This window comes from Psittacula echo (assembly GCF_963264785.1).
Source record: "Psittacula echo genome assembly, chromosome: 3".
NCBI lineage: Eukaryota > Metazoa > Chordata > Aves > Psittaciformes > Psittacidae > Psittacula > Psittacula echo.
Genome location: NC_137736.1, coordinates 111,731,898 through 111,792,845, shown reverse-complemented (window position 1 = coordinate 111,792,845; position 60,948 = coordinate 111,731,898). Strand labels below are relative to the sequence as shown.

At 40.6% G+C, this 60,948-nt stretch overlaps 1 protein-coding gene across 4 annotated transcripts; it reads right to left on the bottom strand.

The window, feature by feature from the left end:
* Nucleotides 1-3,295: 3,295 nt before the first annotated feature.
* ALKBH8 (alkB homolog 8, tRNA methyltransferase) lies at nt 3,296-50,688 on the bottom strand. Of its 4 annotated transcripts, none has more exons than XM_080612735.1 (12): nt 48,092-50,688; nt 47,172-47,312; nt 44,243-44,483; nt 43,105-43,236; nt 42,182-42,277; nt 40,688-40,792; nt 37,760-37,830; nt 17,714-17,820; nt 13,941-14,095; nt 12,861-13,126; nt 4,552-4,701; nt 3,296-3,876 (listed from the first exon to the last, which is right to left on the bottom strand). In XM_080612735.1, exons 2-12 carry the CDS (start codon nt 47,301-47,303, stop codon nt 3,307-3,309), a joined length of 2,025 nt encoding a protein of 674 aa, XP_080468861.1. In that variant the 5' UTR covers nt 47,304-47,312; nt 48,092-50,688; the 3' UTR covers nt 3,296-3,306. The 4 variants fall into 4 exon arrangements, with proteins under 4 accessions (XP_080468861.1, XP_080468862.1, XP_080468863.1 ...); XM_080612736.1 differs by having other exon boundaries at nt 43,123-43,236; XM_080612737.1 differs by lacking the exon at nt 42,182-42,277.
* Nucleotides 50,689-60,948: the final 10,260 nt, after the last annotated feature.

Sequence of the window (60,948 nt, the reverse complement as noted above, 5' to 3'; positions counted from 1 at the left end):
ATAACCTGTAGTGATAGGACAAGGGGTAACGGTTTCAAACTAAATCAGGGGAAGTTCAGGTTGGATACAAGGAAGAAATTCTTTACTGTGAGGGTGGTGAGGCACTGGAATGGGTTGACCCAGAAAAGTTGTGAAGGCTCCATCCCTGGCAGTGTTCAAGGCCAGGTTGGACAGAGCCTTTGCTGAAATGGTCTAGTGTGACGTGTCCCTCCCCATGGCAGGGGGGCTGTAACTAGATGCTCTTAAGGTCCTTTCCAACCCAAGCTGTTCTATGAAACAAAGAATTTACTTAAAATGAAAGTTTAAAGCTTTTTGTATTGTTTCTTGCACATGGATATTACTTCTTTTTTTCCATATGCAGAACTTCGCTAAAAACACGCACAAATGTTTCATCACAGATGTTGTTGTTCACATAAAGATCTCAAAAAATCACTAAAAATAGAGAAACAGTTCTGAAAAAAACCCAAACCCAAACAAACACTAAATAGGAAACAAAAAAAAAGGCAAGGATCAAACTTGAGACTTCTGTTGCTTGGTAAAGACTTGGAATGATCACTTGGAAGCTTCACCAGGAATAGGTTCTTAAGTAGATTCTGATACTTTGATCAAGGACTGACATATAAATCTATCAAGAATTCTTCCATCACATTAAAACTGTTGGAGACTTTCCAGAACAGGGAAGATTGCCTTTCCTACTGCATTCTCCTCTATGGTGACTTCATACAGCCTTGAGGAGCAGTACAAGAGTTCATCTTTGCTCACTCTTCCAAGGCCAGTCCCCTCCAAGTTCTCTGAAGAGAGCCTGTGGTCTCCACATAGCTTTTCGGGGCTCTCATTCAGGAGAGCAACACATTGTTTTGTCCCTTGCCATCTGCTGTCCTAAGCCTCTCCCTGCTAAGCTGAACTTGAGCACTTCCAGGGAAATCCAGCCCCTCTGAGGTCTCGGGAGTTTTGTCACTGGCAACGCTGCACCAAATTGCCAGCCTGAAGGACCTCTATGAAATTAAGAGAAGCCCATAGTGCTTTGCAGGTTTAATTTTTTGCCTGCCCCAGGACAACAAATCACATTGGTTTATACCTGGCTTTAAGCCCACAAATGCTCTGAAGCACTTGTTTTGTCAGGGCAGGACAGTGCAACACATCTGTCTGATGGAGGGTCAAGTAGGGTGGCCTGGTGGTCCCTGGAATAGGAGGTTGGGATCTTGGGGCAGTGAATGCCAAAGAGCCACCTCTGGCACGCCATCAGATGTTTGCCTGCATGTGTCCAGCGCTAAACCACAGGTCATATTTCGGCCAGAGCAAAAATTCCCACTTCCACATCCTGGGTGCACTAAGGCACTTTGGGGATGATGGGGACACAGGGAAACCTGGCACAGGAGAGGCACTGGTATTCAAAGCACAGGAAATGCCACACAGAGCTCTGCTTTCCCTTTATCTTCTAGAATGCAAGTGAATAACCATTTAAGAACATTTGTTATTTAAATAAGCCCAAAAAGGAACATCATTATTAGGAAAACCACCACACTGTGAAACCTGTAACATTTAAATCCAATTGTTGACCTTAAAGAGTTTCAGCTCATTACACTTCCAGGAGGTAAAAGGGATGAGTACTGCAGAGGGCAGTTGTGGTGGCAGGTAATTCTGTGTTGTAATGAGGTCCTCGATAAACCTCTGCAATAGATTTTAACATCTACATTCTGTCCTCCCTTGTAATTCTGTCCTTCACCACTTGATTCCTCTCTGAGCATCCTTTGACTTCAATCAAAGAAATAGTTCATAACATTTCCAGGCCTTGGAGAATGTCAGAGTTCTTTCAAACTCTCCTAATGTCTCTGAAGAGCTGACACACTCCTGGACTAGTCCCCTGCTCACAGCTCTTAGGAATGCAAGGAAAACCCCTTTCGGTTCAGTTACATACTGCAAATTCAACCCACACATCAACATTGCCCAAAGCCAGTGTTCTCCATACCAGAACCTCCTTCCAGAACCGGGACCTGCTGAAATCCATCTGGGCTGCCTGCGACAGGGTGAAATAGGAACGGTGACTGGGAGCCATGTGCCAGCACAGCTGCCTCCAACCTGCAAGTCTGAGGCAGGCAGAAGAAGGCCAAGTGCATTCAGCTGTCCTCCAAGTCCTCACATGATTCAGGATGGGGACTTGTTTAGATGTCATAAGTTACAGCAGCCGTGACCTGCCTACACCATAGATATTGCTGTAACTATGGGCAATTATCAGTGAAAAAGGCAGTGAGGGCATAGCCCAGCAGTGCTGGGTTCCAGAGGCACCAGCAGCTGCTCACCCTGCAAAAGCCGGTCCATTATACTTTGATTCTGGAAATCCACTGCAGGGAGCACGCTCCTTTGACAGCACAGGAGCTGTGTTAAATTGTGTTGGTCATTGCAGGCAATGGCAAAAATGGCCACTGTGAGTCAGCCAGCCCAGCATCAGTTCCCCTCTACTCCAGCTCTTCATTCTTCTGAAGTACAGTAAATACAACTTGTTCCACTGCCGACATTTCAGGGTTGAAACTACCTTGCAGAAAATTTGCATCAATATTGCCTTCACTTTAATCTTTTCCCTGTTTTTCTCCAGGGGCATCTGTGCTGTCACCCCTGTCATCCTACGAGCTCTGGTGCTACAGGCAGAGAGCCCTGTGCTCACAGGAGAGCAGGCGTTCAGCAGAGATGGTCAGGGTGTTCCAGCTGGGCAACCTCACACCTCAAAGGAGCTGTCAACACTACAGTGAAGAGCTAGAGAAATCTGGGGAGTGACAGCATGAGCTGTGGGTGCTTCAAGGTCAAGGAAGAGAAAAAGGGCTCTGGTGTCCCCAGCAGCTGTTCCCCTTGTGGAAATCACTACTACCACAACCAAAAGAGTAAATTCCAAACTGAAAGAGATCTATGACCCCCACCAAAACAGGCAGGATATAACTTCAGGCAGCATTTTGACTCTTGAGCTAAACTGCTTCACATGCCATTCACTCATTCAACCGGAGCAAAAGAAGGGAGAGGCAGGCCCTCTGTCTTTCAGAAGCTCAACCCTGGCCTTACTGATTTCCACAGCTGGTATTCTCCCCACTTAATCCTCTTCACTGTAATTCACATAAGTAAAACACTCTGCAGAGGAAATACCTGAATTTGGCCATTATTTAATATACACACAGTACTAGTTACTGTTATTAAGTCAATAAAAAATCTTTATTCTGCTATTTTAAAAGAGGTAATAGCTGCAGCCTGCATTAAAAATAACTTTTGCATGGTCAAAACCAAACAAAACACCACATAGAGTGGAAGAAATGCCACAGATTACAACTTTTCTAGAACCACACACCAGTTTCCCTGATCATAGTAACTCCTTTGAACCTTCACACAGTCCAGGGATCTGCACACTGCTTCCAGTTCCCCTTCACAGAACACATGGTAATAGCGGTGGAAAACAGGGCTGAGTTCTTGTGATTCTTTGGAGCCAACTGGAAACAACCCTGTATCCGTGCTTTCCCCTTTCTTTTTTGAGCCACCTTTCAGGTGCCAGGGAACCAGCAAATCCTGAGAGTGAAAGGAGGTTCGGTTAGTGTGAATGGGCAGTGTGGAGTCTGCTATGGGCTTTACATCACAGCCTTTGCCCTTCGCGTCACTTAGGAGTCGGTCAGAACACAAGGAGTCTTGACTGCTGCCATCAGGGAGCTCATCACTGAGTGGTCTCTGGGCTGTGCCAGTGTTAATTTCCTCCTCTTTGTCTTTACTACCATTCTTTTCCTTAAGGTATTTAGACTTCTGGTTTTTGTATTCTTGTTCCATTGCCCAGACGTAAATGAGTGCTGTTCCACCAGGTCTCAGAAGCCGGGCTAGTTCACGGATAGTAGCCAGTCTCCTCTCCTACAAAGGAAAAGTGGAAGTATGAAGCTATTATGTAAAAGACAGGAGAACAGAATGGCAGCAACTTGGCTTCACTGTCCTCCCCAAGATACAATAAAAATTAGAGGAACTTTTTTCCACTGTTCATTTTAATTCATAGCATAATCCATCAAGAGGAGCAAGCCACGCCATTTGCCTAAGCACAAGACTAGAACTCCATAGTCTAGAAGCTTGTTACAACAGAACAGTTCCTGCCAGGAGAAGCTTACACAGCCCAGAGATAGAGCAGACTAGTGAGTACTGTCCCATTTGTTTGAAGATGGACAATGAAAGCAGAGAGAAAAAACACCACATACGAGATCTGCTTAAAATCTGAGCTGGGAAGAATATACCTCTGATTGTCAAAGCAGAGCCGCCTTCTCTAGTGACATTAATTGTGAGCAGATGAAAATAAAACACAAACACCTAGATCAAAGGGCACCTGCCAAGCAAAAGAAGAATGTGAAGTCTTAAGCAGCAGCAGCACAGCACTGTAACTGCTCTGACAACTGCTTATACCAAATGCAAACCTTTGATTTCTCCTCATTTTGTTCTTCCCTTTTGCCTTCATGAGCCCAAACCAGCAGTTTTCAGTAGAATTAGTAGCTGTGCACAGCCATACAGCAGTACAGCGGAGCACAGAGAGGGGTGACTTACCGCTGTTGAGAAATGGTGGATTACAGCAATCGAGATGCAGGCGTCACAAGAACCACTACGCATTGGCACCGACAGCGCATCACAGACAAAAGCCTCCAGATTTTTCTCTCCACAAATATCCACCAGGTTTTTGCTGCGGTCGCAGCCAACCTATAACAAAGTGTTTCATTAGGCTTTTTGTAAGAGGATAATTACAAGACTGGAAAATGATTTTCACTTGATGCTTACAGTAATAGAGTCATCACAGTCTCCTACTGAGGTAACACAGTTTAAAAAACAAGAGCAAGTGTGAGAAAATGGCTTTAAGAGGCATATATGGTTCCCAGGTGTGGACAAAAAGTAAAAACCCTGATGCTTTAAAACCAAAGTGGCAGACTGGGTATTAGACAGCTCGTTGGAGCACCCCGATTTTGAACCAGCTTAAGACAGAACAGGTTTCAACCCAATTTCTCAAAGCTGTCTCTTAAGGTATCCTGAAACCACCAAAACAAGAGGTGACCTAAACTCAGCATTTTCTTTTCCTTCCAATTGCCATTTGTAACCTGACAACATTTGAAACAGCCAAATACTGAACTCACAAAAGCTGTATGTGCAACTTCAAAGTACAATCTGGTGACTTTGGTGGCATCACTGCAGTATGTGGCACAGTTTCACCATTTCAGTATAAGTAAAGAAGTGCTCAGGTACAGCCCTGTTTGCCTCAGTATCACAACCCACAAAAACATAAGCAACAGTATCATTTTCTGAGGTTCTGTATAGCCGGAATTAAGTGACCCCTGGAAACTGCTCCAGAACACCTCATAACACATCTCTTTTTTTCCCCCCTTTGAACCATGACAGTGTCCAGGTCAAAGATGGTAAGAAAGTTTTTTTTTACATGCTTGCATAAATCCACTAAATCCAAACTGAACAAAGAGTGGGGTATGTACCACCCTCATTTTCATGTCCATCACACACAATGAATACTCAAACCAAAGCCCTGCAAGCAAGATGTATCCTGAACTCAGCTTGCATAAGAATATTAAATTTGTTTTTGTTTTCAATGATCAGCAACAGGCAGATAGCAGAAAACAGATTCAGAATCCTAAATATTTACTGATGACAATGTTTACTGCATTTGACACAGAAAGAATACTTGATGCAAGAAGAATGGCAAACAACTTTGTAACATCCTTCCAGTATCTGAAGGGGGCCTATAAGGATGCTGGGGAGGGACTCTTCATTAGGGACTGTAGTGACAGGACAAGGGGTAACGGGTTCAAACTTAAACAGGGGAAGTTTAGATTGAATATAAGGAAGAAATTCTTTACTGTTAGGGTGGTGAGGCACTGGAATGGGTTGCCCAGGGAAGTTGTGAAAGCTCCATCCCTGGCAGTGTTCAAGGCCAGGTTGGACAGAGCCTTGGGTGACATGGTTTAGTGTGAGGTGTCCCTGCCCATGGCAGGGGGGTTGGAACTAGATGATCTTAAGGTCCTTTCCAACCCTGACTATTCTATGATTCCAACTTGCTCTGGTAAATCAACCCAGCAGAGACAACGGTAGTGCTAAAATAAAAATTCTGGTTTGCAATGATTAATGGAAATATGTTTATTTTCCATTATAACTTTTCATGTTACCAGTCCAAATCATTTTAGCTTTTAGTCTTCCATCATAGTTTTGAAGAAAACCAGGATTCTGTTCCAGTCATATGTCCTGAAAGCTTCCAGGTGAGCTGCTTTCTAGTCAGGTCCCTGACTTCTGATCCAAAGTAAATGAAACAGTTGTGAAAATGCCAACCTGACAACCCAAGATAATCCTCCACAAAAGCAGTACTACGAATATGCACATATTGTCTTGCCAGTTAGCATTAAACAGACCTAGTAAGATCAATCCTAGCATTGCCTTCTTCCCATTCATTCCTTGGCTTCTCTGTGTTTACTGAAGCACTGAACAAGCAGTGTTATTTATGAATTAAAAAAAGGATACTCTTGTTTGCTTGGAAGAAAACATAAATCCCTGCCATTTCACACTGGAAGCCAACTGAGACATCTTTTAATTACTCTCATCATGGAATGGGATTTAGGTGACAACTTTCATGTTAGTGATTCCACACCTCATTACCAGTGCCTTCAACTACTTCGGCAATTAAGACATTAGCATTCAGTATTTAATAAAATGAAAGGATCAAATTCACTGCTGGCACAAGGGAGAGGAATACTTGCAACTTCCAGTGACAACAAGCTTTCCCACAAAGAATTTCTTTGGTCCTATACATCTATAGTAAAAACAGGCTGGATAAGGGAACTCAATCATCCTCTCCCAAAACGACCTTCAAAAAGGACTACAGTGTATGTTGATGAAATCCAATGAACTGAGAATGAGAACAAAGGCATGGCTGCCAGAATGCGAGCTCCTCATTTGCATCTAAATTATATCAAATAATTACAAAGTCAGGCTTACTTGTATTGTCAGATTTATTAAAGTGATTCTGCATCCAAAGCAAAAAGATTCTGTTTCATAATGAAAATGGCGGTCTTAAAATGGATCACTCTGAACACTCAGCTGCTCTAAAACAGGCATATTAAGCTAAAACTTAACATAGTTTTAATGTAAACATCATAATAGGTGCTATGCATATATGCGTAAGTGCTGAACACAAGGAGTCACTGCAGATCTGCCTGGTGCTGAAGCTAAGCAAATGTAACATCCTCACTAGAGTAATCTCTGAATATTTTAAAAGAATTATCACCACATTCCTGTATTTTCTATTTTACAAGAAATATGCATTCATTAAAAACCAAAATACATTGGTTTCAGTCACTTAGAAAACAAACTAGCACAAAGCAGCTAACTTCAGTGGCGCAGTGCCAACTTACAGCTGGAAAATGAGCCTGCAATTCTTACGAGTACACAAAACTGGGGCAGAGACCCTAAACTCAACTTTTCACAACTGCTACTGATTTCTACATTCTGAAACTCACAGAAGCTTTGATGTGATGAAGCTTCATTTACAGAAAACAGTTCAAGGGACTTTTTTAATTTAGAACAGACTTATTTTTATCTCATTAAACATGTAATCAAAACTTTATTTTTTTAATCTCAAAATACAACTGAAATGCTTTAATTTTTGCCAGTTTGTAACTGATGTTGATGCTTAGCACAGGATAGTGCCAAAGAGTGGAGGAAGGTAGACAATTTTTGTTAGTTCATTGTCCAAACCCAACAGAATCAAGTACCCTCTCCTGGTGAGCCATACATTTTAAGGTTCCCTTTTTCTTATTATCTATGAGTCCTCTCAGTCATTCCTTATACCTGTTTTCCCAGTTTTCCAAATCCCTTGTTCAATCCCCCTGATTTCTTATGTGTATCTCAAATAGCACTGTTTACTATTCAGCTGAATCTACTTTTTAGCAGGTCCGCCTCCCCATAACTTGCTCTACACCTTTTAGTGTTTCTCCAAAGGAGGGTGGCTTCCCACATTTCTTGTAATTTACTCTAGGCAGCCATTGCCACATCCCTGCCTTTTTGGGGATTACCTCCATCCCTCTCTTCACTGCTTTTTTGTGATGTGGATAATGGCTCACAGGAGCTCCAGAGTGGCCACTGGTGACTGTACTGGGGCTCAGAATCCACTTACAATGAAAGTCAGTGCCTGAAAGCCCTGTTAAAAACGTATCTGGATAAACACTTACTACACCCAACTCTTGTACAAACTTTTAAGTCAGGAAATCTGTATTAGTATGGAGGCCTGTCAGTCTGCATCTATAACCCCAGCAAACACAAAACTTCCAGAAGAGGCAAAAGCATGTCATCATCCTAGCATACAGCACCCCCTCCTTAGGGTGCTGGGTAACACAAGCCTTTAGATTAACAACTATCAAAAAAGACCAAGATACAAAGAGGATAAGGGAAGGGAGAAACAAAACATAACACCTGTGGTTCGTCTGAGTTTGCAGCAGCTCTGTACTGGCTTCCTGAGAATGGGATAACGCAAGCAAATATCCCATCCTGCTCCTTTGCATTCCCAAGCACTTTCACCTCCACCATTTCAGCCAGGAGTAGCTAAACAAAGTTTCGTACAATCTCTCTCATGCAGTGGTTTGGAATAGATCATCAGGGGGCAAAAGGCACCAAACAGTTTGCTTTGTAATGGTGCTGCAGATCTGCAAGAGATAAATCCTTTTGCAAGCTTAAATAAAAGACCTTGAAAAGGTCAGTGCTGCCCACCATGATATATTTTTTTTCCTACATTATCTCATTATAACTAACTCTACCTTGTAGAATTAGTTCATTTAAGTATCTGGAAACTTGATTGATTCAGCACATTAGAAACCGATGAAGAAAACGACATCTAACTCTGAAATCCAGCCGCCAAATGGAATTCTGTGGCTCCCTGGAGAAACACCTCAGCTATAACTAATAGCATGAGAGCCTCAAGGAATCAAATTACATTCCAGCAAACACAGACATACGTAGAAAAAGAGACACCAGCGCAGCCACAGCAAGACAAATGAATCTCCTTGCTCCAGTTGGTCTGAGTCAGGCCTTTAGCATTCCCTTCACGTAGTGTTTTGCTTTGCAATTGCATACAGTCAGGGCGCCTGTGGAACTGCTATGGCTAAAACCTGAAGTTCATTTCTCAATAATAAAGCATCAGAACAAAGCTGAGCAATTCAGTGTTCATTCTGGTTTTGTGCTGCTGTTGCCCAGTTCCTTCTGAGCTCTTTTTCCATATCTCCCATCATTTTAATGGCTCCAATTTATTGAGAGAAAAGGGCTTCGCCCTCTGATCCCTAACAGCAAGTAAACTTGCTCCAGGTGTACCTTTACCAGTTAGCTTTGTCCTTCCTGTTTTTTACTCACTACTACTAAGTCCTTTGGATAGGAATCTGTTCTCAGTCAACAGGGACCCAGTGACACTAAAACCCCCACCACTGCACAACCATACTGCAGCAAACATTCACCTTCCCTCTTCCCCACACTCTGACAAAATCAAACCTGCATACAGTTCCAGTGGATCCCAGTTTAGTACAATAATGCAGAAAACGAAGATGCATATCTCACAGCAAAAGGGTGTCTTACAAGGTCATGTGAAATACAAGCTACATTACCGATTACAATCAAATGACACACATTACAGAGAGAAATGTCTGTATTAAAGCAAACCATTTTGGTTCCTGCAACACCATCACTTTTATTCCTAGCATCAGTACTGACAACGAAGAGTAATTTCTTTATATAGATAAAGAAAAAATACCTACCCAATGGCATTTTAAGTTGTAACTGGATTTCCCACCAGCTTACCAGTTCAATTAAAAACATAAACCACAAAACTGGAAGGCTTCAATGTCCTTCACTCACACCCTGGCCCTGTAAGGATGCTGAATGTTCCTGTGGGGATTTACACACCACCACACCTACCTGAAGGCTGGAACGTAGGAGACAGAGCTAAAGCTCATAAAAATTGATGAGATACATTGCAATGATGTCAACTGCCTTGGGAACGAAACCCTTGTGGTGATGGGGGGGATGGGTAAGGCTGAACCTTAGCATTCTGTAAAAGCCCTGCTTATAGCTATGAATATTAATCACTTAAATTCACTTAAGTATAAAATAACTTAAATAAAGTGTTAAAACAATTTCCCAAATGTGGTTGGGTGGGAAAGGGATTGTATAAAAGCAACCACAAAACCATTTTTCTCTTTTGCATTCACTCAAATAATAAAAAAAGCTGGGTGTGACAGAAAAAAGAAAAAGTAATCTGAAACTTTATTAAATTCAATCTTTCTCCAGTCTTTGTCCTAATTACATCAGACTTTGATTCCATCCTCACTCAATCTGAATTTGTCATGAAATTGCTGCTCTTTCACTGTGTCAAATAAATGCAGCCATTACAGTGCTGTCATTTTCATTGAGCGTAGATGGACTTAACGTGCATTTCATTGTCACACAACAACACTCAAGTAGATCAGGCTATGTGTAATCTTCCAAAGAAACTGAAGCAAACACAATAGTATAGGCCACAGTGGAGACATTTTCAGACAGTGCCTGAAGATGAAAACCATCAAACGAGCTACCTTAGCTTTGATCTACTATCATTAGTGCTGCTACTTAAAGTATCCTATTTAAAAAAGTATAGTAGCCTTTAGAGCACATTGCTTGCCTCCAGGAAGTACTTGCCTCAAGTTTTCAGTATTTGAGTCAAAACACTCCGAGCTACATAGCTATACTAACAGTGCTCTTTCCACCACTAAATAACTCCTAATTTCACAGCACTGCTTTATTGCTTCTTTCCCAGCGGGGCCCAGGTAAGAGCTCCAATGCACTGTGCATAAAAACTTACCAAGAGCCACAGCAACTGCTGTGAGGGAAAGGCTGCAGTAGTTAAGTTTCTCCCTGGATTTTATGCCCCCAAGTCAAGAAGAGCAAATGAGGGAGGAAACCGATGCCCTGCTTCTAGGGAGCACTACTCTTATCCCATCAGTTTACCCAACATACAAAGCATGTTCTGTAACCCCTTACCCTCAGCTCTATGCACAGCCCACAGGAAATGGAAATAACACAGTCTCCTTCTTGAAATACCTTGTCAAAAGCTTAAAATATCTGTAACGATACAGACTCAATCTTCTTTAACCACGCTTTGGCTGACACATAAGAATAAATATAGTAAAAAGAAGGAGTTGCATCCATCCTCCTGAGACTTGGTGCTGGCTTGCAGATGAAAATAAGCAAACGCAATGTCTAGACTCTAGCTGCAAACAAGAACAACTCGCTGTCACCAGCAAGAAATAAAACATCAAGGAAGGCCAACTGAATGCAGCTATTCCCAGATCCTGTTTTTAAAACTGCCCCAACTGCTTCTTTAAGTTTACTCCCTTTCACTGTTTTCACATTTTGGATTTCTCCTGCAGGTACCTATGAAATGAGGTAACTCCTAAAGTAACAGAGGAGAGAGGCTGCTTTTCCTCTGACTGCCAGTAGATCTTTCTTTCCTTTAGTTGGTTAACAGTGGGCTCTCAAAACAGACTGGTGCTGGTAATTTCTGAACACAACATCTTGCAGATTTCACCTTAAAAACCTACCACAAACCTACACAACAGCATTTTACTAAATTCATTCTAAGACCCGGTGCCCTTCATGGTACCCTGATAAACATTTCTCCTCTCCAGTTAGGCTTGCTGATTTTTCTTACAGAAGAAATGAGTGAAAGAATGTACTGAACATTAATAATTATACTCAGGCTACAGCAGTCAGGCATCAGCATGCCTACTTATAAATCAGTTGATTTTGTTCTAGCTTATAAGAACAGTAATGGAAATAAATCCATTACTAATACAGACAAGGCTGTATTAGCCATATAAAACTTATGGTTTATAGTGGAATATAAATAGCAGGATGGAAACCCCTGAGACAGACAAACAAGTCTGACTTTTATTATTAATAATGAATGTTTTGCCTTACACAGAAGTCTGCAAGCCTGGTGGATTTCAAAGTGTTTCACAGTACAAGCACATGAAAGACTGAGACAGTTCTAGAACAGGGGAGAGCAGATACCATAATGCAAACCTCTCAGATTTATTTTGGGTAAAAAAAAATCAAGAAGTTTGATCTTTGCAAAAAATTCTTTGAAATATTTGCAATAAAAACTCTCTCTTGGTTCGTATTTCCATGTGCTTCCTAACTCTGATAGGAAAGAAGTAAAACTGCTCTAAGTACAGACTGAGACAGTGAATGTCAGAGCAACATCAGCAAGAATGACATCAGAACTGTCTAAAAGTGAAGAGAGTGAGAGAAAGGCCAGAAATCTGTGCTGAAGTTGAGAATCCCCCATGAATTTTATGTTGTTGTATTTAGTCGGCCTACACACAGAGTCAGAGGTGGGACAGCCAAACACAACATCATTCACAGATGAGCCTCACCACCAGACAGAAGGGAACTGCAGAGGATATATGAAAAGTAGTGCTGCTGGAGATTTCAGGGACATGTATGTTGGATTCCCCATCCACAAGTCAAGTGAAAAACTAGCTGGAAGCATTCAAACTGTTCATGCGTCTTCCCTTGTAATAAGTTTAAACAACAACAACATAAAAGGCTAAAGCATCCATTACAAATTTTCAATCCAGAACACCCATTACTATTTATTTTTTTTTAATTAACATACTTTGACCTGAAAAGCAAAAGTGGCTTTGAAAAAAGAAGGGTAATGCACATAGTGAATGGATGCGAAAACCTAACACAACTGGTAATTGATCTTGGATTAGGACACAGCTTTCTGTTCCTGGAATAAACACTAAAACCAGTGTAAACAAAGGACAGTAGCTACTACTTACCATGTATAAGTCCTCATTGATGCCTAGATACTTCCCATTGCCACAACCAACATCAGCCACTATTGATCCTTTTGGTAGGGACCTGAGAAACTCTACAATTCGGGGCCATGGGCTATGCCTAGTACTGCTGAAGTGTGTGGCTATCTCTTCATACACCTTGTGTACATATTCTTGTTCCAACTCAGAGGCCTCCATCTCATTGTGAGGAAATGAAGGTTGTACCCGGCTTTGCGGTCCTTTCTGGCTGTCACAGACAGATGGGTAAACTAGATATAGCAACAGATACACAAAAAAATATTTTGTTAAAGTGATTCCTTGTTGATTAAACTTATTTAGCAAAATAAAACTGAAAGTGAAACATTAAAATGCAAAAAATGCTTCATTCCTCCTTTACCTTTTAAAAACTGAAATGCAGGTTGAACTGCAGAAGTGTTTGATTTCTTTAGAACAAGCAGCCTGTCCACATGTACCACAGGCTATTTGCAGTGATCAGCCATCCTGCTACATTAACAAGGTTTATGTTTCCAAAACTGAGATGGTGCCTGTAATAACAAAGATCATGACATTGCTGCAATTCAGCCTCTGAAATTCTCTTCTGAGGGCCCAAATGGACTTCAATTCCATGTAATCATTGAGCCACCTATCTCCTACATTCTGTCCTGCCTTAAGGCACTTACATGGCTCTGTCGCTGCAGATCTGACTGCTTCTCCTTCTCTAATGTACTTAATTTCACAAAATTGAAGTCCTCTTCACATAAAAACAACCAAAACTGACTGGAACATGAAGAATAGTAGCTATTTCTATTCTGTTGCATTATTGCAGAACTTGAGGTCCCCACAGAAATGCAAGATACCAGATTACTTACCCAGCTCTGGAGCAAGCCAAATGCCCTCCTGTATAGAGCAACCACACAGATGCAATCAACTCCAACGATATAGTATGCCTAACCTTGAGCTGTTCAGGAATGGCTACCATGACTGCCAAAACTACCCAAACGGATAAACCGGTTGGCTAATAAAATGTTTACATATTGGCAATAAATAACAATTTTGACTTGAAGATCACCTCAAGACACTTACTGCAATTGCAAGGGCTTCTCCTCACTTTCCTGAATGTAAATGATGTCCTTGTTTCCCTTCGATTCAGTGTTAAATCTCCAGCATCAGCAGTGATTGTTCCAACTTTCTGCCCAAGCTCAGATGCTTGAATGACATCATATTTTCGGGGTGTAATCCTAAAACAAAGTAACACAAAATAAAAGAATAATTCAGTTTGCATCAGAAAAAAAACACCCAATCCATCATTATAAGGCAGCAATTTTTACACACTGTGACATGTGTGATTATAACACTATTTAATGTACGGCTGCTTTTCAATTTTCAACTTATTCAATTTCAGATAAAAAAAAAAAAAAAAGAGGAGCTGACAGAAACTAATGATGTTAATTAAAGTGTTATTTGATTGCAAGTAATTACATTGCCCTCCCTTCCTTTCCTTCCATAAAAGTTTGACCGTTTATTTTCCTAGGACTTATTTTTTTAATATTTGTTTTCTACAAAAATATGTATTTGCTAAAGATAAAATACACTACTAGAAATAGTGGCTGTGGGTATAGAAGCATAGAACTGACTGAGCTCTACATTAGCAGATTGAAGTTTCTTGTTGCAAATAGGCCTTTCCAGTGAACTCTGCTTTGCAACAGAATGCCTTTTCCATTTACTGACAACAGAGTATGCAAAGAATGCAGCACTCTGGGAGATTTGCTAAAATGCCTAAAGGGACAAACTCTGCTGTAGGTCTTTCTTGACCAAAATCTATCAAGCAAACTAGGAACAGAGCTGCTTAAGCTACTTTGGGATTTGGGATGGATCTTAATGGAACAGAAAAGCAGTTTGCAAGGACAAAATTCATGAGACAAGTGATTTGGAACTTTCCCGGGGTGACAAAAGTTTCAAATAATTTTATAAAAGTTGTACAGAAAAGTACCAAACCCAGGAATTTTTAATAGCTCTACATATGAATCTCTCTCAGAATTGAGAAAAGGAAAAAGACAAAGTACAGTGTGAAACACAACATGAGAGAAGAGAAACAGCTGCACCTACATGTAGCTTCTCATCACTTGCACATGGGAAAAAGTAATAACTGTTGGGACAAAATGAAAACTCATCAGGGAAACAGCTTAGCACCTCAAAGCTGTTACTGTCATGCTGAAGCACTTCTTGAACTTACGTCATCAAGGAGATTAATGCTGAAGGCCAGGTTAGACAAAGCCTTGGGTGGCATGGTTTAGTGGGAGGTGTCCCTGCCCATAGCAGAGGGGTTGGAACTAGGTGATCTTAAGGTCCTTTCCAACCCTAACTATTCTGTGATTCTATGAAGTTTCCTCAAGAAAAAACATTTCAAAAGAACTGGCCTCTCAGTGAAGCCCCTTCAGAGTTGCTGACTCTGGGAGTCAGGTACAAAGTACCTGACCCCCAACAGGACAAGCTCTCACTATAAAACTGACTTCCACATTGGCTAGGCAAGTTTAACCCTTATAGGTTGAGCCAAAAGGGAAGTTGGGGCATGGGGGAAGTGTCTTCATATCTTTTAATAAAGCAGAGCACTTAAATTTCTCCTGGAACCCTTCTGCAGGTCACATGAAACTGCTGACCAGTGGCTGTACTTAACCAAGAAGAATGATCCAAATGCTGAGAAGCAGCCTGCAGCCTGATCAGCATTCCTGTACTTTGCTGTAAGCCATCTTTCCTACTGCAGGGAAAATGATCTCTAACCCAGCCACAGGGAGAAAGTGTGCAGGTCCTTTCTGTCTGGAAATCAGGGAGCAGCATATTGATGCTCCATCTAGATGTTGCAAAAGGGAGACATGGAGCAGCCCTGAGACTGGAAATCTCCCAAAGTCAGCCATGGAAAGGATGGGATCTAATAAAGAATTGCCTTGTTCATGGCAGATAATGAAGCTATGATGAAATAATCAGCTGAGGATGCCCGAAACTCCCTCTACAGAACTTCAAATACTGAGTTTGCAGGTTCTCTATTCTCCAGAATAATTCCAAAACTGAATCTTTTGTTCTCTAATTGGACTTCTGAGGAGCAGATAAAAGGCCTCACAAGTGATCTTAAATACATCCTGACATTATGTGTGCAAGTGAATTAATTGTACTTGCCAGATGATTAATCTTGTGGATTACAATAGGATGCCTCACGGCATGATGGAAAGCTTACTTCAGCTGAGTATATTGACACAGTATTGCTTTTAAAAATATACAGAAAAGCTATTTTTAGGAAAGGTGGATTAGGAACTTCCACATGAGTAGAAAGATCTGTGATCATTTTAACTCTAGTTTATGTCACTGGTTCTCAAAAAGACAACTACCACTTGAAGGTACAAGTAATGATCTCACTCCAGTTGTTACAGGCAGGTTATACTACCGCAACTTGAACACCTGCTGGCAAGTATTGCAAGTGCTCTGCGTGAATCTTTCCTTCTCTTGGAAGTTTGGCTGCCCAGGGCCAGCTTAGGAATAGCAGAGCTGGTGGCCTTGGAGAAATCTCTTACGAAGACAGCCAGGGGCCTCAAGCAAGGGCCACTCCTTCTTTCCCTTGAGCTGCTTTTAAACAGAGGCTGTCTTGCTGGGCCAGCCCCAACCACAGCTCTGTCTGTGCACAGCCACTGCCCCACTGACGCCCAGGCTGACATCCCAGCCTGGCCCCATTGAGCTGCCTGATGCCCAGGGCTGGGAACTGGCCCCCAGCTCCCCTGGCAACAGCAATGAGGTGGAAACTGCATTAAGTTCTCAGAGTTGCAAATGACCTTTCCAAAAGGCAACTGACAGTATTTGACAAGACAAAATAAGTAGCTTATAACACTGATATCAGTGTTCAGTCTTGTATGGCAAAAAACAAAGGACTTCACTGCCTTGTGCATCTATAACGATGTGCATCACAAGGACCACTTGCTTTTTACAGGTATTTCATTTAATGAGGGAATATACAGATGGTGTAAGCCCTCTGTAAAAATTAACAATGTAAAAGACATTGGGGAGTTCAAATTCACCCTTCTTCACAATACAAATTAACCAGCAAAATTAAAAGGCAGAAAATCTTCTGCCAATAAAAGAATTTGGTGTTTAATTTACACAGAATGTAATTAGTGTCTCCAATTGACTGCTGCATCCAGTGACAGCTTGGGTCAAACAAAGGAAGAAACATTTACCATGGGCATTTCTGTTCAACATGAGGGTTTCTGTACTCTCCTGAAGTACACTGCTGTCACTCGCAGAGCTTGCCAAGGTTTTAGCCTTTTTGCTAATGTCAGCACTCCTATTGTAGGTAGCTCTCAGTGCATGATTTAAAAAGCACGCATTTAAACTCTACAATAAGCAAAGCCTCAAGACATATTTTAAAAAACCCAAACATGTTCAGTACAATAAAGCCTTATCAGTAATTAAAAGTGTCCCTAAAGCAGCCTTCTCTAAAGCCTTTGGCATACCTGATCCAACAGGAAAAGCTGTGGGCTGAAAAGAAAGAAAGGAAATGGTAAAGCTAATTGCACTACAATCAATTCTTTGCCAGCTCAGACTCATTGAGTACTTTCACAATGCAGATGTGAGAGCAATTTCTGAGCAAAACTTCACTTGTGACAGCAGCAGCAAACTGCAGCTCAGGGACTGGCAATTAACTTCCTAAAATCCCCGATTTTCTCAGTTTAACCTGAGCAGAGGAATGAATTTGTATATTTATTATAAAATTCTACTTGATTTCTTTCAGAGCAATTTAAAAACAGTGTCATTAACAAAGCAAATGACATATACTATTCTACTATCAACAATGCAGGGACTCTTACACATACCCATGTGTCCACAGGTATCTGGATTCTCCAGCCATCACCAATAAACTGCATCGGGGCAGCATAATTGCCACTGTATGGCCATGAGGGTGTTTGAAATCCATCACAATCTAAAAAGAAACAAAACCAGCCACCATGAACGAGCATGACCTACAGAGCTTCATATACATGCCAGGTATTCCACAAATCCTAGCTTTCTTTGTCTCTTTAACATGTCCATAAGAATATTGCTGTGAAACAGATACATATTTCCTAAGGATGCAAAAATCTCTAGGTTTCTGTCCATAAGATCTCTCCTTTTCAGCACTGTGTTCAAAAATCTGAGACAGTCACAAATACATGTGTATAGATAATTAAAATACTAAATATTTTTTTAACAGTAATAACTTTCCTTGTGAGTACACAGTAGCATCATTTAACCTCTGTGTGTACCGTATACCTGTGAGGGAGGAAAGGATTACTACCCCTCAGCTAAAGGCAACTCCATCAAAGGAAAAAAGGGCTCATTTGCTGAAACTCAGACACCGGAAAGGTAGGCACCTGGGCTAAGGCAGTCAGCTGCTGTCTTTTTGTTAAGTCTATGCAGGCAGACAAGCATCTCCCTAGAGTGACTCATCCTAGTCTAAAATGTAGAGCTAAGCGAAGTGGAGTGACCCTTATGCCCTCTGGAAATGCCTATCTATTCACAGCAGATTGAGCTCAGACAACTAACTCAGCATAGATGCATAACATTCCGATTACCAGGAATGGGTGAGAGAAGTAATTTCCAACCTGTGTGCATTCTTGGAGGTTTTAGAAGCACAGCAAGCACATGCAGTCTCCCAAGATCCTAAGATGCCAACTACCAGACCATCCTTTTATTATTTGCCACCCAGCTTCTAGCAATGGCAATATACCAAGGCTTTCAGCTTTATTCCAATTTCACAGCCCAGATGGCAGTGCTACATTTTGCTTCTGCTTGGGCTAGGAATGTTATCCTTTCACATTTCCCAGATGAGAGAAACTCTCGCTGTGGAAAATAATAAACACACCAAGAGAGTTACAGAAGACTTACCATAAAAGAAAACTAGTCAAAACCTATTCAATTCAGCAGTTCCAGCCACACTGGAGAATCAACACCATGAAAGGGCTGCCACCTGATTTGTAACCTACTAAGTTTACGATTTAAACTGGCTTACTACGCTATGCCAGACCAAACTGAATTAAGCAGTTCTGCTCCTCCATACAGATGCTTTTAACAAAGACAAAACATTGGTGAAATGATCAGTCATTCAGCACAAAAACCCAGCAAGACAGAGACTGAATAAGCAAGACTTTTAAACACTAAAATTTACCACTTCCAACATTCACTACTTAATGCTGTACACACTGAAGCAAACTACAATGGCATTTACATTTTTAGGGAAAAAAAAAATAACCCTATTTACGCTGTAATACTACCCACACAGAATGACACAGCTTCTCCTGTTGAGCTATCTAAATTTAAGGCAAGAAATGACGAAGGTGACAGTGGGGCTGAAAGGGGAAGAGAGATGGGGAAAACAGGAATAAAGCCTACCTATAAGCTCTGATTAATGATTATGAAACACTTCAATAGCTACATAAATAGATGAATGGCAGCCACTTGCTAATATACTCTTCCCCTTGCACTTCACAATTTCTTCTAGGTATCCTCCAAGAAACATGGGGTGAAGGAGGAGAAAACAGTGGCTCCACAGATCTGATGGGGAGGCTGTCCCATAAGGCACAACTAGGTGCAAGCCTCTGTAAAAAGATTTTTAATTTTAATTTTGTCGAGGCAAAGAAACCAGAAGGTAACTAATCAACACCAGCACATAAGGAAAGAAAAAGCATGAAAAGGAAAGAAGCGGGGAGTGAAATGGTTGGATGAAATGAGTGAGATGATATCTCAGCCTGTCATTTGCCTCTCGGGCTCACTGCTGTTGGGGAACAAGTGTGAGGAGACAATATAGAGACTGGGTTCTTCAGAATAAACTGAACATGAGACTGAACAATTCCTTCCTGGAAGCTCTATCACCCCACTGTCCCTCTTTCTGGGTCAGTAGTAGCTACAAAGCTCTGTTCTTGCAGATGTTGCTCAAGAACTGCACTTTCTCAAAGAGTCAGAGGAGACTTCTGTAAGGTCCCCTACACTTCCAGTCCCCATCTTCCCACAGTGCCCAGATAAGGACCTTGCTCCCTGTCATTTCTGCACGCCAAGCTGGGCACGCTACATGAAGCAGTGGGAAACAGTTCCTCCAGCTCCCTGCCTTCTCTGCAGCTTTACCTCACACATCTCCAATTCCTTTTCCCTCATCAACTGCATAGCCTCAGAGTCTCTTCACAGAAGATGCTCCTCAAATCGTGTCCTGTTAACACCATGTATCCAAACCAGCAGAAGTTCAGAGTGCACTATAACAAGTAGCATGTTGGGAATGAGAGGCCACAAAACTACCCCTGGTAGCTAGATTTTCAGGCAAAAGTGGCAGGAAAATAGACAGTAAAAGAAAGCATGTCCTCCTGGCTGAATTTCAGCCTCACTAAGCCAACAAGAAATACATGAAATAATCTCCTTTACAACCTCAAATGCTGCACCATCGGAAATTTTATCTAAGTAACATCTGGCAAGCCTCATCCACACCAGCACAGGATCCCAGCTCTGCCTCTCCTCCCTACTTTTCTGTGGAGGTAAAGCTTCTGCACTATTATCTCACATTGCGGCTGCTCTCCCTCAAAATGAACTTCATCATTATGACAAATACTGATGTTTTGAGGAGGAATACATAGATAAAGAATTCATGTACCTGCAGAGGGCAATGACATTGAGTAATGAGCAGTTATTAGACCAATCAAAAATAGAATGCGTTCCACAGTGTCCCGCATGATATCCTTGTCTCTAAATTGGAGAGACATCAATTTGATGGGTGAACCACTCGGTGGATAAAGAACTGGCTGGATGGCCGCACACAAAGAGTTGTGGTCAATGGCTCGATGTCCGGCTGGAGACCGGTAACGAGTGGTGTCCCTCAGGGATCAGTGTTGGGACCGGTCTTGTTCAACATCTTTGTCAGTGACATGGACAGTGGGATTGAGTGCGCCCTCAGCAAGTTTGCCGATGACACCAAGCTGTGTGGTTCGGTTGATACGCCTGAGGGAAGGGATGCCATCCAGAGGGACCTTGACACGCTTGTGAGGTGGGCTGATGCCAACCTGATGAAGTTTAACCATGACAAGTGCAAGGTCCTACACCTGGGTCGGAGCAATCCCAGGCACAGCTACAGGTTGGGCAAAGAAGAGATTCAGAGCAGCCCTGAGGAGAAGGACTTGGGGGTGTTGGTCAATGAGAAAATGAGCATGAGCCGGCTTCAGTGTGCGCTCACAGCCCAGAAAGCCAACTGTATCCTGGGCTGCATCAAAAGGAGCGTGACCAGCAGGTCAAAGGAGGTGATCCTGCCCCTCTACTCTGCTCTCGTGAGACCTCCCTTGGAGTACTGTGTGCAGTTCTGGTGTCCTCAACATTAAAAGCACATGGAACTGTTGGAACAAGTCAGAGGAGGGCCACGAGGATGATCAGGGGACTGGAGCACCTCCCATATGAAGATAGGCTGAGAAAGTTGGGGCTGTTCAGCCTGGAGAAGAGAAGGCTGCGTGGAGACCTCATAGCAGCCTTCCAGTATCTGAAGGGGGCCTATAAGGATGCTGGGCAGGGACTCTTCATTAGGGACTGCAGTGACAGGACAAGGGGTAATGGGTTAAAACTTAAAACAGGGGAAGTTTAGATTGGCTATAAGGAAGAAATTCTTTACTGTAAGGGTAGTGAGGCACTGGAATGCCTAGGGAAGTTGGGAGTGGTCTTTCCCTGCTGGTGTCCAAGGCCAGGTTGGACAGAGACATGGTTTAGTGTGAGGTGTTCCTGCCCATGGCAGGGGGTTTGGAACTAGATGAACTTAAGGTCCTTTCCAACCCTAACTATTCTGTGATTCTAAGTTTCACAGTTTTTGTATTAGCAATAAATTTGATATTGCAATTCAGATAGAGAATCAAATTTTAGAAACCCACTGTGAACATCTGAAGACAATTAGTGCAATTCCTGTGCTTCGTTCCTTTTTCTAGAACAACTGCACCTGAATGCTTAAAAAAAACCAAGCAAGAGTACTTCTTCTACACTTTGTTTACAGTACAATAAAGAACATTTAACTTAGAAGGGGTTTGGAAGAACTCTGTTCTTATCTTTGACTAGCCTATTACTGACTGAAGCAGATAATGTTCCCACACTACTATATGTGTCTTTATCACAGAATCATAGAATTGACCAGGCTGGAAAAGACCTTTAAGATCATCAAGTCCAACCTTTACTCCAACACTGCTAACTCTACCACTAAACAATGTCACTGAGGGCCTCGTCTACACAGTTTGTGAATGCTTCCAGGGACAGTGATTCCACCACTGCCCTGGGCAGCCTGTTCCAACGCCTGAGCACCTTCTGTGAAGAAATTTTTCCTAATATCCAATCTAAACCTCCCCTGGCACAGCTTGAGGCAGAACATTCTAAATTGTCACTGTCACACACACACACACAAAAGATTAACGTATTTGGTCCTCTTTTTAATTTACTAAGGACTCACAATCAATAAAGCAACTCTGCCACTGCTGAATCAATCTCTTCATGACAGTTTTGCTCCATAGGAGATATTTCCAATTACTATTTTCGGTTTTATCCATTTTCTTTTTCCTCTCAGATAGCAGAGTCAATAAAGATCAAATTTCCAGCTAGCCCATGGTGCATCACCAGGGATTGCATTCGAAAAACAAAACTAGAGGATGCTTTTATCTTATACAACTTTCACCTCTTTCTCAGTACTGTGGAAAAAGAGTGTCTCTAAACATAACAGAGAAACCCATAAAAGAAACAAACAGCTAACAATACCTACTTGTGGTTTTAAATTACTTGTCATGATGCCAGGTTATTTAAGAGAGAGTGTACATGACAAGGGAGCACGTGAAGCAGTAAACAGCTTTCAAGGATGGCTAAACATCAAAGCAAAGGGACACCCACATCCCAAACATTGTTCCTGTGGCATAAAATACAGCAAAACACAAAAGCTAGAGAAGAATCTAGTATCAAAGGAAATGGAAAGAAAGTATGTTTTTCCTCAGGGAATGATAAGTCTGCATCACCTTTCAGTGCAATGGCACTACACTTCATGAAAGAGCAGAAGGATAGAGGTGAAGAACTGGTTTATCAAATAAGCAACGATCCAAAGGCAAAATGGCAGTAATGGCTGGCAGGACAGTGTCAATAAGGATTTCACTGCCACAGCATGCAATGACAGCATTGTTTCATCAAACTTTGTCTCTGATGCAATTTGCACTTGCTGTTAATAGACCAACTTAGACGAAACATACTCTAAAGCTAAAAAAAAAAAAAAAAAAAAAACCACCATGGAATGCTTAAGTATTCCTGACATTATTTACTGTATTTTCAGAGAGCAAAGACATTATCAGCCTACACAGCAGTTTCCCACATGTAAAACAGATGAAAAAGAATGTCTACTTCAAAGATAGCTGAGAGGTTTACAGCCCACACATGGAGCTTGAACAACACAGTGGGGCTCTACATGGAGACGAGAGCCTGCTGGCTGACACAGGACACTGCAAAAACCCATGCTAAATCCCAAAATTCAGAATTCAGAAAATGCTGAATTTTACAGGAAAGGAGAATGGGAATGTCTTTTTTAAATAACTCATGTAATAAGGAAATTTATCTTATGTAATTTATGCTGATATTTACATCCAATATCATGGTCTCTAGCCATACTTCAGAAAACGAGCGCAAAGTTGACAATCTTGATGATGAAATATTTCAGTGCTGCCTACCTCAAAAATCTCTCAACACATGCACAAGCCTCCCCCATATCAGAATTAGAAGCATACCATGCCCTGCTAAGCTGGCTTATCTACTTAGCCACTATGGTGATGCTTGTTAAATATACTCCTAGGTTTTCTTTCTTCAAAAGTTATATTAAATTTTCCATCCATGCAAGGCATTACTATTGTCCTAAACTTTCTGTGTCATTTGAAGTATCTATACTTCTTCCTTTTAACTGAAGTCTAGCATAGGAATGCGTAAAAACCATTCCAACACACAGACAGCATTTCACTTTTCTCTCTGAGGCCTCACCTTGTTAGATTTTCTTGATAACCCCAAGGAGGAGAGTGTATCCATTGAATAGCATACCAGTATCTCTCCTAGCTATTATATATGCCACTGACTTCATGAGACAAATTCTCTTGTCTGTATGCTGCTTACAAGATGCAGGTACTGCACAAAAAGAGGAAAACTACTGCAGTTTCCAAGCTAACTCCTACTGGATGAAGGAGCTTCCAGTCCTCTGCATGCCAGCTAGATGGAATATACACCACTCTCCTGTACCTTGGGGTGCAACTCTTGAGGTTCACCAAGGTATTAGAAGTTATTGGTTACCTCTCTCCTTGGATGCTGGCTCCTTATGGTGTCAAATGGGGTGGCTGCTCTGCCCAGCCTTGGCAGAGGTTGGGATGCTGGTGGTACCTCTGGCAGCATCACACCAACTTCTGACTGCTGGTGTTTCTATTCCAAGGTCTCTCCATGCTGCTACAAATTTTTATGCTTCACTCATACATATTCTCAAGCTGCCTCTTCTTTGATTTAAAAGCTTCTTTGTAAATCCAAGGTTACTGTTTAATCTTGCTGATTGAACAGCAGACTAAAAGTACACAACAAACCCAATTCATTAAAGACTACCCATCAAATATGGCAGTTCTTACTAACTCTAAAAGTATTGAATTTCTTTCGTATGTCAGGCTATTACCTGAGGCCTTTGCACCTTCCCAGATCATTACCTGTGTTAAAACTCAATGTTGAATATTAGATTCCTACACAGACAACTTCCCATCCCTACAGTGAAAGGCAATAGTTGCATTACCACTGCTTCCCTCTCTCTGCCAAAACAGGTATAAATTTCTCCTTTCCAGAAAATGCTATCCAAACCCAGTATATGACATTAATCTCCTTTTGTGAATCCAAAGACTCAGTGTAGTTCTCAACAACATCCAGTTTATTCAATTTCGCTAACATTCCACTTTCATCCTTTAATAAACTACCTCCCTAGCTCTTAGCTCAAACTCCTCTAGGACACAGAAAGCGGAAGGCTAATGCTGTTAGTCTTTATTTCATTTATTTTATTAACTTAGCCTCCTCTGCAATACTTTCCATTCTTCAAGCCATGTCTTCCCCTACATCCATGGGTGCTACCACACTGACATAAAGGGAATTAATCCACCTACACCAGGGCACAAGGCACCTCAAATGTACAAAAGCCCTCATTCTCCTCTCTAAAGGAAAGGAAATGCCAAAATTTTGTATCACTTGCTGTCTAATGGAGTACAGTTCAATGGAAGAGCATAAGAGGACTCAGACACCTTGATCTTAGTGGCCTCCAGAAGGCTTAATCTGTTCAACATATAATGCCCAGATGTCACAAGAAAGCAGTTCTGCATCCTCAAATACTTCTCCTAGGATTTGCATTTACTGTATTACTCTATGTCCTGAAAGCAAATAATCCTTATTTACACAATTAATGCTGTGTCAAATGTCTACCAAGAAACCACTGAAAAAGCCCTTACCACACAAACACAGCTGTTATGCAGCTTTCTATGCAAGCATGATGACATTTACAGGATTCTGGTATGCACATCTGGGTGTCTAGTGCTGTGGCATATCTGCAATTCTTTCACACATTAAAATCTTGCAAGTTCTCAAGAGACTGTCAATAAATACTTTGGGGTTCAAAAAGAGCATATCACCTTCTTTAATCATTGGTCATTTACAAATATCTGTGGAAACACACAATATAATCAGCCATTTTCATGTTACCAAGGTTGCAAGTACATGTAGCAGGACTCTTTTCAGCCATAATTTTATTTCCATGACACCCTACCTCAATATTATTTATCCTGCCATCAACCATTATAACCTTTAATTACAACTTTTCTATAACAGAAACAGTGTAAGGGACTGAATAGGGCCTCCATAACATAAACAATAACTGATACAGGACAAATCAGGCCTTGGCTGAGTAATACTGACAAACATGGAATAAAACGCCTATGGTAATGAGACAGGCATTTAAAGAAGACAAGAAATACTTACAAGAGGACCTGAAACACTTAAGATTCTGGGTGGCACAGACCCAGCAGCTGTTGCGTGACAGCCCAGGTCCTTACAGGCTGAAGGTATTTCAAGGCAAGGGTAAAACATGCTGCATATTCATTATCCTGTATAGTGGAAAACAGTCTTCCTTCCCTCTTTACAAGCATTAGGGTTGTTCATCAAACTTTACTCTCCTCTGGAGGTCTCAGCTTTCTGCCTGTAATGCTGTAGTACAGGAATCCAAGCCAACTATAAGTCACAGGGTGGGAATAGTCAACTCAGTTCAAGATTAAGACATCTACATTTGGGTATATATTTTTTAAAATCCTGTTAGAGAACTGAAACCTATGAAAACAGACACTAGGGTCTAGTTTAGCAATAGCTGAAACACCCCTTTGGCTGGACTGACTCAATCCCCATTGATTTACAGAGGGGCTCAGGCACGCAGTGCGTTATGTAGACACCTACTTGTAAACACTAAAATCTCAGTGTCTTCATCCTGGAAGAATACCACTGACAGTAACTTATGAAATAAGGCACCCAAGTATGGATTCAGCAGATGCTCCAACTCTGTTTAAAACAGTCCTGCCTTAATTAAAACTTCTTCCTGCACTATTTTCACTATAATCTTGCCCTAAACATACTGAGAAGGTAGTATGTAAACAATCCAGTGCTGAATATCTGTAATTCAAAAGAATGAAATTACATGTTTATTCAGCCCGAGTTTGAAACAAAGGTCAACAAGCCCTTCTCACAACTCCATCTAACTGTCTCAGAAACCATTGCTATGATAGAGAACTGCCAGAATACAAGACATGCAAACTGTGCCTTCCCAAACTAGTTCCTGCATCATAACTCACAAGAGCTGACAAGACACAGGTTTTAATCTATTGCTATAGAAACTACCATATGGCCTGTTTCTTAATCCTCTACATTTTCACTGTAAAAAGGAAATCTGCTGAGAAACAAAGATCTGGGCACAAGTTTGCAGAAATAGCATAAATACATAAAGAAAAATCATTCCTTAAAAGACAAAAGCATATAACTCTCTCAGAAATGAAAAAGGAAGGGAAAAAAAGAAACCACAATCAAAAAACAAAGAATGAACAAAAGTCATCTTCTTGGTTAATGATGTCTCCTAGGGCCATAAAGTACAACTCAAAAGAGCATGACGCAGAAAGACTTCTTTAAAATCATTTGAAGAAAACTTTTATCAATTCCCACAACTGCCATGTTTCACCCCACAGAAGTACCACATATCTGACATCTAGGTATCATTTTAAAGCAGGTAAAGAAAAAAAAAATCAAAAAAGAAAAAACACATTTTGAAGTTTGGCTAGGCAGTATTCGAACACTGCTGATTTTCATCACAGGCAATGCCATCTCTATATTCCCTCATTCCTTCCATCTGCTTCATTAGCACAATGAGTGTCTTCACATAAGGCAGCCAAAAGTTATACAAAAGGGCTCTACTAGAGCCTTGGCATGTGGCCCTAAATTTACAATGGCTTGCATGAACTGCAGAGAGATGTACACAGCAACAGAGGAGGAACTCACAAGGAACTCTGAAGTGTCTACTTTCCACTGCTTTCAGCTGCACCATTATCCTTGATTCCTTCCAACCATTCCTCTGTTGCCCCAGCAGACTGGAGCTTCACCTGCATTGCCCCTGCAGTGCACCAAGAGGCTGCTTGCCTACTTTCTTCTCCGCTGAGAGCACACCTCTTCCCCTGCCTTGAATCAGAATCTTTCTGTCAAGTGCATCAGCATCGCAGATGTGACAGCTCTGGCTCCAGCATGCTTTTAACTGCTCTAAATTGCCAGTTCCCCAATAAAAATTTCCAGAGTCAACTCTTCTTGAAACAAGAGCTCTGTGGAGAAATCCCCCCTGAAAAACTCAACACAGCTGGAAAGAAAAACAGAACACTGCAGCATGCAGAATGTTCAGATTTGCAAAGATAATACAAATGCAGACAGATTTCAAACCCCATTTGCTACACTTGTTGGTATTGTAAAATTCCAGATCAAAGCTAAGAGAAAATACATGACAGCAGGAGCTTAACAAGTTAAGCTTGTTTCTTTGCTTATAGATTACTTGTGATTATAATTACTATTACTGAATGATGACTTGTCATTTCTACATGAAATTTGCCACAGGCTTAAAATAGGCTCCTAAGACAATAGAGATGACATCACTGGCTAATGAAATCAGATTTCTTTATTGAATTCCAGAACTGAAGTTCAGCTGAAACGCAACAGCTAAAGATAACAAGTTTTTAATGCCCCAGAGTTCAGCCTGCTTTAATTTAAATTAATTTAAAATTTTAAATTAATTAATTTAATGCCAGGATTCATGCATCAAGCACTGATCTTCTAAAAATAAAACGGGGAATAGAAATAACTTCCACTGATAAACCTGTTGTGGAAATTAAAAATTCTTTTAAAAATTAGTAAAGAAAATTAGTAACTACTAACCAAGGCAGATGTTTCTATTAAAAAAAAAAAAAAAAAAAAAAAAAAGAATTAACTCTATTTCAGGAGCAACAATCCAAAACCTGACTCAAAAATAGTTTCAGCTGCAAAAATATTGCGATTAAAATTTAAATGCTCTGTTAGTTTTCTATTATTACTATGATTACATTTTACACAGGAATAAATAGCAATTTCATCTTTAAACCACTAATTCACCTCGTCACCACTGAGAAGTAGTTCATGTACTATAGTGAGAGGGTACATGGGGCAAGTGAAACAGAACAAGAGAAAAAAAAGGTTTTCATTTAAAAACAGCAATACTGTACACCGTGATCTAATGTTTTCCAAGATTTTTATTCATCTACGTATTTCCTACCACATGAAAACCAATTAGAAATCTCCAGCAATAGCAAGATCCTTTTAAGAGAGTACATTGGCTTCCACTGAAAAATTCAGTATCTGTATTTGTGTGTCACAGTAAAGCCATAACAGCCAGATGCCTGAGAATTGCAAATGAAATGACACTGCCTCAGCATACAAGGTAAGCACACTACAGAAACAGCTCATAGCCTAGAGGCAACAGGTTCTGTTAAAAGAGAATCAAGTTGGTAAAGGAATTATGCAGGAGTTTTCCTTCATTATTTAGCAGCTATGACCACAGCCAGAAAATTGTAAGCCCTACTGCAGACTTCAAACACTTTAGAATATTTCACTCACGGTAGGACTTCTGCGTGATCAGGAGAAAACTAACTGGAGCTATAGGACATTTTTCGTAACATCCCTATGTATTTTTCCATGTGATACTGAGTAGATTTCATTTTCAAATTACTCCTAATAGAAATTCCTTTTGTCTCTGTTTCCATATTCACCTCAGATATACTGCTGGTGCAACTGCCCAGGAAGGTTGAGAAGACAATGAGAACATTCTTCCCACATCCCTTTCTCAACACCAACAACTCAAAGAAAACACAGGATGCTAAAGAGCAACCAACTGACTGGGAAGAGTGGTACAAAGCAGGAGGAGCTGCAGCTCTGCCTTCCACCTCAGCAGCCAAAATAATGGACCACATGCAAAAAACATAAAACTGCTACGCAGAAAGGAGTCAGGCAACTTCCCACTCTAGCAGACTCAGGAGAAATACCTCAGGGAGTCACTGCATATTCTGCAAATCACAGATCCCCAGCACTCAAACTACAGGCTGACCTTCCTTCCCCAGCACTTTAGTAGGATTCCAGCCTATTTAGGACTTATTAGGCCTTGCATAGTGGGTAATAGCCTTATGGAAAGGTACGGGAGATGACAAGTTTTTTCTTCTGTGAAGAAGAAGAAAGGCTAGTATGAATCCAACAAAAGGCGGGCAGAAGACAAAGCTTTGCAGAGCTATATGCCCAGTATTGACCCACCAGTAGTAAACACCAGACTTCAGAGACTCACCACAGGCACAGATCACACAAAACAGGCACCTGGAAAATGTAATGTCTCACCAATATGAAAGGCGAGAAGAAAATATTTTTTACATACAAAAATAAGATAGATGCTCTGTCACAGCTTAGCTTTGATTTTGTTCCTCCAAAATATCTGAGAAGGTAGCGGAGAAGGTAGGATCTCCTTGTTGCTGTCTTGTTTCTCAATAAATTACTGCTACACAGCTTACAGAGAAATAATGTATCATTCTTCTGGGGCAGTTCTGACCAAATGCTCTTGTAGCATTTCAGTGCAAATCAAGATTATTCACCAGATTCCTACAGCACTTGAGAAACACGTTTATCTGCATTAGTTGCACGCAGTAGGTGCCTTGCTGTTATCTTCGGCTAAAATAGGAGCTACCCTATAAGCAACCAAGACTGTGGAAGGAGGTGAATAGGTACTGCAGGACAGGTTCCCTCTGAACATTTACATGACAGCCCAGCTTTCAAGATCCTTACAAAGGCTAAAATAACTGATCAGGTGGAAACATCAGTAGGATACATTGATATGTGAACAGAATCCTGCACACAAACAGGGAAGAGACATCCAGCACAGAAAGAAAAACCCAGAACAGTATATTAACCTTTCCCCCAAAAACCAGACTATTATAAATATCCCCATGAAGACCTGTGGGCTTTGCTGCTTATCTCAGAGGGCACAATTCAATGCTCAATTATATCAACAGAAAGTTTTCCCTTGATTTTGATGGGTATTTTATTGATCCAAGCTCAATGACAGGTATGACACAGAGAGAAAGAGACACACATGACATTTATACAGAGTAAATGAAAATAGGAGGGACAGATTTATGAAGCTTGATACATTTAAATTCTGGTACTCAGGATACCTTTCACATGGAAAAGCTCTTCCGTAATTCTCAAAAAACAAATACCACTTTTAATGGCACAAACCAAATTCGGCATACTCATATAAGTACAGTCCCTTCGGGTTTCCAGCTAAATGGTACAGAAACCATGCCAATCACTGTTCTTCAAGAACTGAAAATCCTTCTTACAAGAAGGGCACAGCTCAGGAAATGTGTCTTACAGATCTGAAAAGAACACTATTTAGCTACTAGAATCCCACTAGATTCACTTGAACAAGTTCTGAGTTCAGCATTAGGTTGTAGTCATTAAAATTAATGTCTTCTATTTGGGCTCTACTGGTTCTTCCAACCCAATCTCTTTTTAAGTACTGATTGCTGTTACTACTTTTTCATCTACTACAATCATGCTTCTAGCATGGACACAGAAAAAAGTTTGGTATAGCCACTGCCAGACCAATTCCTTAAACAGATAAGATGCTTTCTGCCCTCCCTTAAAAGAACAATAAAGCACTGTATATGTAGAAAGTAAATTAAACTGAATCAGCAACTAAGGTAAGCAAAATAAGAGTGCGACGACAAAGTTAACAAAACTATTTCCAGTGCCTGCCTACCTTGTTAGAGCTAACACAAGACAGGAAAGAAGCGCTAATGTAAAAGGCTGGGTATGATCTAGATTTTCTAAAGGCTTTTAAACATCTCTCAAGCAGCTATTGCAGAAACAGCGGCTGCTATAGCAGCTACAGGTTTTTGTTTGCTAACCAAGAGAGACTGAAAATAGATAAGAAGCAAAACTGCCAGGAAAAATGGTCAATTATCAGCCTGAGAGACAAGTAATAGCAGCATACCTCATTCTATCAGTTCTAGGACAACCGCCAGTCAGACACATTTCAAAGGTCTGGTGGATTTTTATTTTAACACTACTCTGCTTTCAAGGCTTGAGGGTCACAGCTTTCCTTTATAGATAAAGGCACTTGATATGTGCAGGCTAAGGGATGATGAAAATGTGTTCAGATGAACAGAAATTAGGCAGAAGTCAAGGATGATCCACACATGGCCCCACTGTTTAACCCTGAGCCACAAACCTAACTCAAAATGCTGCAGCTTCCCTTACACAGACAGTCAGGGGCTTTGTTCGAGCATCACAGCAGTTCTCAGTGTTCACAACTGCCTTCTGCCAGGCCAAGGCACAGGGGTAGGAACCAGAGTGAGGCACTCAAAGAGGAGAAGCAGAAGCTATAGAGAAGAGAATGACAAGCTTGGGTTTTCCAGATCAGGGCTGGATATTAAGAAAACGGGACAGAACAACATAAATCATACCACAGTGCCAACACAACACACCCTTCAAGAAAAATATGACCGCACTTCACCCTCTAGTATGGGGCTGTGGGTGACCCATAGCAGTCTTGGAACTGGGCAGAGCTGATAAGGAGAGACTGCAGTGTGTCACTAGCTGTTTAGTGGGGGTAAAATCTACAGCCAGGAAAGGAAAATTGTTTTATGGGTTGGATACACTCATAGCACTACTTAGCTCATTAGAGAAATGCTGCCTTTGTATTTCTAAAACTCTAATGAATCAAGGCTTACATGACAGCATGTAAAATGGCAAATTAGGAAAAGTGAAAAGCAGAAATCTCAATATTGATCAAGCTCATGCTGCAAAGCTGCAAAAAAAAAAATTGACACAGGCTTTAACGAGGGGTTTTGGAGACAACTGCAAGCTTGGCCAGGCTCCTAAAATGAAATTCTGTAAAACTATATATCTTTAGAGACACCAAATGGAGGCACTGAAAATAACACCTAACTAAAACAGAGAAAGTTCTCAACAGAACAAACTGTTCACTGTTTTGCAGTACTTTATTCAAATTCATGGACGGAGGACACAGGATTTAACATTAAGCTTAATAAAAATCACTCTGAACTAAATTTATCCCATTGTCTTTCTTCTCCTATTATGACAACTTCTGAATTAATTCTTTAACATTTTCAGTGTATCAGCTCCTATAAAGAAAGGGCAAATGTGGAGATTCATAAAATGCCATTACAAGCCCAGAGGACACTCTGGAAGTCTCACTTTATTTTGCGGTTTCCCAGGGGATGCCAGAGAAATGGGTCAAAAAACAAAGAACTGATTAGCCCAAGACCCTCACTTTTCCTGGAGTATTGTGGGATAAGACATCACTTAGTGAGACGTCTCACTGCTTTGCCCTCTAACCATTTAGTGGGTTTTATAAGCTAGGAAGAAGTACAGAGTAATAGTGAGATTTTTCTCCTTCAAATCAAGTTTAATCTGTCTCATAAACACCTCAAAACACAATGCACTGCATCAACTAGGACAAAATTGAGACACTTGGATTCCCTGTGCCTCTTGACAAAGCTGTTCCATGTATCTGAAATAAGGAGAATCTCAGAATCTCACACCTACATTTCCACCTCATTTTATACAACTGTAAGAATTTTGATTGCTGTAGGTTTTCTGACGGCAAGATAAATGCAGTGTTGTGAAGAATCATGCACTTATTTTCTTCTCAAGCTTGTTTGTTCATATTTAAAATGAACACATATGCCACATAACAATAACTATTCCTTTTCAACTTAAATCAGGTCTGCAGAAACAAATTAGACTTACTCCTCTGGCAAAGTAGTACAAAGTGCTTTGTTACTGGATAAACTCACTCACCACTGAGGAAAAGACTGATTCTCAATAATGTTATTTTGGTTGCAAGGTATCACTGAAGATGGCAGTGGCACAAACGGCAGTTGGAGACATGCCACCAGTGGAGTACCATAGCAGTTGATACAGGGGCTAACGCTTTTTAACATCTTCATTAAATGGCCTGTATGATGGGGCAGAGCAAACCCTCAGCAATACAGAAATGGAACAGGAACCTCATGAAGATCAACAGATGGACGTGAAAAGTCCCAGGCATCACTGCACGCTGAGGACTGATAAGCTAGAAAGCAGCTTTGCCTACCAGGACCTTGGGGGTCCTGGTGAACAAGAAGATGTACATGAGCCACCAAAGTACTAATGCAGGAAAAAATAAAGGAAAAAAAAAAAAACCAACCAAACAAAAAAACCCAAACAAAACCAAAAAAGCCATCAAATAAGATGGCTCTTACCAATGTGTATATATACCTAATAGGAGTTAACAGGGAGCCAGACTCTTGCTAGTAGTGCCCAGCAACAGGACAAGAAACAATGGGCACCATTTCAGTTAGTAGAATCTGTAGATTCTGGTAGTATAAGCATACAAATAGTTGAAAGAAAAGCTCTTTTTATGACTTAGTGTAAGAATAAACTATACGAGGCATTGTGCTTTCTTTTCATCCTCTGAAGTGTCTAGTTAGCCAACTTCCAAATAGGGTGCAGAAGCAGTTGGGTTGCAAAGTTTATGGCACTTTTTATTTCAGTGCATGCATTTACTGTTGAGGAGAATAAAGATAGGATAACTTTGTTTATCTGTGTTTTCCACTACACTGCAGCCTAATTTATTCAGGTAAACAGAAAAAGGCACAGTACAGAGAGAAGAAACAGATATCAGAGTCTGTTGATGTATATGTATCTCAGATTATTTATTACCAGTGTGTAAATTTTGCACATGGTAAGCTTTAATAGGGGCTTCACTCCTAAAACAGCTAACTTGCATATTACTGCAAATGGTTTTCACATTCTAAAATCAGATGAAGAGCTAAGTGCACAAAACATATTAAAGAAGTCAAAGAGTTGTAAACGTACCAGAAAGAAAATCCATTAAGTAAGACAGCACTTCATGGGCCACTGGCTTGTTTTGCTACATTTGTGATTAATTCTGTGCACCTGAAAAGTGTATTAATGGTCCACTAGAAAAAGGCACTGAAACTTAGGAGCTATCTAACAGTCTGTGTCCAATGCCTATGCCCAAAATATTTAGAAATTGCCCAACTTTGGCTGTTTCCCTGATTAAAATGTACACATTCCAATTTTTAACAGCTTCATAATGCTCCAGGCAGTCCACTTCTGAGAAAGGTTTGCATTTCCCAAGTGATTAAAATCACCTGGCTTTTGGCCATCTCTGAGACTATCACAAAGGTGTGCTGTAATATAATCATCCAGAAATGCACTGCCTGTGGTGCCCTACCAATGAGGTAATAGAGCATCTGGGCCAGACTCAGCCCTTTAATTGAAATGGAAAGGCTAAGAAAGCTTTGGGCTGCAGACTGAGGCAGAGTATGTGAAATCACAGCACCAACACAGTTTTTACAAACTAAAGTAACTTTTTTTACTATTTACAAGATCAGCACAGAAGAGTTGTAAGTTGAGGTCATCTACTGTTGCTGTACTGCTCTGAACGCTCAGCATGTATTAGAAAAATTGAAGTTAAGATGGGCAAGTTGCATAGAAGATCAATTAGAGCCCTTCACATAGAGAAACTGGCTCCCTAGCATGGAGGTGCTGACACTATTAAAGACAACACTGCAGTTGAACAGAGGACAATACACTATCTCTGAGACAAGGTTAAGTGCAGAAGCCACATGAGGAAATAGCCCCTAGGTTGGGAGATTCCAAAAGAAAAGTAGCAAGAACTCTACTGCCACTGAGTACACCACAATTAATCCCAGATGTTCCTACTCTAGAGTAGATGCTTTTGTCCACGGTCAGGCTGAAAGACTGGCAACACTGACACCTCATTTGCAAGTGACCATGAACAGAGACGTGCCACTGCTATGTGTTAATGAAAAAGCTATTCTTTCTTAGACTCACCCCTAATCCCAGGAGCTTCACATGCAACACACAACTTGCAAAAAAGAGGAAGCTGATGCTAAAGCCCAGACTAAAGATTCAAAAATTGTCAATGCTCAGAATATCCAGCTATGTTCTCTCTGCCTGAAGAGTGAAACAAACCAAGAGCAATAATCAAACTCTTGTTTTGCAGCAGAAGAATGCTATCGGTAATACAGGTACAACTCCATGAGCACACACACCTGTCATCTACACACCACTGCCAGAAAGAAACAAGTAGCAGATTAGATCATTCTGTTATAGAATTCATAGCTTTTTACTGAAAGATTCAGAAGTCAAACCTTTATTGCTCACTGCAGTAACTTGTTCTCAGCCTTGTTAAGCTTCTAGCTACTCAGTTCCATGGGAATACACAGCAATACACGTAATCCCCATCACAAAATCCCAAGACAGCAATGAAAGCAGGCCCTGCAGATGTGAACATAATACTGTCAAGAAATGGATAGGAAGATGGGAAGCTGTGGCGAGTAGACGGTGGTCGGACACCAGATGCCAGTTGACAGTGTTGCTGTCACTGCCCTCTGCAACTGGATAAATGTGAGAAAACAGAACTAAAGGCTCATGGGTTGAGATAAGGACAGGGAGAGATCACTCAGCAATTACCATCATGGGCAAAACAGACTTAACTTGGAGAAATTAGTTTGATTTATTGCCGATCAAATCAGAGTAGCATAATGAGAAATAAAACCAAATCTTGAAACACCTTGCCCCCCCCCTCCCTTCTTCTTGGGTTCAAGTTCACTCCCAAATTCTCTACCTCCTTCCCACCAGCAACACAGGAGATACGGAATGGGAGTTGTGGCCAGTTCGCACATTGTTGCTGCCACTCCTTCCTCAGGGGAGGACTCCTCACACTGTTCCCCAGCTCCAGCATGTGGTCCCTTCCACAGGAGACAGTTCTCAATGAGCTTTTCCAACATGAATCCTTCCCTTCCAAGTTTGTTCTTCACAAACTGTTCCACTGTGGGTCCCTCTCATGGAGTGCAGTCCTTCAGGAACAGACTGCTCCAGCATGGGTCACAGGACCAGAGGTCTTGCCAGAAGCCTGTTCCAGCACAGGCTTCCCACATGGTCACAGCCTCCTTCAGGCATCCCCCTGCCTGCAGGTGGATATTTGTTCCACCATGGACCTCCACAGCGTGCCTCACCATGGGCTGCACCTAATTAGACACTACTTAGCACACTAAGACTCAATATACAGACTGTTCTCAGCCCTACTGTTGATATGTTGCAAAACTTTGTGCTAGTCCACTGTTCTTCCATTTCCCTTCTCACACTTCGTCTACATCATCTGCGCATGTTAGAAGCTCATGAGATAGGAGTTCAGCTCTGCCTGCATCACGACTAGCTCAGTAGGCTCAGACTTTGACTGGACTTTCTACAGGTAATATGTATATTGAATATATAATAGGAGGCTTACGCAAAACAGAGGGAACAAGGGATGACACAAGGTAAAATGTAAGTCAAAACATAAACAGGAGTGATGCACTTCAAGAGAAATACAAAATTAAAGAAGGTCAGTGGAGAACTGGTTAAAAAGAGGGTATCAATGATACCACTGGCAAATCTTCCAGTGATAACATCTCATTGCAGTTACTTATTTAATCAGCATATCACATTACCATGCATGCTTTATATTAAATTTGGATGAGTGTGAACAGACACCATGGAAAAATTAAAACTGACTTGTCCTGGGTTCAGGAATAGCAGTCATTTTTCTCTTTCTTAGTAGCTGGTGCAGTGCTGTGGTTTTGACTTTCAGCCTGGGAACAGCACTGATAACACCGATGTTTTTAGTTGCTGCTTAGTAATGTTTAGTCTGACCAAGGACTTTCTGAGTCTCATGGTCTGCCAGGGAGGAGGGGAAGCCAGAAGGAAGCAGAGACAGGACACCTGAACCAAACTAACCAAAGAGGTATTCCATACCACAGCACGTCATGCCCACTATATAAACTAGGGGCAGTTACCTGGAAGGGCTATATCACTGCTCAGTCAGGCTGGGTATCGGTTGGCGGGTGGTGAGCGGTTGTATTCTCTTCCCTTGTCATCTCCCTTATCATTATTATTGCTGGTGGTAGCAGCAGTGGTTTGTGTTATACCTTAGTTACTGGACTGCTCTTATCTCAACCCGTGGGAGTTACATTCTTTTGATTCTCCTCCCCATCCCTCCAGGAGTGGGGCAGGGAAGGAAGGGGGGGGGAGGGAGCAAGCGGGCTGCGTGGCAGCTGGACTTAAACCACAACAGTTAAACCATGTAAAAATTAAAATTCTCAGCAAAGCATAATCAAAACACATACAGACATTAAGTTTACCTCAGATCCTAAACTGAGAGAGATTATTTCATCCTCAAAAGCAGAATGTGTATCAATATGAGGAGGAATTCCTGCATAAGAAAAAAAAAAAAGTTAATATAACAGAGTGCAATCTCTGCTGGCAAGCTCAGCTTTCAGGGATGTCCATACAGGAGACTGCGATGAACAAACGGTTGAACAAACAAAACTACCGTGAAGAAGGGAGTTGCCTTCCAAAAGAAATCAGGCCAGCTAACTGAAGTACATGCTACAGATCAGATGTACACAGTTAACGCAAGTGTCCTGTATCATCAGTGGAAATATCTAGAAGATAGTTTGGAGCACCCAAAGGCCTGCCTCACTCTCTAAAGGCTCAAAATGCTCTCCTTGCTGCAGAGAGCCGCTAAAAATCATGATGCTCTTCTCTCAGGCAATATAGCACTTATCACTGTGTTATGTTACGTTAGGTAATTTTGAGCCCTAGTTTATTCATGATCATTTATTTCTCCTCATTCTCTCCACAGAGAAGTCATCCTAAATATTACTAAGCAAATAATTGAGGTAAGGCTCTCAATTTCAAAATTAGGACCTCCACCGCAAATTCAGGTACTGCCAGGGTCAAACCCTGCCTCTGTTTTGCAGCTCCAAGAACTCCACACCCCACTGCTCAGCTAACCCCTGGGTACCCCATCAGTGCATGCGCGTGTGTGCACATGTGAGTAAACACATAGCTGAAAATTGCCAGAATGACAGCAATTTTTTATTTTCATTTTTCTTTCAGATCTGCTCATTGGAAAGAAAATGCTATTTCCTGCAGCTCGTGAAACACATCTTAACACCAATTCCTGAACGAGGAGTGTGCTGCAGCAAGATCTCACCACGTGGTGGGGAACTGGAGTCAGCCGTGAGCCTTGGGAGAACTGCAACTACACCTTCCTTTGACACCAGAGCAGGTCCAGACAGATCGAATAACTTCTATGTGATCCAAACCAGAACAGTCATACTTGCTTATTAAAATTCTAGCCACCTTTAGTTTGGACACTATCGAATTCCTGAGCTGAAAATATTTTTCCTAACAGTATCAGCCCTATAAAGCATCTTTATTATACACCAGATTTTACCTCCATATATAAATATTCTCAATTCCATTAGTTCCAGTGAAAGCAATACAAGCATTTTATGAGGTCAATATTTAATCTGACAGAAAAATCAATGAGACTTGAAAACCAAAGCCATATCTGTTTGCTCATAACTCTGTCTCAGAACAAAGCACTCAAACTCTGCCTTCAGATGCACACCCATGTCAGTGCAATTCACTGTGCAACAGAACATTGACCGCTCTCTTCAGCATTACCAAGACAATTCAATCAAGATCCCACTGATCTAACTATCTGCTGTTTATATTCCATATATGAAGCAGTCAGACACATCATCTATGCATTCAGAAGGTAACTTTCAAGTATAATCTAAAACTTAAAACATTTGCTGACCCTTAATGAAAACAAGTGTCCTCAAATAGGAATTAATTTAATATATCTTAAGTATGGCTCCTACAGCTTAAATACCCAGTCACATCTTCAAAATCTCAATTATAATTTCCAATGACAATCTGGCTCAGAACACCGATACTAACGGAATTAATCTGACTGCACTTTGTGCTCATTCATATCCTAACAATTTGCACTTAATGAAGAACATTTTGCTTTGCTTTTATGGGGCTTTTGTTTTAAAAACAAGAAAACCAACCCTGCTTCTATTCTTGATGAAAATCTACAATTGCAACAAATCTCTAGTGTCCCAGCCAGAAGTACATGACTGCATCAATTTAAGAGATTGTCATAGATAATCAAATAGGATCAGCTTTTCAAACCCTTCTTTGGCAGACACTGTATTAGCAGTCAGGCATTAATTCTGAAAGAAAAGCTCTCGTCTCTTCTTCCTAAGGACAAATGAGATAGCCACTCTAAAAAGCCAGCCATATACTTACCCTTGATGATTGACCTAAATGAAAAGAACAGCACATCATTCATTCCCCAGAGGTGTGATTAGAATCACGTCTCTCTTCAGATGTCTACAGAAATAGACTAATTCCTTATTCCTCAGAAGAAGGAACACTGCTTGCATCATACTTTAAGAGCCCATATATCATATAACTAACATTACATCACATGTACTAACAGCAAGAGATGTTTCCTGGGGACTGTATGCACAATACAAGGAACAAGAACAGTTCAGAGTGAAAAAACGCACTTGAATAAAAAAACCAAATATGACTATTTATTCCCATATCTTTTAATGGTTAATTTCCATATTATGGCCTTGGAGTCTGAAACACCATTGATTTCCATAACAGTGGTATCAAAAACTTCTAAACAAGCTCCCAGGTTCAGAAACCAGTATGAAGACTTCAGTTTTGATTCAACACATTTCTGGTTACAGAGGAAATACACTAACCAGGTGCTTAAATCCTGTCCCTGTGCCATGTCACATTTAGTAACTCTCTTCTCATCTTAATCTAAGTTGTACTGGTTTGGCTGGGATAGTTCATTTTCTTCACAGTAGCTAGTATGGGCTGTGGTTTGGATTTATTATGAAAACAGTGTTGATATACAGATACATTTTAGTTGTTGCTGAGCAGTGCTTACAGACCAGCAAGGTCCTTTCTGGTTCTCATGCATCCTTGCCAGCAGTCAGCTGGAGTGCACAAGTTGGGGGGTGACACAGGTTGGATACCTGACCAAAGGGGTATTCCATACCATGTAATGGCATGCTCAGCAATAAAACTGGAGAGTTATCAAAATTCAGGAGTTTTCTCACTTTTATCGTTCTGATTCTCTCCCCTATCTCAACGAGGAGGAGGAACTAAGTGTGGTGCTTAGCGGCCTACCAGCGTTAAAATTACAATGTAAGGTCAAGAGCTCAAAATTTTAGAAGGGCAAATTAACTTACCTTGTCCAGGTTCATACTGATTTACAGTTAGTTGATCAGGTTTATGTTTGATATATCCCTGCTTCAAGCATTTCTCCAAGAATGGGTCACAAATTTCAGGAAGACCTAATTACAGAAACAAAACTATAAGCAAGACAGGATAGCTTTTTACATTTATCCTTTCTTTTTACAATAAATATAATAACTGGACAAGATACATACAAACAGCTCTGTAGATACATAAATCCATCTTTGATAATGATCACTTTGCATTTGCTGTAAGGCACACACATCAGAACTGGGGGCCTGATCTGCAAGTCCCATATATTAGTAACACCTCATAATTAGAAAGGCCATTCCCCCAAGGCCTCCATGTTCAGAAGCAAATTACTCCTTACAAATGCAAGCTGCACTATCCCTATGCAAAAAAACCATATCAAATCAGAGACAAAGTTTCCATAAACTACAGTTAAAAAGTTGCAGGCAAGAAGCAAAATTATTATGCAGAAAATAAGAAGCTGTGCAGAGAGCTCTCTAAAAACTTACCCCTAAAAATCTGTTACTGAATTAGATCATATATCACAAAAAAAGAAAATCTGCTGAGGTTAAACTGGTTCTGAAACAGGAATGAAAGCTGCAGTCCTTCACTAAATCTTTGGTTTGCTATTTTACCTGAGGACTTCATTGCAAAATTCTGTTGGAGATAACACCCACAAACATGTTAGTCATAGCCCTTCGATTAATCTATTGATTTTCAGTTATTGTCCCCAAGGAAGTGTTTATACTTCTCACATATAAAATAGTCCAGCTGTAAGACTAGAAAACAGCTCAAATATCACTGTTTTACGATTATACAGCTTCACTGTTAAAACCACAATGTAACCAGAATCCTCCTCTCAAAAGCTACATCCATCCCATTACACATGCAACACCTAAACCATCTTCAAGTTTTATAGGCATTTAACTCCCCTATTTCACTATTTTTACATCTAAGACTATAAGATGACTCAGTTGCTTTGCTGTGACTCACAGCTCTCAACTCCAAACAAGAGCTATTCAAACTTCTTCAAATTGCTTTTAGTCCAAAAGGAAATCTTTTTTTGGTGTACATCCAGCAAGCTTCAAGTTAGTCAAGATAAATATACAGAGCAATATACGTCATAACTCCCAAACAAATGAGTATGTAATTTGTAACACAATTGTTTTATAGAACAAAAGCTAAAAATGAATGACAATTACAATCCCAAAAGCCTCATTAGACTGGACCTCAAAGGGCAGCAACCCCTGGCTGCAAATGACTGGAAAACAAGCTTCAAGCACTTCAAGTAATTTGGAATGGATCTCATTCAAAAGCACTGTTCAGTATATGCTTAAGATATAGTGAAGGCTCTCCTTTTATTAGAATTTCACCTCTTCTTTAACGAGAATCTGACAACCACATCTCAGCGAGGCTTAAAGGCTTTGTATAATGGTTCAAACATCAGTGCAAAATGAGTTTAATAGGAAAATTCTCACCTCCAGGTAAAGGTTTGTCTTTATCAACATTGTTGTTATCATAGCTAAACTCATAGCCAAAATGTTTTACTCTTCTATGCTTTAAAGTCTTCTGGGCTGTAAAAACACACAAGTTTAATTTAAACTACATAAACAGTATAGGCAATTTGCTATGCTTCCCTATTCTATCTGACCACTGTCCTTCATGGCACATGCTTCTTAAGCCTTATTACCTTCTATATTTCACCAGGCATCACATTCACTACTGTTTGAAATCAAACTGATGGTGTTTTTCTATATGCAAGAAGGAGAGGGAATGAATTTTCTTGAGCCATGTTTAATGCATCTTTATTCTTGCCCTGATCTCTGAACTTGCACTGGATTATCACACTACGGATACAGCAGGATCCTTCACTTTCACCAATCACCAAGTTGCATGTTAGCTAACGCCAGTATAACTCTTTGTGCTGTTCTAATGAACAAAACTTCTCATACACAGAAACTTTTGCCAGATTAATTGTTCTTTTAAATTACTTGAGAGATTTAACTCCACAGAGCTCAAGCGAAAGGATAGAAGCATCCAGAATGTGTGTGTGCCTGACATTTTTTGATTTAAGACACAGCTGCTCAGTTGGACATAAATTACAAGCGTAACCTTCACAGAACAGCATTGTGCTTGGCATAAGACACCAAAACAATATTTTAGTTGATTGTACATGTAGGAACGTTACTCAAGTAAATCCATACCAGAATATCAGTTTGGACCACTTGCCCCAGGAGTTTAATCACTTCTAGTATAAAGACCTAATTTCTAAAATGCTAAGAACAAATACACAATGATTTCAAGCAATACATTTACCAATACATTGACTTCTTGTAAACTGAACTGTACGAAAAAACAGCATGAGAGCATGGAAATCCTGGATTCCTATGGTTTTGCCCACCATTTTGAGTATCTTCACCTCCTATCCAGTCAATACTTTCCAATATTCTCCTTTCTTCCTCTGGAGAAATAATCTTTTCAATGACCTTCAGGCCTGGAGGCAAGCTTGTGGGAACAGCATTCTTCCAGAAAACTAGGATGTATGGAAAAACAGAATATTGTCACTGCTTGAGAAAGTAAAACCATGTGCTCCCTGTAGTACAGCTGTAAAAGTATTTACTTTAATGATGCAATGGAACCCTCATGGGGGTCTTATTTGGTAAATGAATGATCCTTTTTGGCATGACAAAACAGGATAAGGCCCAAGTTTTGCATCATGCAAACCACTTCAAAAATTTTACTGCATGAGACCAGTAAGAGTCCATGCTATACAAACACAAAACCACTTGTGATTTTCCTGTCAAAATAACAGTAATAAGAATTTCCCAGTCACTTCAGGATTCTACTTGAATTTTAGTTTTCTATAACTTTACTGATTTACCAAATCACCAGATTGTTTCTCTGGAAGTGTAATCTGTAACCATATACAGAGGAGTATATTGCAATGCCTAGGTGAACACAGAATGCTGGTGATTTAGGGACAGTTTACTATCATAATAGCTTAACAAAAAGCTATTCACTGGCAGAATGTACAGACCAACATCAGAAACCCTTTTCAGTAGACATTATAAAAGTTCATAGAAAGGGCAAAGATTCTTGTACTAAATTGCTTATAGTCAGCCTTAAAGAAAGCCAAAATAAACCCAGACAGAAATCTTATTGTACCTACTTTCCTTCTTGGATTCAAGACATAGATTGCAAAACTAAGGTCACACAAGAAATCCAATGAACTGTCCAGACATCTCCCAGGCCCCATTTTAGCTCCTTAATCACAAAACCCTCATGTGCAGTCTCAAATGGTCTGGAAACTATCTAAATCCTTTTTCCTTTTGCCTCCAAGTAAAGGAGTTCAAATTAGAGTATCCTATCATGAAATACAAAGAGCAAAGATTATTTTATGTCCTGAATCTTAAATTCTGGTTTTCATTCTGTGTCTACTTACAAAGTGTGCTTTCAGCTACATTTACTAGCCTAGGAAATAAAATCAAAGGGAAACAGTACACACGAAGTTAGATATATAGGACAGCAAAAAAGGATACCTTTTTCCACAAAATTAATATATAGAACAATATTTTGGCCACAGTCTTCCAGTGTTACTTCTTTTCCATTAAGGGCATCAAAGGCTTTCTTCGCTTCTTCTGTTGTCCCATATTTCACAAATGAATACGGCTTACTCGGTGGCATTAAGATTGTTTCCACCAATCCATACTCTTCTACTATCCTAAACAGTTGGTGTCTACTCATCCCATTACCGAGACCAGCATTGGCAATAACCAGGCTCTAATTAATGAGGAATTTAAAAAGAAAATACATGGAGAATTAGTGATTAATATCAGTTCATTTAAAACTAACACTTTACACCAAGAGAGCAGCATTATAAAGAAAATTTAAGCCGATGAGTACTCTTTTATTCCACACAAGATACTTACAGTTCCATGAGCTTGGTATATGAGGCTAAGGCAACCTTTGTTAGGCAGCACATATTCTAGCAAAAAGGCTTGCAACCTTTATTAGAGATACCTCCTCAATTAATGCATGTGGTTATTACTGCAACAGCACTTCAGCTTCGAATAAGAACACGTGCTTCAAGTGTACTGCAGGCAAACAGACACTGGCACATACAATTTTTGAGGTTTCTACAATGGAATTTTTTCTGGAGACCTGTTACCACTAACAAAAACAAACAAACAAAACCTTTGAAGACCATGATTTATGTTTTTCTAAGAAAGACTTCCTGACCTTTTTCAAGCACAGAGATTGATATTCCCAGCTCCACCTCATGTCCCCCATCCATCAGGCTCACCAAAAAAAAAAAAAGCAGAAGCCTCTAGAAACAGTGCACCTAGTTCTGCTCCAGGACTCTAAACCAAAAATGCTCCCTCGTTTTTATAAACAAAAGGGATTTATGTCCCATCCTTGGTTAACAGAGATTACTTCATGAACAAGGCCCAACTGCTTAATTCTATGCTATCATAGTGATTTATGTCCAAAATTATCAAGGAGTATGCAGTTTGTGAGGACTGTTGCTGGTTTGTCACACGTTTGAGAAGTTCTGTTTTATTGATTCTTCTAAGGGCTATTATTCAAGAAATAGCATTAGATTAACACAGACCTTTTCAAAATAAATGTACAAGCTCTTTTGACATATAAATAGCTAATGCCATAATTGGCTGTTCAATCTGATCACGGTGGTTGAAAAAAGTTTAAGTCCCTGTTTAAAGCCAAATGAGGATGCAGTCAAAGCTCTGAATGAGCTTCAGGGACTACAAACAACCAGCAACAATTTACTCTGATCCCATGTAACACCTTTCCAGAAAGCTTTCAGGTAATCTTTTTCTTAAAGCCTCAAAATGTTCTATGACCTTTTCTGAAGGCAGCTAGGAAAGTGTTCAATTGTTTCAAATAACAGAATTTCACTTCTCTAAAATACAGCAAATTAGGTTTAAAACCAAAGATAAGGATTATTTTAAAAAATACAGTACTGCTATGACTACACCTATTGCAATGGCTCCTTTAACACTTGTTCTTAGCACTGCATCAGGCTGGCTGTTACTGATCACATTTTTCAAAGGTGACCACGTTATTAATTATTGTTATTTTCTGAACTGTTACTAATGGAGAGGCTCGTGTGCAGAGGAAATGCAGAGAGTCAAACCAGTGCTTTCACTGGCTGTAGGTACTTCACCTGCAAAGACTGTAACTACGCAGCAGCAGCATGTACAGCAACTGATCATCTTCTCCCAGCTGAGCAATTTCAACATGATCAGACTCTTGCACAAAGTCTGAAGGCATTTTCTGTATTCTTGACACATGCTTATCACTAGCACTATGATTTTTGTTTCATTTATCACTTATTCAAATGTTCCATCATTGATGAGGAACTCGCTGGACCTCAGAATTACTCTTTGGATAGATTAAATGGATAATTTGGTATCTATGGCATTGTCAAGGGGAACAAGTCCTGGATTATGGTCCCTGCTCCAAAGAGGAACAAGACTACTGTGTCATTTTAGCGTATGTCCAGGTGGTGTGAAATCTGAGTGAACACTATACCAAATTTTGTTACAAAAAAAGTATAAAGATCTAATGGATATTTCCATATCTGAATAGGAAGAATTTGCAGGATAATTTACAGGATGAAGGTGAACAAGGCTAGAGGAAGTGATACTGCTCTACAGTGTTTGAAGCCATTAACATCGCCCCACACCTGATGGAGGGAAATGATACTGACTTCTTCCCTTCCTGCCTGCAAGTTTCTGTCATTCTTTGCTACACCAGTATCTGCAAGGTCACCCTCTGATCTGCTGCAACTCTTTTCTATAGCAAAATATGACAAATCAAAAAGCTGAGTAGTTTTCTGTTAGGTTAACAAATAAAGTGGCTTATGGCAAAGTTTATTGAGCATCATAAGAAAGCAGAATTCTTTCCATCTTGTCCCTTTTTGTTCAAGGGAAGAGACTGCTGGCCCCTTTTCAACAGCTGCAAGTCAGTCAATCAGTTCAACTCCCACAGAACCACAGAATAATTTAGGTGAAGAAAACAATGTGGAAAGAAGATTTCTAAGAAAGACATGTTTTTAACAGGGAGTTTAGATGAGGCAAATTATACTTGATAGAGAATACAGAGGAAAGAAAAATACAAAAGCTAAAAGCCAAAGAAAAGAAATCAGGGAAAGAGAGTAAGTTTATCTACGTCAACAAGGTAATATTTGTCACATTTCCTCCTACTCCCCAACTCAAGAAATTACTGGTTCAGATCAAAAAATTTATCCAAAATTTCAACAAAGTCTCTCCACAGATATTAAACTTCTGAAGTACAGTTCTGCTTTGAAATCAGAGGCATAGAAAACCCTCAATATCAGGAAACACATTTTAGATGGGATCTGTATTTTAGACAAAGCATACATGAGAATAGAATACAGATCAGCAGCATTTTCATGTTACCATCAAAATCAGAAGTACCAGTCACCTGTGTGGCATGGGAGGAGCACTCAATGCCCTCATGTCTCATCAATGTGTGCTGAGCTCTGACTTGCTTCCTCAATACCTTCTTCTTCATTTTCTGGACTTTCAAATGGTCTTTTCTGGTTACAAGTTCCATGCTGGTGATCTGGGAAGCAGAAGTAACAACACGTAGTAAGTGTCCTGCTTGAAAAGTCAAATATTTCAGTCTGCTCTAGAAAAACAGTCTTCCCATCCTGTATGTCATCTCTAGAACAGTAATAGAACTTTGGATAAATTACAGACTTTATGAATTACTTGGGGCTGACAAAACCAAGTCTGCAAAATACATTCTTCCTCAGTCAACAGCACAGTTTTCCCCATCTCTGAGGTTGCATTATTAAACTGTCTTAATAAGAGTATCCCTCCCAAAAATAAAGCTTTATAAAGACTGGCATGATGCTAGATTTCATTTTCCAGTTTTTCTCTTCTTCTTCACAATATCACTATATCCGTTTGCAGCTTTTAACCTGTCTGCCCCTCCTGTTTTCACATTGTAGTTGCAGTTCATTTCCATCATTCTACAGTCTTTCCAGAGCAGAATGAGAGAAAAAAATACACATGGAACTGCCATGAGCTTTGTACCATCTTATCTTTCAAGTTATTCATGCCTCACTGAATGCTTGAATTGAAAATTAGTTGTTCTCATTTGTCTCCTTTTTCCTAATTGCCACTTTTAAGTGAATATGACATTTGGCAAAAACCACTTTTGATAGTAGAAAAATGTGTTCAATAATTAGATGTCCAAGAACTAGCAGCCAGGAATGCTCCTCACCTCATTTAGCATACCTCCAAAGGCCAAATGCAAATCCCATTTCTATCATTAGGAGGAACAGAAAACTTTCTACATATATTAACTACTAAATTTAGTAGCAACACAGCATTTACCTGCCAGTGAGTTACTCAAAAGTCACCGGTCTTCTCCAGGTTTTGTTGCATCTTTTGTCACTTCTGGTCTACCACTATACTGAGATCATATAACACCTTCCTACATCCCTTTGAGCCTTTCTTTTTCTTCCTCCCTTCCCACTTCCTTCAGATGCAAGGGAAGAGCCCCAGGCCTCATGTAACACTGACAAAGCTCCCAGACACTGATGTGATTAAGCTCTGACTTTCCCTTTTTCTTTCACTATAACATAATCCCTTACCCATGTTTTAGGGGTTTCTTCTTGTCTTTCCCAAAAAATCCTCCCAATAATACAGCTAGACAATCCAGCTGCGGTTGTCTGTCCTTTTCCATTCTTTTATTGTCATTGATCTGACAACAATCCTTCCACCTCATCTTCTCTTCTTCCCAATAAATATTTTTATTTGGTTTTGTTTCAAAGAAATAAAAAAAAACCAAACACACAAACCCTACACCAGTCACCATTGTGTGTACTTATTTAAAGATGTCAACTGCTCCGACTGTCCACTTGCTGTCCACTTGCATATCTTCTGGCTTGCAAGACTATGTAGCTGCTTCCCAATACCCACCCTATAGACACCATCATGATAATATAACAATGTACCACTGGAAAATTGCAAAGGTATAAAAAAAAAAAAAAATCATGTTACTATTTGATGCAACTTTGTATTGAACAATTTAGCAAATGTTTCCTCTTAGCCAAATGTAATTAAGCTAGTAAAACTGTTATAAAAATATTGAAGAGTTGCACAGGAGTTGTAAGTACATATTCCCTGTGACTGCTGTAGCACTACCATCACCAACATGCACAACTATTAATTGCATCGAAGGAGAAAAATCTTTAAAGGGAATCAGAATGTGAAAAGCACCTGTGGAAATAACAGATTCTAATCCTCCCAAAAGAAGCAGAAGAAACACTGCCAAAGACGACTCATACAAATCTGGTTCATATGGAAAAGCATGAAGGCTATGTATAGGTACGTCACCCATACTGGTCAGACCACTGTCAGGCAGCCTCTGCAGAACAGACCCAGCCAGAAAAAAGGGTATTGAACTGAGTCTCAGACCACTTCCATAACATCTGACCTCAGGGGAAAGGAGCTCTGAGTTTAGTCAGGCCTTTAGTCACATCCTTGCAAAATCTCACATTATGCAGCCAAAAAAACCAAAAAAAAAAACAACCCCAAAACAAGTCATGGCACAATATTTGGCAAACTAGCACAGAAATTGAAGCTGAAAAGACTTCTTTCCATCTTTTCATATCCTCTGAACTAAACAGAACAAGCAACAGATGAGGTGTGACTCAGCTGCCTAAATAACAGCCTTTAAACCTGGCAGAGATGCCCTACCCCACAGTGCCTGGCCTTTCACTTGCTGCTCAAGAAGCTCAAGATCTTTCCTACATGCTGTGTCATGCTTACCAGCATCATCTAGATACCGCCAGCCCCTGAATGGATTTCAAACAGCATTATTTCCATTGCTGAGACACCAGAACCTTCCCTTGGTTTCCATCTGAACAGGGCCTAAACTCTGCCTTGTTTGTTGCATGATCACATGAGGCTCAATTCTGCAGGCACAGAAACCAACAGCCTTGATTTCCAAGTTAAGGAATCACAGTCAACTGCACAGAAGTGCAAAACTGTGTGGTAGCATCTCACACCCCCATTACAAAGGCCAACATGACTATACAAGAAAGAGCACGCAGCAGTAGATTAGTCACTACTGCCATCATCCCCTTTCACAAGTATTACAATCAAAACAGCTCCTGAAAACACACTGAAAGAATCCCCCCTTGCAATGGCAGCTCAGGGTGTAGCAGGTCACACAACTGGCCTGAAATAACTACTGTTAATGTAAAGTTCTAATGCAATGAGAACTTTACTTGCAGTAGAAGCCACTTACAAAAACGAAAGTGCATCGGAACTAACCGGCAGCTGCCAGCAGAGGGAGCGCCGCGCTCAGCTATGAAGTTCGGCAGCTTATTACTCAGTTTAGGCTTGGTTTTGTGCCGCAGACACGTAAGTAGTGTACACAGCCGCTGCATACACACGGACATCAAAACTCAGGGGAGAAAACAAAACCCAGGAGCCCTGATGGAGATATAGGAATTCCAACACTGGTCAACGCTTCAGTACACCCCTGCGGCCATCGCTACCTCAGCTCCGCCAGCACCGAAACCTCTCACCAACACCAAACTCACGGGCTCTGGGCGTTCGCACGGTAACAGGAATAACAACAGGAATGTGCGCATGACACTCAACCCTGAGCAAATACGGGGTGGGGGGGAAGGCTGCAAAAGCTGCGAGGAAAACGCAGGGGCTGACTCGGCCATGTCCCCCTCCACGCCACGTCGCCCCAACGGGGCAAGAGACAGGGCCGGGGCCAGGCCGCAGCGGACTCAGCTTCCCCACAGAGGCGGCGCGGCAGGGAGGAAAGAAGGAAGCCCGCGCTCCCGCCGCCCTCGCCTGCTCCTGTTCTCCCTCCCCAGCCGGGCGCCGGTCTGGGCGGGCGCTGCAAGCCCCGCTCACGGCCACCTCTGCACGTTACCTGACTGGCGGCAGCCATGTTGGGGCGGGCACACCACCCGCCTCCGCCGCTCCGTCATGGCGGCGCCCCGCCCCTGGCGAGCAGTGAATACAGCGAGTCTGTATGCATGAGACAAGGCAGCTGCTCCGCCTCTGATACCAACCGGTGTTCAGAGCCAGGGTTTCCTGGTGATCAGGCGTGAAAGAGGGCTCTTCTGCCTCGGACACACTTAGTGCAAGTGTTCCAGCTCCTTACCTCTGCTCGCTCTGTGCTGCCTAGCTGCTCTGCCCTCCGCGGCCACCTGTTCTGTCCAGGCTGAGCCAGCTCCTGTCATCCTCTTTATCAGCAATAAAGCCTTCCTCTGAGTCTGCAACAGAAGGAAAGCGATGTTTCAACCCCACCCGCAGTGGGGCACCTTCCCTTGGCCACAAAACAGGCTCTACTTGTTCACTGAGAGCAATTTGGGCAGAGCTTCCTCCAGCACAGGGGATCCAAAAACAATCTGTGGAAGCCACATCCATGCAGTGGATTAAAGACAGCTTCAGGCTGGGGTGCTCGCCCCAAGAGACCATCACTGAGACATGCCACCTTCACAGCCAGCACTGATCACATATAACCTCTGGGATGCCTCGCACTAAGGACAGATAAAGACAAAACAATGTCAACTCAGCCAAAACCACACGAAGATCAAGTCTCTGGTTGTGCATACATGTTTCCCCATGCCACTCTTCAACTTGGTAGCAACCTTGCTAATGCTGCTTAATAAACCCATGCTACTGAGCAACCTCCCTCACTGAAAGGCAGTATCTCCATAGCCATTGGCTCCCTGCATGAGAAAGGGATCCCTTAAATCAGAGATAGAGCACATAAGTCTTCTCTTCATTTTTCTCTGCCATCATAGACTGAGCTTCATATGATGCCCCTTTCCTTCTTTATCCAAAATACCGAAGTTCAGGTTTACCTACTTCTGTCTTTACCTGACAAGTATCTTATTTCTCACTGTAGCTTAATTTTTTTTTCTCCTGTATTTAAATACTGAGGTAATCCCATTCCCCTCCTCTCCCCTCCCCCCCCCCCCCCCCCAACATGCTGTGGGCGTTTAACTTTCCTACAGATCAGTTAGGTGTAGGACTCTCAGGTGGGTGGTATGTGAGGTGATTGATGAGCTTGTAAACCTGTAGTCAGAAACCAGCTCCTCAAATTTGTCCCAAATCCATGTTTTGGAGAAGTTTATCTATGCTGTTAGGTAAGGCTGTGCTTACCAAGAAGAAAAAGTATCTCTCTCTTTTCCTTGGAGCACATACTACATCCTATGCCAGGGCCACATATATCCCACATGTGGGAGGTACAAGCACACTAAGGGTATGAGGCTGATGGGGCACATCCACCAGTCTGTGAAGGTAGTATCTGGTCAGAAAAGTGATCGTGCTTCTGTCCTTCTGCCACAGTCTGTGGCATTATGTCACTCTCTAACTTTAACCCATGTGGGGGGTGGCAAGGTATTGTGATAACACACATCTTTTGCTTTAGTTTTTTCATATGTAAAGTGTGACTGTTAGCTGCCTACCTAGTCAGGGTATGGCACTGATCTTGTTAACCTTGTGAACAATAAGCATCATCTGTCTTTTTGTAAGCTAGAATGAATGGGGGTAAGGAATAGCCAGGCAACATATACCGTTGCTCTCTTTATTGAAAGATTGTCTGAGCTCCTCAGCCTGGGAAACCAGCAAACCTGAAAGCTACTGAAAGGATGATCCTAATGCAATAAGTTTGTGATTGGTTACCAGTTTGTTCTGACAAGGGGAGAATACCCGCCCAAAGGTTGTTCCTGTTAAGCGCCCATGTTCCTGTTCAAAGCCCTGATTGTGTGGGCTCTCCATTCTTCTTCTTGGCTGTCCATGTATGGTTTGTTCCACTGGGATGCATTGTTGGTGAGTGAGAAGTAGAACATAGGCTTAGTGGAACATTACATCTCAGAGCACAAACCACAATGTTCTGGCAGCTGCCTAACCCTGTGCTCACCAGTCAACTTTTGGGTTTATTCAGTGTTTTATTTTGAAAACTGCCTTCTAGGGGAGAACAGATGTGGATTTTTTTCTTGAAATGTCTCTGTATGATTAGCAATGCTCAAGAATGTGTGATGCATGTTGTAATAACATTTCCTCTGTAAATGCATCAAGATTTTACTTCTCTAAACAACATTCTCATATAGAAAAATTCCACCAATTGAAAGGAAAACAGTTAAAGGCTGGTTATGGGGTTTTAAACCCAAGCTTATTTTGGTCAAACCAGAACTGTTATTCCCTTTATAATTTAAGCCCTGAAGTGCTGTGCAGTCCCTTCTCATACTAGTTAGCATGGGTACAGACTCCTTCCAGAGACACCACAGTGCTTATTGACCACAAGTAAAAATACATCGCCATATGGTTAAGAAAATCATCACTGACTAATGCACTAAATAGTTCACGGAAGTGGAGATTCATATACATTTGATATTAATATAATCTCTCTTTAAATATGCTTTGGCAGAAATCTCAATATTTCTGAAAAAAAAAAAAGCAATTTTTATAATGATAATATTGTGGTTTTAAAATTCATCAAATATTCTAGTTTGAAATTAAGGTTTCATAGTTTTCTTCAGGAAAAAAATGTTTATATCAGAAAATTTTGGCTCTGTTTCTATTGTTTTGGGAGTTTTTTTTCAAATGGATAACCAGGAAATGTCATCTAAAGCAGAGTCTCATGCTCCCATTTACTCAAGGGTGAGAAATAAAATGTTGCCGATTGCTGATTTTTCCCAGGAGCAAATTACAATACTCGCTATCCTGATAACTATTTTATTCCCACGGGGAGTCAAGGTATTTGTCAGTCCCTCGGAATCAACTTCATATGATAGTAAGTAAACACTTCTGTTTTCTTCAACAAACTAGAGGTTACTGGTCCATACGTGGAAAAACAATCTTACTCCCATTTATACCAAAGCAAGCCAAGCCATGCTTTAGCCTAATCTGATCACACTGGATTTCCATCACTTTCAAACCCAATTAAAAGAAAATCACAAGAAGATAGTAGGATTTTCTGTATCAAATCTCTTGATTTAAGAAACTGCAGTTTAAGAATCATGACAAATAGGATATGTTTCAGGATAGCAGTTTGTTACAGAAATAAGAAACCTCTTAGCTGATGAGACACAAGATGGACTGCTTTAAGATAGCATTCATGTATCAGTTAAGGACCTTGACAAATATCTGTTGACCTAAATTCAAAATGTGCTACTGCTGCTGCTTGTGATAGTAAAATTCTCCCTAACAAACCTTTGCAATGCCAAAGGCTTATATTCTTCAAAAAGATAGCAGAACTGGCTCTGTGCTACATGTCATTTTGATTCTGCACTTGTGCTGTTCAATGCTAGAATTCATGTTTCTTTCTAAAAAAGAAAACCAGCCAAAAAACAACTTTAAGATTTTTTTAGCAATTGCTTAAGAGAAAAAAAAGATGTGAGAAATCTAGGCCCTGGTAAAATCAATGGGATTTTCAAATACTAGCAAACAAAAATCTTATTCTCAAGAGACTTAAACCATTAAGTAGTATCAGTATGCTGATTTCTAAGCTTTAGGCTCTGTTCATACTGCCATGCCTTTTTTTTCACAAACATAAAACTTTGGAATGCATCTCCCCCCAGCCTTTTCCTTTAATAAATGCAGAAGTTTTCGTGAAATCTCTAGACTCAGGGTACTGGAACTTTATGGAATACATGAAATAGCATAGATTTCATGATAAAATTCTAAGATCTGGCAACACTGTTTCTGGGGCACAAATGCACAATTATTGGCAGGTTCCTGTCCATTGTTACAAGGGAAGACCCTTTTGTGAAGCAAGTTTCTTTAGCATGATGACACAACCTTCTGAAAGCAGAAAGGGGAGATTTGAGTTCTGTATTTGGAACAGCTACAGATCTTGTTATCCAGAGAACCAAAACCAGTCAGTGAATGTTCAGTATCAGGCAGAGGTTAGTAAAATTGGGCGCTCCGGCTATGCGATGAGATTTTATTAATGAAATACAAACCTGTGTTATCAGAGGCAGGGAGGAACAGCTTTAATGTCTGTTGTCAGACACTGCAATGGTGTGCAGTGCTGGGTCACCATATTGGCCTAGAACTAGGAACACAATTCTGTAGGCTTCAGTAAACGCAAAATCTTTGATCCCTTCCTGGAGAGTCCTCAGAGTATTCCTGTAAACTCTCAGGCACAAGACAGAAATTACTGTAATTATGATGCGCAAGCTGCAAGTCTGAAGACCTTTCATTACTTAGATCTTTTAGTACCGCCAGCTCTTGTAAGGTTCGTGCAACACGTGCACATAGATGTCAACAGAGAATTTCCTCATTTGATTAAGGAAGAATCTAAGAGGTGTAAATTCCCTAGGCACTATTACTGGAAAGTATAATATCCATGAAGATCAACTAAAAGCTCCCCAAGCAGCTCCTGTCAGCTTTTTCTGCTCACATATATCTCAGTGAATGGTCCCCAGCCTTCAAAGTCCCACATGCACCAATACTAAGCAAATCATAATTGTAGACAATTACTTTGCTCTCAGTTTTAATTTTATAAATTTTCTCTGGCCATAAGCAATGTTGGAGACTTGGGCCTTTAAACTTTTCCAAAGCCATGCAGGCTTTGAAGAACAGGTGGTAATTTTCTCCTGAACAGGAACTGCTGCTTTCACTACCCAGGTGACTCTTTCTCTGCAATTCAGGCAAAGTCTAGGGAAGATCTTCTTGTGCCAGTCAAGTACGCTTCTCAGGGTGTCAGAAAAGTAATACCAAGTACTGAAAGAACCATACAAGATATTGATTTGCCTCCCAAAGAGTGAACCCATCAACACATGGTTTAGTTTAGCCTTGAAAGCAATCTTGTTAGAAAGATTCAAAGAAAGTATTTCTGTTTTCCCTGCACAAAGGCTGAAAATTATCATATCCTCTTCAAAGCCTGCACATACTTTGCATTCTTTTCTTGTTCTTTATGCCCGTTTTCCATACCAAGATAGGAATTTTATTTTTCTTTTAGTTACTGATTGAATTATATTATTCTTTTCTGGCCTTACAGTCAAAATCTTCCACTAACTTGGCAAAACTGTAGTTCTGTCACAGACAATTAGGATTTGGTAGGCATTTAGAAAGCAATGCAACCCTACACAGGGATCCTCCCTGGTCTCAACACTACGCAGGCAGTCTGCTTTCCTGCATATTCTTGGAAACCATCATTTCTCACAGTTATAAGTTCAGGGTATAAGTGTGTCATAAGGACAATCATGAAATATCAGGCAGTGAATTTGTCTGCTCCATCAATCAATGCATTTTTAAGGATAAAGTGCTTGCAGTTCAGACACAATCTGCAAAGTTAGTTTTTAAGAGCATGGTATTGTTTACAGAGAACTAAATGTTACATTTCCATCATGAGATCCTCAATTCCTCCAGTAAGACTGAAGAGAATATTACAAAGTACTCCTTAGACTGGGACCTTACCCTTTCCCTCCCTTTCAGGCATTATCTCAGGAGGCCTCATTACCTGTTGCCCATGCAATAGATTCACCTTCTTTGGAAGAAGAGCTGTGCAACCATAAGTTAAAATTTTCTACACAAAACCACGATCATTTACCTGGATCACCCCACTTGCTCTCTTGAGACCCAGTTTTCATTGACTGTCCTGGCTCTGCATGCACACTCAACACATCTGAAAAATAGAAGTTGCGTATTTTTCAATTGAATAGGCAAAAAATGTAAAGCCTCAAAACTTAGTGGATTTTTTTTACAAGCAGTTCTCTGTGACTCAGTTTGCCAATCTCTATGACATTTACATAAATATTTACCCATCTCACAAGGGTTGTGAATCTTTATGCATCATTGTTTGTGTAACAGTTTGTAATCTTTCAATGAAACATAGCATATGCATTCAGAGTATGGATCTGACTAATGGTGGAGGATAAATGAAAATAAAAATGGATTAAAAACTTACAACATTTCTTTTTTCCCCTCCTCGTTCAAAATTGGTTTGGAAAACAAAACAAAACAAAACAAAACAAAACTCTATTATAAATGCAAATCTTCCTTTTTCACATGGGCATAATATGGTTGGTACACATCTTAGTGAAGAAGATTAGGACACAGTCTGATGTTAATCAGCATATTCATATTCTTCACTTTTATTAAGATTAAAGAGCAGGCAGTGTTAGGATATAGTATTTGAAACTCATGTCTACATCACTTTATTTTACTCTTCCTATATAGAAATATCCAATAGAAGGATTTAAAGAAAATCATTATAACACTAAAACTCTTAATTCATACATAGACAAAGCCCTTTCTGGCAAAATTATTTGCTTCAAGAGATGGGTAAACTAAATGAGCATACTGGCTGCTTCACTTAGCTGTCAGCTCTCTAAAGGCTATACGAGTAAGCCTGACACACTTCATCTCTCACGTTCTCATCATCTAAATACTTTTGTTATTGTCTCCCATGCTAAACTTTACAGCATCTTCAGTCAAAGGAATATAAGTGAAACAAAGTGTGGCACTGTAAATTAACAAAATAACTAGGAGAAAAGTTTAAGAAATTATCATAAAACTTGTGTGTAGTCTGCTTTAGTTGCTATAATATCAGTGCAGGACAGCATGTAATACGCCATCTTAGGACAATTCTGTATTTAATACTTGTCCTGATCTAGGAACAAAGAATTACCAGTGGTTTGATATTTTGAAGTAGAGTGTTGACACAGATTTGAAGCATCACAATGATTATGAAACTGTTTCAAATATCACAATGATTGTGAAATCATTGTGATAATTCAAATAGATAGACACAGCAGGAAAATAGTATTGAATTTGGGGGGACAAGTTTTCTTAAGCAAACAAAATTACAGATTTAAAGATTGGAAATATATTTCATCACCCTATCCTTCTCTTTATCACAGCAAGATGGTTCTTTATGACACACTTCTACAGCATTCTGAAGCTCAATTGTAGAAATGCATTTTATGGAGGGATATCTGCAGGGAAGTCCTCATCCACCTCTCAATTGCACAGGACGCTCTTAGGAATGCAATCAGCACCTACTTGAACATGTGTGGAGACCAAAGAGAGGAATCCATGACTGAATCACATCATCCAGGATCATGCTCACTATCTGAGCACTGCTTGGAATGGGAGGAATGAACTACAAATGCCAGGTCCCACTCAGTAACTCCAAGCATGGATAGATATGATTATATAGGATAAAAACATATGGCCCCTACAATATGTTGTGCTATATCAAACAGAGATGCTAACACATGCTAGCACATGAGTATCCTCAGATGAAAGGCTCCAAAAGGGTGATTGTTCTTATATATAAGCAAATCAGATGTTTAGTACTCTTTGTCTAGATTCTGATGGATCCCCCAGACAGCCTGTTTCCAAATCTTCTATATCTTTTAATTATTTATTAGAAGTAAACTATAAAGCTCCAAGCAGACATATGTAAGTTTCTGGCCATGTTGATGTAGGAGTAAGAACTGTATTGGGTGCTGCTGGACCTGCTGGACAAGTCCAGCAGCTGGAAATTTATTTACTTTAGACACCTTTCACTAGAAAGCTTGCTATAATTAGTATACCTCTCATGATTCCTGCTGCCACTGGCAGCCTCCAAGACTCCAGATTCCTCCCCTGGCAATGAAGGGTTGGGTTTTTTCCAGCAACTAACTTACACCACAAATGCATAGAATCATAGAATGGTTTGGGTTGGAAGGGACCTTAAAATTATGTAGTTTCAAATCCCCTGCCACAGGCAGGGACACCTTCCACTAGATCAGGTTGCTCAAAGCTGCATGCAACCTGGCCTGGAACACTGTCAGGTATAGGGCAGCCACAGCTCCTCTGGGCACCTGTGCCAGGGCCTCAGCACCCTCACAGGGAAGAATTTCTTCCTTATATCTCCCTTCTTTCAGTTTAAAGCCATCCCCTCTTGTCCTGTCACCACATGCCCTTGTAAAACATCCATCTCCTGATTTCTTGTAGACCATCTTTAGGTATTGGAAGACTATTATAAGATCTCCCCTGAGCCTTCTCCATGGTGCCAACTCTCTCAGCTTGTTCTAATATAGAAGGTTACTCCATACATGCAGAACAGTGACAAGCTGTGCTCAGATAAATGTTGTCTTCCCATCTGCACCTTTATGTGAGCATCCCATTCACCTGGATGATATAACACGTCCCAGAAGACATAGCCGGAGGTTTGCTTGATGACATTCTACACCTAAGGTAATCTGAGCTTTATCCTTCTGTGAACAAAAGCTGTAGTTACCATCAGTCACTAACTGCAGCATTTTTTTGGGCATCCGCTTGCTACTGGCTTTGGAAAGGCTCCATTTCACCACATACCAGTGTCTGGTCACTTCTTACAGAGGTCTAACGCCAAGATCCTATACAGTTTCATATAAACATATGGGTTTCCAAATGACAAGAGGTGAGATGTCTTTTCCTATGGAGTTAGGGCAAATAGCTATTTAAACTGAAATCAGACTTCATGTGTTCCAGTAGATGAGAGAACTAAGAGAAAGGTATAGATAGCCTTTTTAATGCAAAGCTTTTCCCCACAAGCAAAAACATTTGATCAGCTCAATCAAAGTAATAAAGAAACACAGCAGCTGGTCTAGCAGTACTTAATTCACTATTGTTCCCTTGATGTCACAAGTATCATTATACTTAGCCGTATGCTTCTATTACAGCAATTTTCTTTAAAATGCACAGCACTGTCACCAGTTGCTTAATGTATTATGGTCTCTTAAATGACACTTGGGCTAATAGAGCCAGAAGATCAAACATTAAGAAATAAAACATAAAAATTTTTAGCTGATCCACAGGTATCAGGAAAATTGCTAGCAGACTAAAGGCAAGGGAGTGGTTTATCACACCCTGATAATGCCCAGGTGACAAAAGGGTGCCCTGATGCCCAAGGAGGGTGAGGAAAGTTGAAAGCAGAAGGTTTTTTTCTATGTCGAGCGTAGTTGATCTCGTCTTCAATAAAACCTAAACAGATTGGTAATCTGGATGTACAGAGATTTTGCAGAACTAAGGTAAGGAAGTTTTTATGCTTATTGCAAATTTTAAGACTCTTTTGGCAGTACTAGGGTTGTTAAGTGAAATATATTCTTTCTCTTGTCTGTTTTAACTAAAAAAATACAAGTATATCTGAAGTGCTTCTGCCACCATCTGTATTGTCACAAGAAAAATGCTATTTGTTAAACAAATAAAATACTATAAAAGCTTTAACTAAAGTGTAAGTCCTTATGGTGTATTTAATAATGCTTGGGTGGTATGTCTTCTCAGAGGTGTGCTGGATGGTGTCAAAACACATTCGGTTCTTCCCAAGGGCATAGCACATGTACTTTTTATCAATCTTGCCTTTATCAGTAAATTGTGCAACAAGAGCTTCTATCCAAAATAACAAGGGACTTGAACTGTTGGGTTTTAACCAATATCTGAGCTAGGTATGTTGCTATCTGGGATTTTTTGCTGCTTCTGTCACCTCCTCTGCAGTGCTAGATTAATCAGGCAGGTGACCTTGCTGGTTTTTATTACACATGGAAGGCTGTATGAGCTATTGCTGGAAAAGTGTGACATTGCTCAACTAGTGGGGTCCTGTGTCTATTTCTTCTAATGCGTTTTTTACTGCCACTTCTAAGTACATGCTATATTTCTGCTGTCATGCACAGTTTCTTTTGCTGGCCATAAATTAAAAATAATTATGCTGTTAGAAGGAAAGTACAGCATAGTAAAGTGTTCTGTAACTGCTTATAATCAAAAGAGCTAGGGGCTTTTTAATCCATGCCTCTGTTAGCTTTCAAATGCTGGTTTGCCTCAACTTTCCATGAGAACTATGATGCTGAGTATAACAGGCATAGTAATCTGGGTAACTTTCATCACAGACACTAAGTGAACGCGTACATCAAACTGCAATTTCATTACAAGGATCTTGTAAAAATCCAGTCAAGTCTGAAATGGCACTGCATGACTCCAGGATAGCTATGTACGACTGCATGATTCTGGAGAATGGGCAGGAGGTCATTTGGAAACTCCAGACTCATTGATCTGATCCCCTAAATTTGCCATACCTAGAGTCAGTGAGCCTTTCTAGTTTACAGTTTAAATTCTTCCATGTCTGTGGGCAAGGGAAATCCTTTATTAGGAAAAAAATCTTTACTGTGAGGGTGGTGAGGCCCTGGAACAGGTTTCCCAGAGAAGCTGTGGATGGCCTCATTCCTGTAAGCGTTCAAGGC

Excerpts from the sequence above, each read along its gene's own strand:
- ALKBH8 (XM_080612735.1), bottom strand. The coding sequence starts at position 47,303 with ATGGAACTTGTAACCAGAAAAGACCATTTGAAAGTCCAGAAAATGAAG. Across the intron at positions 44,484-47,171 it reads GCTCCTCCCATGCCACACAG|AGCCTGGTTATTGCCAATGC; the intron begins GTGACTGGTACT and ends CTCATTAATTAG. Across the intron at positions 4,702-12,860 it reads TCAATGAGGACTTATACATG|GTTGGCTGCGACCGCAGCAA; the intron begins GTAAGTAGTAGC and ends ACTTTGTTATAG.